Raw genomic sequence first — 72089 nt, forward strand, 5'->3', positions numbered from 1 at the left:
TGGTTGCATCACTGCTTGGTATGGTATCTGACTACATAGAGGTCCCTGTCATCCAGGACCTCTATACCAGGCGGTGTCAAAGGAAGGTCCTACAAATTGTCAAAGATCCACCCAAGTCATAGACTGTTCTCTCTGCTATTGCATGGCAATTGGCACCGATGCAAGTCTGGAACCAACAGGAACCTGAACAGCTTCTACCCCCAAGCCATAAGACTGCTAAATAGTTAGTTAAAGATTTAACCAAACAGCTAGCCAGTCTTTATGCATTGATTAACTTTTTTGGGACTCATCACATACTCACATACATACTGCTGCTACTGTTAATCTATCCTTTTGCCTAGTCACTTTAATCCTAGTTATATGTACACATCTACCTCAATTACCCCCTAACCCTACACATTACCTCTGTACTGGTACCCTGTGTATACTGAACAAAAATATAAATGCAAGATTTTACTGAGTTACAGTTCACACAAGGAAATCAGTCAATTGATATAAAATTCATTAGTCCCTAATCTATGGATTTCACATGACTGGGCAGCGGCGCAGCCATGGGTGGGCCTGGGAGGGCATAGGCCCACCCACTTGGGAGCCAGGCCCAGCCAATCATAATGAGTTGTACCCCCCAAAAAGGCTTTATTGCAGACAGAAATACTCCTCCGTTTCATCAGCTCTCCAGGTGGCTGGTCTCAGATGATCCCACAGGTGAAGAAGCCGGATGTGGAGGTCCTGGGCTCTGCGGTTGTGAGGCCCGGTTGGACATACTGTCAAATTCTCTAAAACAACGTTGCAGGGGGCTTATGTTACAGAAATTAACATTAAATTCTCTGGCAACAGCTCTAATGGACATTCCTGCAGTCAGAATGCCAATTGCACGCTCCCTCAAAACTTGAAACAACTGTGGCATTGTGTTGTGTGATAAAACTGCACATTTTAGTGGCCTTTCATTGTCCCCAGCACAAGGTTCACCGGTGTAATGATCATGCTGTTTAATCAACTTCTGAATATGCCACATCTTTCAGGTGGATGGATTATCGTGGCAAAGGAGAAATGCTCACTGACAGGGATGTAACCAAATATGTGCACAAAATTGGAAAAATAAGCATATATATCTTCTTTTTGGGGGGTCTTTTATTTCAGCTCATGAAACATGGGACCAACCCTTTACATGTTGCATTTTTATTTTTGTTCAGTATATATAGCAAAGTTACCAATGGTCATTTTGTATTTATTACTACTTTGATTATAAAGTGTTATTACTTTTCCATTATTTCTCTAGTTCCTTTCTCTCTGCATTGTTGGGAAGGACCCGTAAGTAATCATTTCACTGTTAGTCTACACCTGTCGTTTACAAAGCATGTGACAAATAAAATTGGCATCAGGGTTATTTCCTACGGTCAACCATTTCATGTACCGTTTGGTTTTCCTTTCATTGTTTTCCAAGGGCTTTATTGAATTAACAGTAGTCCTGCTGTTAGGGAGTCTTCACAACTATATATTTAAAGCTCAATATATGCAGTTTAACAGCATAACCAGAGCAGATACAAATATTTTAGTCTATACATCAAATGTACAGACTGGTGCATCACCAAAATTGAAAATAACTGGTATGATGCCACAGCATGTCTGGGATCTCACTATGGAAAAGTTGCCTACGCCTTCTTTCCCTACTAAGAATGATTTCATATTTATGCATCTCACTAGCTTACACATTTGACTTTGGATTTATATAGAACTTTTAGAATAAACAGATAAACAACCACGGGAAAATGCAATAAAAAATAATATATATTAATATCAAAATATATTTTATTCTGGACTTTTTTCAGATCTGGTTAAAATTACAACAGATCAATGCAATGTAAGGAGAATCTGCAAAAACAAAACTTGAGAAACCAAGGGTGGGGTGTGGGCACCCATGATGCAATGTGGAACCCAAAAAATAATTAAACTGGAACACACAGTACTTGAGTATCCCCAATAATCATACATTTGACTCCTTTAGGCTACAAAGAAATATGAATTACAAAAGTTTTAAAAGAGTACAAAATGTCCAGGGGACATACACATCATAAAAATATGATTAGAATTCAGGTCGTGAAAATGAAGGGCAAAGCAGACACGAAGACAGCAGATTTATCATAAAATAAAACCTCAAATACCTTTCCACTGTCATGGACTGTATAATAAATAGTGTCCAGATGGTGCAATCTACTTAGAGTAGACGGTTTATACAGATTTAAAAGGTCTACACTTTGTATAAAATGCAACTTTATGGGACAATTGCAGACCCTGATTAAACCTACTCAAAGACTAAAACATCCTCAATGTTTCCATTGAAAGTGCTTTATAAGACCAGGAGTAGGCTTCATATGGGCCCATGCATCCGGCCCTATGTCTAGCGATATCCTTAAAAAATAAACTGATAAGATATAAGGCTTAAACAAGGGGGACAAGGAATCCTGGCCATCGCAGTTGCTTCTGGATCCTCACAGTTCCATCAAGGCGAAACCTCACTCTGCAATCGTTAAAATTAGAATGGCTTGCTTTGTTTTAAAAACACTACATTTAACTGGATATCTAGAAAGTAATTGGTGAATATTCAGATTTGTCCCATTTCAAATGAAATTGTTAAAAAGTCAATCCAAAATGACTTACAGTGCCTTGCAAAAGTATTCATTCCCCTTGGCATTTGTCTTAGTTGTTGCATTACAACCTGTCATTTAAATATATATTTATTTGGATTTCATGTAATGGACATACACAAATAGTCCAAATTGGTGAAGTGAAATGGAAAAAAAATATATTAAAAAAACATAAAAGTGGTGCGTGCATATGCATTCACCCCCTTTGCTATGAAGCCAAAAAAAAGATCTGGTGCAATCAATTACCTTCAGAATTCTTTAAAGTCCACCTGTGTGCAATCTAAGTGTCACATGATCTGTCACATCATCTCAGTATATATACACCTGTTCTGAAAGGCCAAAGAGTCTGCAACACCACTAAGCAAGCGGCACTGTGAAGACCAAGGAGCTCTCCAAACAGGTCAGAGACAAAGTTGTGGAGAAGTACAGATCAGGGTTGGGTTATAAAAACATATCAGAAACTTTGAACATCCCACAGAGCACCATTAAATCCAATACTAAAAACTAGAAAGAATATGGCACCACAACAAACCTGCCAAGAGAGGGCCGCCCACCAAAACTCAAAGACCAGGCAAAGAGGGCATTAATCAGAGGCAACAAAGAGACCAAAGGAAACCCTGAAGGAGCTGCAAAGCTCCACAGCGGCGATTGAAGTATCTGTCCATAGGACCACTTTAAGCCGTACACTCCACAGAGCTAGCCTTTACAGAAGGGTGGCCAGAAAAAGAAGCGGCCATTGCTTAAAGAAAAAAAATAAGTGTTCGCCAAAAGGCATGTGCGAGACTCCCCAAACAAATATAAGAAGGTACTCTAGTCAGATGAGACTAAAATTGAGCTTTTTGGCCAAACCCAACACCTCTCATCACCCCGAGAACAATATCCCCACAGTGAAGCATGGTATCATGCTGTGTTTTTCCATCGGCAGAAACTGGTCAGAATTGAATGATGGTGGTTGCCAAATACAGGGAAATTCTTGAGGGAAACCCGTTTCAGTCTTAAAGATTTGAGACTGGGACAGAGGTTCCCCTTCCAGCAGGACAATGACCCTAAGCATTCTGCTAAAGCAACACTCAAGTGGTTTAAGGGGAAACATTTAAATGTCTTGGAATGGCCTAGTCAAAGCCCAGACCTCAATCCAATTGAGAATCTGCGGTATGACTTAAAGATTGCTGTACACCAGCGGAACCCATCCAAACTTGAAGGAGCTGGAGCAGTTTTGCCTTGAAGAAAAGGCAAAAATCCCCATGGCTAAATGTGCCAAGCTTATAGAGACATAACCCAAAATACTTGCAGCTGTAATTGCTCAAGTTCAGTTTTTTTTTTTTCTTGTTTGTTTCACAATAAAAAATATTTTGCATCTTCAAAGTGGTAGGCATGTTGTGTAAATCAAACGATACAACCCCCCGCCCCCAAAAAAACTATATATTTTAATTCCAAGTTTTAAGGTAACAAAATAGGGAAAATGCCAAGGGGGGGTGAATACTTTCACAAGCCACTGTAACTGTCGATTGCTTACTGACCAGTAGGGGACTTCTCTGCTCACAATGATTTGAAAAGATACATTTACATGAATGTACAATTATACCACACAGTGTTGCATGACTGCTTCAAATTCAGTTAACATTTTAACTACTTAATGTAGTAATGTATATGGTGTATGTTACTCCATGTGATTTCTGATTCCTAGCCCAACACCCAGACTTGCTTTAAGATGACATTTTTCTACTGAAAACAGCATTGCTTGTTTGTGATCCAAATAACCACTCTACAGGAATAAAAAAAACTTTGCCTTATAAAAATGTAAACCATTTTGAGTAAAACCCTAATGGACGTTTTGTTGTGACACAAATATGATAAATCAGCAATATGAAATGTACTTGAAAATAATCAGTAAGAGAAACACATTATCAGCTAAGTAGTCATTAGAAGAATACAAAACTTAAAGCAAGTCTTTCATTTTTCTATATGTTGTAAAGGGGGCCTCCGTTTCCCCAGTGGTAACACTGTTGTGAAAGGTCCAGTGGACATCACAGTTCCAATCCTTCACACTAGAGGGGGAGGGGGTCATTAGGTACTGATTTGTCTGATTCTCTTCTTTAACCGATCCAATACCTGATGTGTTTCCACATGATAGCTACAGCAGTACAGCTTTGTCCAGGAGGGAATCATGGAATGTTTCTCTAGCGCCATCGATTGTGCACAAACCAACCATAAACATGGCTTTAAAGCATCTAGATGTATAATGCCTCTTCTTTCATGTGCGCCCATGTTAATTTGTACTCATATTATGGTCAGGAGAAACAATGTATTCTTTAGAAAAAATAAATAAAAAAACTACTGCATTTAGATGTCAACAGTAAAAACTACAATTGAAAAAATGACATTTCTTCAAGTCCCGATATTGTTTTGAACCATAAAGCGTACACTACCAAATATGATTTTCTTCAAAGAACAGTTTTGTGAGTGTGTATAAAAAGATGACTCCTCCACTTGTGACCCCAAAAAATATAAACTTAAATATTGAAATAATATCAATGATTTTGTTAAAAACCTAACTGCCGGCCGCTGGATTGGAAAGCCGATATATGTCAGCACACAGAGACTGAACTACCAATAAAGTTAAAACATATTTTTTTGTCTTGATGAGCATGGTTTAAAGATCAAAAAGCAAAATAGCTTCCAAATGTTGGTACATATACAGATCTGCTTTTTTTTTCTTCATTTACATTTTTTTGTCTGTGTCCCTTTAATGTCTCTGGTCCTAACGACTTGCTGCACAGAGCGTGTCCTTGCTCCTGAATCTGCTGTGTCGGGGGGCTTGTTTCTGGTCTGTAGTGGCCAGCCATGGTTTAAGCGGGACTAGCAGTACATGGCGCAGGGACAGTCATTTTGGCTATGTACACATTCATTGTCGGTCCATGGCTTCCAACAAGCAGTGTTATTTCCGCAGATCTAATACACAAACCTGAAAAACAAGAAATTGTAGTTTTAGTATATTATGTTGAGATATATATCTCAGAGTGCTAAACTTTTATTTTGGCGATAACACAATAGAAAACATTTTAAAAAACAAAGTATATGAAAATGTTCAAAACATTAGTACGCACAGATCCATCTGATGCACTTGCTCCCACTTTGTCACCTGCTGCATTCCAGCAAACTTCAAAGATCCCCCCGGTCCCCCGGTAACTATGGACTAAAGCGCCAGTCTGTGGAAAGGGAAGAGAAGACATTAGATCAACAACCACAACGACAGGCACAAGCCAAAGGTTAAACCAGCACTACAGTTTTCAGCTGTGCTAACATAATTAATAAAGTGTTTTCTAATGATCAATTAGCATTTTAAATGACAAACTTCGATTAGCTAACACAACGTGCCATTGGAACACAGGAATGATGGTTGCTGATAATGGGCCTCTGTACGCCTATGTAGATATTCCATTAAAAATCAGCCATAGCTTGCTTAGATTAAAATCCATTACCACCGACCTAAGTAACAAAATAGATAAATAAGTAATATCACTAACAGTTCCCCGCTCCATGCAAGCTGGACAGTGGGACAGTGTCAGGGGACGGATAGCCAGGGGATTGATGGTGTCAGACTGTACCTGCGTGTTCCAGATGTGAACACACTTGTCGAAGGAGCCGCTGGCCAGATGCCTGCCGTCTGGGCTGAAGGCCACACTGTAGACAGGCTCCTGGTGTTTGGTTAACGTGTGGATGCAGATGCCTCGGTCCACATCCCACAGCCGCACCGTCGAATCAAAGGACGCGCTTCAAGGAACACAGGAAAAACTGTCATCTATCTGCCTCCCCAGAAGCAAGTACTTGGCTCATAGTCATAGCTCACTTCAAACAAAGCCGCAATACAGCAAGACACAAACTCTTGCAATTCAGAGTTTCAGTTCAGGGCACAAAGACTGTGGCTGGCCCAAAAATAGTGTGGTGATCAGTCCATTTCCCTCGAACAGGGTCACACCGCTGTTATGTCAGTAATGCTGCTCGCAAATCAAAATAATGAATGCTGACACAGAGGGCGCAGCAGTGCTTCTGTTTCAGTACCTGGCAAGCATCAGATTGGCATTGGGGTTGTTGGTTCCAGGACCGGTGGGGCTCCATTTGATAGTGTAGATCTCTTTGCTGTGAGCTTGCAGATCATGAACGCATGTGTCCTGTTTCATACTCCAGATCTAGCATGGTAAAATGACAAAATAATGTTTTACGTGTGATGATCATGCAAAAAAGCTGAATGTTCAGAAAGATAAGAATGTTTGGTTGGTTTTATACTTGGTTTATTTTTCAGGTCGACAATTTGTCGAGTGGTATTCATCACAATTGAAACTAAGAAAAATGATAGAGTGATATAAACAACACATAAATTATTTGAATTTCTGGTACATAATCCAGAGCACAACATTACAAAGTGCACGTGTATTTATTTATATAATTTATTTAACAGGGACAGTAATGAAAAACTCTGACAATACTGGATGTAGCTATAGACATCTGGTTTTCATTCCTATCTTACCTTCAGCGTCATGTCATCTGAGCAAGAGGCTAGCAGGTTACCGGTTGGATCCCATTTGATTGCATTCACTTCATTCTGGAACGGAGGGGAACAGAGTTATCAGCGCAGACATAGAAAGGGCAAAGTCTCTGACACATAGAAAATGGTGCTTCTATAATGTCTGTAGGAGCAGTGCTACACTGTGGGGTGATGGGGGCGGACTCACTGTGTGTCCTTGGAATGTCTTGATAGGCCTGTCTTGGCCAAGCTTACACACGTGGATGCACATGTCTGTACTGCAGGAGGCAAACGTGTTGTTGCTCTGCCAGTCCACATCCAGAGCAGGTGCTGTTAAGTCACAACAAGAGGAAGAGCGGAAGAAAACGCAATGAATAAACAACATAGAACTCTACGTCTTTTGTCTGTGCTTGACAGAAACTAGGAATGATTCGGCACAAAAATACCCTTGCTGTTTATAGTCACGTAAGTATGTACGGATACATGTCTAATAAGGGTTAATTAAGAGGAAAGAAGCCAATGGATAATTCAGCGCACCTGAATGGAACGGGAACTGCTGCTTTGCTTCTCCTGTGTGAGCATCCCATATGATTGTAGTCTGCAGGGAGAAACACACACACACACAAAGAAAAACATTAAATTAGAACACGCCTAAGAATAACAAGGTTATTTTAGTCCTGACTACCAGAAGAGGTTAATGAGTCATGAAAGCATTTCAAGTCTTGAGCTCATAACAAAAATAAAAGCCTGTTTGGGTTCTTACCTTATCTACTCCGGCACTAAGAATAAAGTTTCCTTTTTTGTTCCATTTTAATGCAAAAATGGGACCTTTGTGTTGACCCAGGGTACTTGCAAGATCACCTAGGGTTCGAATCATTTATATTAGAGAGGCAAGTGTTTCGGAAACTGACAATATGGTGAGTTGAAAAAGCAGTAAAAAGTGGCACCTCACCATCCTTTGTCCATATCCTGGCAAATCCATCATATGAGCCGGTTGCTAGTAACGTACCCTCACTCTGTCAGGTGGAAAGAGATAAATTGTGTAAATAAAATAAAAAGGTTTTAAAGCAAATACATATTGTTAAGCACATCAGCATAGGAACATAATTCTGCTCATTGAAACTTTCCCTTGCAAGGATAAATAACATACAGAGCAAAACAGTAGCAAAGTCAAAGCTTTGAAACATTAAAACAGTTTCAAGTGACTCCTAACATTCAGAAAAGGAGAAGTGGAAATAAAGTTATGGAATTTGAGGGGTTGTGTTAAGTTATGACTGAGTGTGGATCCTTGACTCACGTTCCAGTCTAATGATGTGACGTCTTTGTTGCTGGGGACGTCCTGACCTCCCTCCCGTATGCAGTGCCTCAGTACAAGCTGTGTGGAGCTGCTGTCACTCAGGTTCCAGATCCGTGCCGTCGAGTCCCCAGACCTGCAGCGTGGAGGGACAGTCAGCACAGTACAATGAAACACAGCAACACAGAAAGCCCTAGGTCCTCGGTAAATCAGTCTATCAATCAATATATTGACGTAGGATTGCAAAATTCTGTTAACTTTCCCCAAAATGCCCTGTTTTTTCCCCCAAATCCAGGTTGGAAGATTCTTGGAATAAGGAAGGAATACGCCAGAAATCCAGAATCCTACTGGGACGTTTTCAAGAAAGAAAGAGAGAGAGAAAGAGAGAGAAAGAGAGAGAAAGAGAGAGAAAAAGAGAGAGAAAGAGAGGGAAAGAGAAAGAGAGAGAGAGAGGGACAGCGAGAGAGAGATGAACCTGGAGATTAACCTAAACAAGCTGGTCCTGGGGCTCTGTTAACAAACACAAACAGACCCCTAGGACAGCAACACAATTAGACCAAACTAAATAATGAGAAAACAAAATGACAATTACTTGACACATTGGGGAAAAAATGTTTTTTATTTTTTTTAACAGAGCAAACTAGAATGCTATTTGGCCCTAAACAGAGAGTACACAGTGGCAGAATACCTGACCAATGTGACTGACCCAAAATTAAGGAAATATTTGACTATGTACAGACTCAGTGAGCATAGCCTTGCTATTGAGAAAGGCCACCAAAAGCAGACCTGGCTTTCAAGAAAAGACACTATTTGGAAATCATTACAAGAATATATATTTAACATGTATACAGTGGGGCAAAAAAGTATTTAGTCAGCCACCAATTGTGCAAGTTCTCCCACTTAAAAATATGAGAGAGGCCTGTAATTTGTCATAGGTACACTTCAAAATTCCAGAAAATCACATTGTAGGATTTTTAATGAATTTATTTGCAAATTATGGTGGAAAATAAGTATTTGGTCACCTACAAACAAGCAAGATTTCTGGCTCTCACAGACCTGTAACTTCTTCTTTAAGAGGCTCCTCTGTCCTCCACTCGTTACCTGTATTAATGGCACCTGTTTGAACTTGTTATCAGTATTAAAGGCACCTGTTCACAACCTCAAACAGTCACACTCCAAACTCCACTATGGCCAAGACCAAAGAGCTGTCAAAGGACACCAGAAACTAAATTGTAGACCTGCACCAGGCTGAGAAGACTGAATCTGCAATAGGTAAGCAGCTTGGTTTGAAGAAATCAACTGTGGGAGCAATTATTAGGAAATGGAAGACATACAAAACGACTGATAATCTTCCTCGATCTGGGGCTCCACACAAGATCTCACCCCGTGGGGTCAAAATGATCACAAGAACGGTGAGCAAAAATCCCAGAACTACACGATGGCACCTAGTGAATGACCTGCAGAGAGCTGGGACCAAAGTAACAAAGCCTACCATCAGTAACACACTACGCCGCCAGGGACTCAAATTCTGCAGTGCCAGACGTGTCCCCCTGCTTAAGCCAGTACATGTCCAGGCCCGTCTGAAGTTTGCTAGAGAGCATTTGGATGATCCAGAAGAAGATTGGGAGAATGTCATATGGTCAGATGAAACCAAAATAGAACATTTTGGTAAAAACTCAACTCGTCGTGTTTGGAGGACAAAGAATGCTGAGTTGCATCCAAAGAACACCATACCTACTGTGAAGCATGGGGGTGGAAACATCATGCTTTGGGGCTGTTTTTCTGCAAAGGGACCAGGACGACTGATCCCTGTAAAGGAAAGAATGAATGGGGCCATGTATCGTGAGTTTTTGAGTGAAAACCTCCTTCCATCAGCAAGGGCATTGAAGATGAAACGTGGCTGGGTCTTTCAGCATGACAATGATCCCAAACACACCGCCCGGCCACGAAGGAGTGGCTTCGTAAGAAGCATTTCAAGGTCCTGGAATGGCCTAGCCAGTCTCCAGATCTCAACCCCATAGAAAATCTTTGGAGGGAGTTGAAAGTCTGTGTTGCCCAGCAACAGCCCCAAAACATCACTGCTCTAGAGGAGATCTGCATGGAGGAATGGGCCAAAATACCAGCACCAGTGTGTGAAAACCTTGTGAAGACTTACAGAAAACGTTTGACCTCTGTCATTGCCAACAAAGGGTATATAACAAAGTATTGAGATAAACTTCTGTTATTGACCAAATACTTATTTTCCACCATAATTTGCAAATAAATCCATTAAAAATCCTACAATGTGATTTTCTGGATTTTTTTTCTCATTTTGCCTGTCATAGTTGAAGTGTACCTATGATGAAAATTACAGGCCTCTCTCATCTTTTTAAGTGGGAGAACTTGCACAATTGGTGGCTGACTAAATACTTTTTTGCCCCACTGTATATGCTTTGGCAATGGAACATCTGTTTCCCATGCCAATAAAGCCCCTTAAATTGAAATTGAGAGAGTGAGAGACAGACACTGACCCGGAGGCAAGCAGGTCGGAGACAGGGTTCCAGGCGCAGATGAACACTTCTGACTCGTGACCTCGGAGCACCAAGGCTTTGTTCTGGGGAATCGCCACATTCCCATCCACCTCCATCATGTCGACGTGGTTGTCTGTATGGCACACAGAGAGTACCTCATCAGCATGTGCAAGATCTGAATAACAAAACATCCAGCATTGGGCATTGACTCAACAATGTTACAAATATTTGTATCCATCCTTTCTCTTTGTGTTATAGGTAACAAACGCTAAAGCCAGGGCCGAGGACTCAGACTCACTAGCTAAGGTGTGAGCTCCGTTCTCCTCGCCGTTGGCCGTGTTCTCTCCGTTCTTGGCATTGGCCGTCAAGTTGGTGGTGGTGGCCGGGGGGGCCTGGGCTGCCTGCTGCTGGGCCAGCTTGTCTCGGTAGGCCTGCTGCCGTGTCTGCACCACATCCGGCATTACCGCGTCGATGAGCGACAGGGACTCGATCGGCCGTCCGTCGAACAGCGTACCGTCCTGGGGACACCAGACAAGCTGGTTATACCCAAATGCAAACAGCTAAATAACTACTGTTGCTATAAGCAATGGTAGGCTAAAATCATCAGTTATAACTCAAATTAAAGAATAATAAATACATTCTCAAAAATAATCACGAGAGAACCATCTATTAAAAAATAATAATGCAATGCATTATAAAGCTACATTGGTTAATAATTGCATAATCACTGAAGAGCAGAAACCTAGCACCGCATACATATTCTTTCTGATTTGTGATCAAACCATTGCCAATTTCTGCATTTGATCACACTATACCAGGCTTGGGGTAATAAAGTCCACAGATTCCCTGATAGTCGGCTGAGATGAGATGCTGTGATAATGGGTTGTGTGAATGAGGAGGAGATGAGATCACCTCATTAATGCTGACTTCGGCCTCCACGTACTGCAGGCCTTTCTGTATGATGGAGATGAGGGCAGCAGGGGGCACCAGGGCTCCATTGATGTTGGACTGGCTGATGTGGCTCTCTATGCCAAACGTGAAGGCTGAGTGGGAAAATCCTGTCGGGGGCAAGCATGAGCAGCATGTCAGTAGACAGAACATTATACTGAGCAGATCCTTCCCTTTGGTGACTCTGGAAATAGCACATTTCAAATAGCTCTGTGGTTGTTATCGTAGTGCACATTTTCTAGGCACCCTTTAATAGCACTAGAACATTACATGAGTAGGAGAATATACAGAACATTGTTTCAACAGCTGTCTGTTAGCAGTGTTTACAGAATGTGAATGGACATGTGGTTTGAGCATTGGAGCCTACCTGACTCCTGTAGGTATCTGTACACAAGAAAGTTGACCTCATCACTGCTTATGCTCATCTTTACACCTGGTTACACCATGAGGTCAGCAAACAGGACATAGGCCTGCAAGGAAAGGGAGGAGGTGCGACAGTTGTTTTTATCAGAACCCAACGCAGAACATTTTCACATTAGACAAATCACACAACAATGGGCTGCTAAGTAAAAACTGAAGCCAGGGCTAGAGTGGAGACTTCCTCCCAGGAGATGCACTAACACATTTTGTCTGTGTGCAAAAACCACTCCACCCTGCTGCACACACAAGTTCGCACCAGGGCAGGGCAGCAGGCAGGGTTCTCAGTCAGGGGTCAGAGTGTGCACAGAAACCTGCTGCTGGGGGCTAACTGTGGACAGGAGCAGCAGCACTGCTAGTGTGTCTCTCCAGTATGGCTAATAACAAGGTGCAGTGCCCATTCTCACCATCCCACTGCAGTGGTGCTGTTGCGTTAAACAGAATCTCAGCCGTTCTACTACTGACTGAATGTGTGTAATTGGGGATGGGAAGGGGATTCTCTTTCCAGTGCAGAGCTGAGCTGTTGCTCTGGGCTGTGCTGTGCTCCATCAATTATAGCAGCAGTGTTTTCCATAAGTGCATGGAGTATCCAGCCAGATAGAAATAATTGCCAGCCAGGGAGTTCTGGGCTGGGGGGCACCGGGGGGGCATGCCCCCGAGAAAATAAATTGCAGAACGAGCTCTATTTTGGTGGCTACTGGTACATTCTAACGGCCCTAGAATTCAGCCAAATCGCCCTCTATTGGCAAAAGTGCACAGTCAAAGAGGAGAATAATTATACCGTCAAGGAAAATTATTATAATATTTTTTTTAGGCATACAAAGACAAAAGAAATGTGACAGTGTTAAAATGATAACACAGTGTAGGAAATTAAGAAAATTATTAAAATGCTGGAAGTGAATGTGCTGGAATTAAACAATTAACTATGAAAATGAGCAAAAGCTATTTGCATTAAGGAAAGACATACCTGGCTCAAATATAAACCCGTCTGTAATACATGCCTGTTGTGTTCAGTGATTTAAGCAAATAAACACCCAGGCTATTAATTGAAGTTTTACGGTAGTAACCTAGTCAAGAAAACTAGTCTAGTTTTCTTAAACTAGTCTTTCAATTTAGTTTGTGGCAAAAAAAAGGTTGTGTTCAATTAAACATGGATTCCCTGCTGAGAAACAATATAGAACTGCAGGAAAGTGGTTTTAAAAATGCAAAATGTTCAGGAGGTGAACCCTCAGACCCCCGACAGATTGTATAAAAGTGGGGGTGCACAAAGACTGACGCTCATAGATAGACCTACAGGTAGGGCTGGGCGATATGGCCAAAATATCACAATGGTATTTTTCAAATTCTTGACGGTATTTTATGTTTTTTTTATTAAGAAAAGTTCTACATTTGCTTTATGAGTAGTGCGTGACCCTAGGGTGGCAACACATATTCTAAATGATTTCAATGGGTCTTTTGCCATTCGTATTGTTTTATACTGTTAAATTCAACTTCAACCTAAAATAATTTCCTGCATTTCCATCAATTTCTGCTTTTCCTGCATTCACTTGAGATCATTTCCACACTGCCATGATATGGGCAAAAATACTAGGCCTTTTTTTTAACCAAATGTTGCAATTGCGATTTAGATCAAAACACTTGGGTGAACTTGTGGAATCATGGAAATAGAATGTTTATAATAATTCTATAGTTAGAATATAAATAATAGTGGGCACTTTGAATGCAGTGTTTGACATGACAACGAATGAAAATGCCATGAACAAGTTATTGTGACAGGGTAGGAACCAAAGTGATGTTCAGTGTTTCCTCAGGGACCCTATAATCTTTGACTACATTAAATCTTTATTCATATAGTGGATTTAAACTCATCGTTACCACTTACATTACATGGGACGTGTAAATTAACTCACAGGAAACGATGACGCATCATGCTCTCCCTCCTCTGTGAAAATACATTTTATTGCAGCCAACCAGAGAGCACAAAAATAAACAGACAGCAGACTGACAAACTAGCAGTGTGTCCCCGTCATCACTCGCTTTGTGACTGACAGGCGCCTGTCCTATCAATAGAAGATGCATGTAGTTCATTCTAGCAGGAGAAGGCTGTATTAACTTTTCTGACTAGAGAATTCAACTTTTAAATGAAAAGAAGCCTAGGTTGAATTAATGAAGTGGAAAAAGTAGCCGGCTGACAATGAGTCCTATTTAGCCGACGACACTGCAGCAGTGGTGTTTATCTCATCCAGGTCTGAATCGGAGCAGAAGAGGGCTAGTCAGGGACCTTGTAGAATCAAGGAAGTGACAACCAAGCAAGCATGACCACAGCATGGACACTCTGTCTGCTCCTCTCAACTGGGTTCATTCATTCAACAGAAAGATATAGAATAGGAGCACAAACATCCCTCTCTGGAAAAACTACTGCCGGACCGGTGCTACTGGTGTTTCACCAAAGTATTTTATATACACACCTGAAATAACGAATCAATGCATAGCCAAAATGCATTTCTAGATCGAGCACAAAACACAAACCTTAAGGTTCCATGTGATTATAATATGGGCCCCTTTCTGTAACTAGGCTATGTTATGTGCTGAGCAATCCCAAATAAGGAGCCATCTCTGCCAGCCAGACATGAAGAACTGTACATTCACCCAAAGATACATCAGATCTGAAGAGGCATATTGCCATTAGATTACTGGAGCACATTCTCATTTCCATGTCAAAACATTGCATAACCATAACAGAACTCTACAGGGGAGGTGCAATCTTAGTAGTCCCAGCTACTGAAGATAGTATTATTGAAGTTGTACTGCCTTGTCGACCATCATTAATTATCTTCAGAGAAGTGTAGGCCTATTGGATAGATGCACATAATAATTGACAAAACTGTCATAGGATGTGGTTTGTTTGCAATTTGTCAGCTACTATTATACTTGAACACACCACTAGAGACGTAGTTCATTCCCTTTTCATCGCCGTATCTAAGTGATGAGGTTTTGGTCTATTTTGAGAGAGCGAGAGCGCACCGCTGTAGAGATGGAGCACTTCACATCTTTGCTCTCAGGAGTCACATTGTTTACAACTCACACACACAACCCAAAGTGATTGTAATAGGCATTTCATATGGTAGGTGTCCGTGGTCTTCTATAATTTTAACCATTGATATGAATATTGCTCAACACTGTTTCACACCCTCTCTCCTGCATGATGTTCGATTATGCCACCTTTACAGCCATTGGTCGAGAATAGAACACAACATGCACATTGCCTATGGAGCCGAGCTGACTCACTTTGTAGACACAACTAGGCCTTTTGTTCTAGCCAAGATAGAACAAAACACAGTAATGTTTTTTTTTCACATCCATAATATCTCCCATATAAGAAATGGATAGTTGTTGAAAAATATTTTACTGCAAAATTTGTTAAATTTATATATATTGTGGCAAACCCCCTAAACTCCAAAAGTGAAACATAATACCTGGCTGGATGGGCCTCAAACTCATGTAACACAATATTGCAAGCTCTGATATTGCTTCAATTTGGAATACAAGTAGTCAGCTGTCTGCCCTACATACACAGACAAACAGCATTAGGGTATTGTAATGCATCTTGGGAATATAGACCTGTAAACACAGACAAACAATAGGCAGAAATGTCAACTATTAATATTTATGATGAATGTATGCTTTAATTTTAGATAGATGATTAATAGAGAACTTTCTAAGTCAAATTTGCTCTCATTCAGTGCTGTATCGTCCTGCCTTAAAAAAATACATATAGTTACACATGTTTTTTGATGTTGTGGCTAGTGTAATCTGCTCTATGGAAAACAAATGAGCTCCGACATTGGAATTAGATTTTTTGGAGTCCAAGGTTCCTTGAAGGATTTTGTATCTTTAGCCCCTACTCTTGGAATTAAGTCAGAGGTCACCACAGAGCCAACATGGACTTTGCCTCAAATCCAATATGGCATCGAAAATCAAATACGGCTGCCATAATTCCATTTGATGTTTAGATCACATGTAAATATGCGTTTTGTAGATTAGGCATTTTTTCAGAATTGTGTACAACACTCATACCCTTAAAGACTGTTTTAGTGTAAATACATTTTATTCTGAATCCAACATGGCCAACATGATTTCACTCAAACACTTTTGCCTGCACATAAATTGCCGATTGTTAATTATGTATTGAATGTGCTATTATGTTTTCAAAAGTGCTTCATAAGGCTCTAGGTATTTTTAGAAAGATGAGTGGCACTGCCATGCCTCTTACGTTTGAATACCTGAAGCCAAATAGCTTTACAATGAGTGTTCGCTTTTCATGTTTAAATCTCATTCACACACTTACAGCATATCAACAATGGGCAATTCCGCAAAATATAATAACAAGCCTTTCGACACAAGCACACATTACACTGGCATAACACAGTGTCTCTGGTGCAGGTTGAGGGCCCGACTATTTTCCATACTGAGTATTGCCAACCCAGACAGTCTTTCCTAAGACCTACACTACATATACAAAAGTATTTGGACCCCCTTCAAATTAGTGGATTCAGTTACTTCAGACACACCTGTCACGGACAGGTGTAAAAAAATATATATATATTACATTTTTTTTTTTTTAAATCGATCACACAGCAATGCAATTTCCATAGACAAACATTGGCTGTAGAATGACCTTACTGAAAGAGCTCTGTGACTTTCGTGGCACCGTCATAAGATGCCACCTTTCCAACAAGTCAGTTCATAAAATGTCCGCCCTGCTAGAGCTGCCCTGGTCAACTGTAAGTGCTGTTATTGTGAAGTGGAAACGTCTAGGAGCAACAACAACTGCTCAGCCGCGAAATGGTAGGCCACACAATCTCAAAGAATGGGACTTCCGAGTGCTTAAGCACGTAAAAAATGTCTGTCCACAGTTGCAACACTCATTACCGAAAAACTGCCACTGGAAGCAACGTCAGCACAAGAACTGTTCATCGGGAGCTTCTTGAAATGGGTTTCCATGGCCGAGCAGCCGCACAGAAGCCTAAGTTCACCATGCTTAATGCCAAGCGTCGGCTGGAGTGGTGTAAAGTTCCCGCCATTGGACTCAATGGAGCAGTGGAAACGCATTCTCTGGAGTGATGAATCATGCTTCAACATCAGGCAGTCCGATGGAAGAATCTGGGTTTCGCGGCTGCCAGGAGAACACTACCTGCCCCAATGCATAGTGCCAACTATAATGTTTTATGGAGGGGGAATACTGGTCTGGGGCTGTTATTCATGGTTCGGGCTAGGCACCTGAAGGGAATTCCAGTAAAGGGAATTGTTAACGCTGCAGCATACAATGACATTCTAGACGATGTTGTGCTTCCAACGTTGTGGCAAAAGTTTGGGGAAGGCCCTTTCCTATTTCAGCATGACAATGCCGCTGTGTACAAAGCGAGGTCCATAAAGAATTGGTTTGTTGAGATCGGTGTGGAAGAACTTGACTGGCCTGCACAAAGCCCTGACCTCAACCCCATCTTACACATTTGGGATGAATTGGAACACCAACTGCGAGCCAGGCCTAATCGCCCAACATCAGTGCCCAACCTCACTAATGCCCGTGGCTGAATGGAACCAAGTCCCCGCAGCAATGTTCCAAAATCTAGTGGAAAGCCTTCCCAGAAGAGTGGAGGCTGTTATAGCAGCAAAGGGGGGGACCAACTCCACATTAATGGCCACAATTTTGGAATGAGATGTTCGAAGGGCAGGTGTCCACATACTTTTGGTCATGTAGAGTACCAGAGATAAGGGATTGTTGATAATGCAATCAAACAACTCAAATGCCAGTTCACCAGTATGAACGAAATCACAAACAGCTTTTATTTGTCAAGTACTGTTGTCTGCTAAAGATGATGATCTGTTTATATCTGCCAATTTATTGGCTGTCCAGTACCCAGATGACCTGTCCCCAGAGCTTCCTATACAGTTAATCTCTTTCCGTAACATGTTAAGGCCAGCAATTAGAATGAGAGGCTCAATTAAAGATGTTGCAGAACTGATGTATTTGAAACAACTCCCTTCTGCCCAGTTTCCCTGATGTTGCTATGGCAAATCAGCCTGTTTTTACCATCCCTGTAAATTTAGTTTCTGCCAAGACATAGTTTTCTTAACTAAAACTCAAAGAACTACATAAGAAGAATTAGGCTCTCGGGCTGATATGAGCTTTTGAACACCTGAGTAAGCTCTACTCATTGCACTGGCACTGCCATAGCCTTGACAACCGCATTTATTCACTGATATCCCCTCATACTTTCAATCAGTTTCTTTTTTATTTTTCAGTCACATTTCTGAAGCCCAATAAACAAACACTTAGCTTCCTAGAATATATGGAAAATAAAAAGGTTTAGGAATGGCTTATTGGAGGATTAATGTTAAAATTATTTATAAAAATGAATACAAATTGACATTGATGACAGGCGCATGGGCCCCCAGAGCTCATGGGCGCCCCCAACTTGCGGGGGTTGCGGGAATGTCCGGTAAGCCAGTGACATAGTAGCATAACCAAGTTACAGGAAAGCAATCTGTCAGCTCTAACCACTTCCCTATTTTCCCCACTGAAACAATGTGTGCAAGGTTGATTCAAAGTCTTTGAGGTGACCAGGACCTGAGTGTATCCTAACAGGGTGGGGAGTGAAAGAAGCCCGTGGTGGATGTAGTTATGGAGCCTGACCAAATTGTACAGCTTAACGGATGTCCTGTATGACTGGCGGGGTATTGGGGCTGTGTGTTGATCCATTTCCAATTCTACAACAGTTGGGTTTGGTATTTATTAAGGTGCAGGCACTCAGTAGATACAGCTTGCATGCCAGCAAGACCCATTGACTCATTTGAATGTCATCTTAGCCTGAATGATGCTGGGGATACTTCAGTAATGTATTGGTTAAGCCTAGTTGTCTGCTTGTGAAGAAGAGTGTGAAAGGGCTGTCATAAACACCCCTGCCCTTAGATCTTTCCAACGCCTAATTGACTTATGTTTATGTTGAATGTGGCAAATATCCTGCAGGCACGTCCTACATATTCATTCACATTCCTTTGGAAGTCGGCTAGGATAATTATCTGGCTGATATTAACTGTGGGGGGGTTGGCTGTGATTATGGTCTGGTGTAGGCCCAGCAGGAGATGAGGAGAGTGACAGAACCGGTAAGGGCGACCTCAGGTAAACTAGAGATTACTTACGAGTGTAGGTCATAGACGACTAAGAAGCGTTACGAGGAACGTAGCACAGCGCCACACTCATATTAGAGGTTGACCGATTAATCGGAACGGTCGATTAATTAGGGCCGATTTGAAGTTTTCATAACAATCGGAAACATAACATCTTTACTTAACTAGGCAAGTCAGTTAAGAACACATTCTTATTTTCAATGACGGCCTAGGAACAGTGAGTTAACTGCCTCGTTCAGGGGCAGAAGGACAGATTTTCACCTTGTCAGCTCGGGGGATTCAATCTTGCAACCTTACAGTTAACTAGTCCAACGCACTAACCACCTGCCTCTATTGCACTCCACGAGGAGACTGCCAGTTATGCGAATGCAGTAAGCCATGGTAAGTTGCTAGCTAGCATTAAACTTATCTTATAAAAAACAGTCAATCAATCATAATCACTAGTTAACTACACATGGTTTATGATATTACTAGTTTATCTAGCGTGTCCTGCGTTGCATATAATCGATGCGGTGCATATCGTTGCTCCAATGTGTACCTAACCATGAACATCAATGCCTTTTTTTAAATCAATACACAGAAGTATATATTTTTTAAACCTGCATATTTAGCTAAAAGAAATTCAGGCTAGCAGGCAATATTAACCAGGTGAAATTGTGTCACTTCTTTTGCGTTCATTGCAAGTCAGTGTATATGCAACAGTTTGGGCCGCCTGGATCATTGCTAACTAATTTGCCAGAATTTTACGTAATTATAACATTGAAGGTTGTGCAATGTAACAGGAATATTTAGACTAATGGATGCCACCCCTTAGATAAAATACGGAACGGTTCCGTATTTCACTGAAAGAATAAACGTCTTGTTTTCGAGATGATAGTTTCCGGATTCGACCATATTAATGACCTAAGGCTCATATTTCTGTGTGTTATTATGTTATAACTAAGTCTATGATTTGATAGAGCAGTCTCACTGAGCGGTGGTAGGCAGCAGCAGGCTCGTAAGCATTCATTCAAACAGCACTTTAGTGTGTTTTGCCAGCAGCTCCTCGTTGTGCGTCAAACATTGAACTGTTTATGACTTCAAGCCTATCAACTCCGGAGATTAGGCTGGTGTAACCGATGTGAAATGGCTAGCTATATAGCGGGGTGAGCGCTAATAGCGTTTCAAACGTCACTCGCTGCTTCGAGGGTGGCTGTTGTCGTTGTGTTCCTGGTCGAGCCCAGGGAGGAGCGAGGAGAGGGACGGAAGCTATACTGTTACACTGGCAATACTAAAGTGCCTATAAGAACACCCAATAGTCAAAGGTTAATGAAATACAAATGGTATAGAGAGAAATAGTCCTATAATCCCTATAATAACTACAACCTAAAACTTCTTACCTGGGAATATTGAAGACTCATGTTAAAAGGAACCACCAGCTTTCATATGTTCTCATGTTCTGAGCAAGGAACTTAAACGTTAGCTTTCTTACATGGCACATATTGCACTTTTACTTTCTTCTCCAACACTTTGTTTTTGCATTATTTAAACCAAATTGAACATGTTTCATTATTTATTTGAGGCTAAATTGATTTTATTGATGTATTATATTAAGTTAAAATAAGTGTTCATTCAGTATTGTTGTAATTGTCATATTTATTTATTTAAATTGGCCGATTAATCGGCATCTGCCTTTTTTGGTCTTCCAATAAATCGGTATCGGTGTTGAAAAACCATAATCGGTCGACCTCTAACACATAAACATTTGAAGATGATCCCTGGGCTTTGATGGACAGTAAACATGTTGCAGAGCAGGTGGAGTTGGTCAAGCATGGTGCACAAAGGCCATTATCACACAGTCAATCCCCAGCCAACATACACAATGACATGCAGCATCTTCGTTGTTTAAGTTTGACCATCCTCAGGGTGCTTTTGTCTGCCATAGATGTGTCTGTGCCCACCATTTTCCCAAAGGGCAGATTGGATTACAATAGTCACAACATAAACATTTTAACTATGTATTTTGGGCAGGCTGGACCATACAGCACTGAATTTGTCTTGGAGAGTTGTCTATTTATCAGCTACCAGAAACATAAAAATGTATCATATTCATAGTTGATATTCCCACCTATTGTAGCTCTGTGTTTACAGGTCTATATTTCCAAGTTGGATTGAGATATCCCAATGCTGTTAGTTTGTGGATGTAGGTGCAGACATCTGACTACTTGTATTCCACATTTTTGCAATATCAGAGCTTGAGATATTGGGTTACATGAGCTTATGTGGCCCACCCCCCCCACCAGCCAGGCATATTCTGCACATTTGGAGTTTAGGGGGGGTCACAATATTAATTTACCGTAAAACTTTAATAGCCCGGGCGTTAATTTGTTAAATCACAACAGGCGCTTATTAGAGAAAGGCTTCTATTTGAGCCAGGTGTCTATTTCCTTAATGCACACAGCTTTTGCAAATTTGCATAGTTAATTGTTTAACTCATGCATTCACTTCCAGCATTTTAATACATTTCATTTCCTCCACTGTGTTATCATTAACACACTGTGTCATGTTTCTTTGTCTTAGTATCCCTCTATTTCAGAATTGTTTTACTTTTTCTTGACTGAATAACTATTCTTCTCTGACTGTGCATTTTCGACAGTTCTTACTTTTGGCACTAGAGGGCGATCAGACGATTTTTGGGGGTCTGTACTCCTTAAGTTGTTGACTGTTTTTTGCTTGCCAGTTAGCTAGCAGTTCTCAACTGTTAGAAACTGCTATAAAATTGGATGATTTTCAAGTCATTACTGTATTATTTAATGTAACAAATCAAACAAACCATGTAAACAATTCATGGTAACCTCGTAAACAATTCATTTAGACCCTGTGTTTATTTGAAACAGGTGTTTATTTGCTGAAATGTGTGCCGTTGCCCTGCTATTAAAAGGGACAGACGGCTATTTGAGACTGTGTTTAATTAAAGTTTTATGGTAACCACTTTGCAGTAAAATATTTTTACACAACTATCCATTTCAGAAATGGGAGACATAAGAGATGTGAAAAAACATGTTTGTTTTTTGTTCTACCTCGGATAGGGGTATCTCAAAAAATGAAAGACCTTTTTGAGGGTTGGCCACTAGCCTATATCGTTTCCCCCACTGAGACAGACAGGCTTATCTCAGAATGCTTTAAAAGGAGCTAAAAAAAGTACACATACAGCCACAAAGACAGACGCAGACACTCACAGACACACACAAACATGCACTTGGCTGGGAAAACAGATTAACTCTCGTCCTCTTGAGATGGCTGATAAGTCATGTCAAAGACTTGTTTGGCAATATTGCTAAGGCAAGGACTTTTCAGGAACCTCCCTAATTAACCATGAACTTCTCTCTGAAGTGACCCACTCAGTCCTATTCACACCAGCAGGGCTCTAAATTAACATTTTCCATTGGGAGCACTGGTGATCCCATCTTAAAGTTAGGAGCACCAGAAAATATTTTTCAATTGATTTTGGATACACTTTATTGGGCCTGTATGAATTCTAGCTACTCTTACAACACCCAGCCCTTGCATACGTGTGCCTCAAAAGATCTGCCTCTTTCCTTTCTCTCAAGGCAATAGAAGTTTTGCAACAGACAGTAAGAGCATTTAGTGCTGATCGGTATACCGTATTTTACTTTATACCGGTATTGATGCGCAGACCGGTTTGGGTTTTGACTTTGCCTTCTATAATGGTATTTCAATGTTTGGTTTGTTAAATGTAATACGCCAGTCCGCAGTGTGTAACGTCCTCTACTTGAGTCGTTGCTATCCCGCTCTCACCATTCCTGCCCCTTGTCACTCAAGGAGAGCAGTTGTTGTTGCTCGACCACGAGATCACTTGCCGCTCACTCTTCAGTCTGCATGGTCAATACAGCAGATGCAACAAGATGTTGATGACAATGCTGCTTTCCATTTTGCTTCTTAATATAAATCCACAAGCATACTATAATTACACCATTTGTTTCGTTTTTCTTATCTAACAAGTTGTGGCAAAAATAAATCATGTTAGCCGCTAATGCTAACAGCTAGCTAGCAAATAAAAGTACTGAGTCAGACATAGCTAGCTAATACAGCTAAGCTACATGAAGAGAAAATATTTAAATGTAGCCAAAGATTACAGAGTCCCCTTGGAAACACTGGCTATCACTTTGTTTCCTACTCTGACACAATAACTCCTCCCTGGCTTTTTAATTTATCCATGTCAAACACTGTATTCAAAGAGCCCACTATAATATTCTAACTACAGAATTTGAATTACATTTACATTTTCAAACAGTGCACCCAAGTGTTTATCTAAATTCCAAGTATTCGGTTAAAAATAAGACCCCGATTTTTTTGCCCATATCATGCAGCCCTATGTGCCAGTGGAAGTGATCTCAAATCAGTGCAGGAAATGCATACATTGATGAAAATGCTGAAAATTATTCCTGTTTTATTGAACAGTATAAAAAAATCTAAATGGAGAAAGCCGATTGAAATCCCTCAGAATGTATTTGTTGCCACCATAGGGTAATGCACTACTAAATTTAGAACTTTTATTATAAAAACAAAACACCATCAATACCGTGAAATATATTGTGATACGAAAATCTGGCCATATCATCCATCCCAAAGGGCACTATACGGTTAACATCCCCTAGATCAGGGAAACTGGAGGCCCGTGCCACCTGTTTGTAGGCCCGTGGAATCAAGTTCTAATTTCCAAACTGTTGAGAGTTAGAATAGTAGAATACACTAGGTGCAATTTCAACACTTGGTTGTGCATCAGCAATTTTTCTGTTATGTCAATCACTGAAAGTCACTCAATTACCCCATGTCAGCTAACATTTTTTAGATTGGTAAAAAGCCAGCTATTTAAACTTGTAGTAATCATGGTTGAATTATTGACCGGGGGGCCCTATTGATTTTGTCACTCACTCAGATACCATATTAAAAACAGCTAAAATGTCTCTCCACACTATGGCAACGGGTAGAATTGCAGAAAATTTGCTGTAAAACCGCACATTTTTCTTTCCGCCCCATGGAAAAATAAGTAGAATTACGTGAAATCTTCACTCCACAGGAAAATGTGTCGAATTTAGCGATGGGGGGATTGATAATTACATATTTGGGATTATTTGACGTTATAAAATATATCGTTTTGACAATATCGCAATATTATTTTTGCGCTAGATGGCTGTACCTGCACCAAAATGCCAGTATGCGTCACGCCCTGACCTGAGTATTCTTTGTTTTCTTTATACATTTTGGTTAGGTCAGGGTGTGACATGGGTGATGTATGTGTTTTTTCACTGTCTAGGGGTTTTGTAGGTTTATGGGGTTGTTTACCATCTAGGTGTTTATGTATGTCTATGGTTGCCTAGATTGGTTCTCAATTAGAGGCAGCTGTTTATCGTTGTCTCTGATTGGGAACCATATTTAGGCAGCCATCATCTTTGGGTATTTCGTGGGTTATTGTCTATGTCTAGTTGCCTGTGTCTGCACTGTTTATATATAGCGTCACGGTCGGTTTGTTGTTTTGTATAGTTTGTTAAGTGTTCTTCGTCTTCATTAAAAAGTATGTATTCTAATCACGCTGCGCTTTGGTCTCCTCCGTACAACGAACGTGACAGTATGTTTCCTTCATAGCGTATTCTCCATCTCTTTAAATAGAGAGGCAATTTGTTTTCAGCACTTTTATTTCCATGACTGATCAAAACAATTTTCTCATGGCTCCCTCTGCAGCAGAGACACTGTATGGTAAGCAATATGTTTGGACCATGAAATGGTCGTGCGAATCGCAATACATATTGTATCGGCACCTATAATATCAACTTGTGATAATATCATCGTGTGATCTCGTGAGGTCTCTGGCAATTCCCAGCCTTAGTAGAATTGCAACAAACTTTCTTTAAACTGCAACATTTTCTCTATGCCCAATGACAAAATGTGTAGAATTGAAGGAAATTATAACTCCTCTCCGCTGTCAAGAGGAGGGCCGCTAAACTGTTTTGTTCGCAAGGTGGGGTTGGGGGGGGTGTATGGATATGGGTACGCAGACCCGTGAGCCACTGCGGGCCCTCGTGATGAGTTTGGATTTTTGTTGCCCCCACCCCCATCAAAGTTGCCCATCCCTGCCCTAGATATTACTGTATGGCCATCTGACAATTCTAACAGCCTGAAGGAACTTCTGCCTGATCATTCCAGGAGGGCTACCAATGAGTTGTGATTATTAGGCGTACATGCCACATGCTAGCAGACAGTGTCACAGAAGATTAATCTTGGTTGACCTACTTTTACAGTTTAATACACATCCCTCACAATGTTGTGACTAAGGGGAACATGTTAGTACAAATGGGTTTAAATTAACTTCCTCTGTTATTGATATATTATAAGAGTCCTCTAGCTATGTGTTTGTCAATGGCTAGCCTATAAAGTATATTGACAGAGCACACATCTGTTCGCACAGTAGGACCTGCATCATTTCCATTTTCCCCTAGACTCACTAAGTCAGAACCAAAGTCGCAGGCAACTTATCTTTCAGGGTGTAAAAAAAGTGATAATCTGACTAGTTAGACCTATTAAATATGTATTTTACGTAATAAAAACACGAAATATTTGCTGCACTGAATGTTGTGTCACATGAACGTGTCATGACGCTAAACCTCCTCCAATGTACAGACATCACAGGAAGCTGCTGAGGGGTGCATGGCTCATAGTAATAGTGGCCGGAACGGAGTGAATGGAATCAAATGCATAGAAACCGTGCGTTTGACGTATTTGATACCATTCCACTCAATTGCTCCAGCCATTACCACGAGCCCATCCTCCCCAGTTAAGGTGCCACCAACCTCCTGTGGCAGACATGCTATAAACAACCTTCACTGTCCTGTCTTCAAGTCTTGGCTGGACAATATTTTCAAGGAAATGTATGAACACAGCTTGAACCTGTATTGAAAATGACCTTGCAAGTGCAATATTAAGAGAGAAATAGGGCCTACTACAGCAGGTTTGTATCAAAAAGTATTGAGGTAATGCCATCCCCAATCAATTTGGAGGGCATTCTAGTGCTCGTAGGTGACAGATGGTAGTGGCATGCCTGTCTGCTGCGTTTGTGGTTAACTTGGACATGGGTAAATGAGCAAAAGCAACATGAGCTGCTGCAATCCCACTCTCTGGGTAGCTACTCATAACCTCAGTGTGAACTCATTTTTCACGTGAACACTGCTGAAGCTCCTTTGTCCATATTTTTCACACACACACTCACTGATTCATCACTGCTGCAGTGATTTATCATATAGTCTGTATAAATGCAAGGCTAAACAGACAAATACAATGACGTTGCTTAAGTCAGCAAACAAATAAGGCTAAATCAAACAAAGGCAGAAGTGTTGCCATGCTGACCTAAAAATAGACAGTGGTATAGCCTAGGACTTGCAAATAACAATGGCTTCAATGTAAAAACCTAGTTGACACAACTCAACTGAAAGCGAGTTGGAAATGGAAGCGCTATCGCATGTCTTGGCAAGGGCATTTCTCTGTCAGTGAGTTCTACTAGTGTGGTGCGAGCACTGACTCAGACGCTGGCCTATTTTAATCTCTGGCACACAGATAGCATTGGGATCAAAGAAAATGCCGTCACAAGGCTTCTCCACAGAGCTTTGCTCTAAGGTCACAAAAATAGGGTCATCCTGGGACGTCCTCCTATGTGGAGGTGTGAAATGTCTGCATTCCTTGAGGGCCGAGTGGAGCGAATGCACATCGGAGTTTGACCTAGTTTTCTCAGACACATTCAGTATTGTGCAGCCTACCTCAGACATTCTATGCAAGCTCACGCAGCAATGATGTGCATTCCACACCAATAACCTAGCCTAAATAAGGTTTGATTCTATCAACATAACTTAGCATGCAGTCCACATGCTATAGTTTCACTGGAATGAAATCGTAGCACCCGTGTTCACAAAGGAACACATCCCCCCTAAGAAATTACACATTTTAGAAAATGAAGGTGATTTGTTAAATGATTAGAAAGCGGAGTCTGGCGCCTCACCTTAACCACAGCAACCATTAAAACTGCAAGATAATCATTGCCAAGGCACTAAACCTCGCTGAATGAGCTTAAAACCTATGCAAGTGGATTGTGGACCTGTATAGACTTGGTCACAGACTGGTCAGTATTATGTTGTTTTTCCATCTTACAGGTCCCATCTCTCCACCAGATTATTTTCCTGGATCAGCTGTCATGCCAACATTCATTTGATACTGCTGGACTCCCCAGACCATAGGTAGCCTAGTTTTCACACAAAGCAACCTCTGGAAATATGATCAAAAACCGATCTCCAATTTTGAACTTCTAAACAGCCAAATACAAATCCCCATGTTGAACCCAATACGACATGTAAACACGTTCTGTCAGCCGCCAGTCAACTGTGTAACGACGGTGCTGTATCCTGAATAGGTACGCAAAGGTAGAAATATGTAATGTCCTCTTTCAGATGTTTGGGTATTATTCTACACACTGGTAATTATTTTAATGAGCTTCGCCCCCAAACAAGACCAAATTTGGTTTGTCCAGACCAGACCAAATCTGTACCAATCACAGACGTCTATGCTTCACAAGTTTGGACATCACAGTACAGCACAGTAGAGCATTGTCTACTAGAGTACAGCACAGCAAAGTAGAGTTCAGTACAGTACAGAAAAGTAAAGTATAAAGTTCCTTACAATAAATAAAAGTAGAGTTCAGTACAACACAGCAGAGTAGGTACAGGTCAGTAAAGTAAAGAAAAGTACAGTACAGTTCACTACAGTACAGGACAGTAAAGTACATTACACTGTACTCTACTGGACTGTACTGTAGTGTTGTCACAATATCATACATTTTACTTCAATACCGATACCAGGTTTAGTTTCACAATACTTGATACCATATCGATTCTCAATACAAAAAAAGATACCACGGCAAAAAAAAGAAGGCATATTAGTCAAAGCCACAGAATGTCTCCTGCTCTGTTCAATCGTTGGGCAACTTTTGAGTTCAATAACATTACATTTGAAATGTTTTATGTATGCATTAATGAATCAATTATACAATCATACAATCAATTTGACTCTAACTACATGAATGGTAAATCTCTATTGACAAACTGGGTAAATCAAGAAGTAACCTAGGCCTATTCATAATGCAGGTTAATGCATATTCAATAGGAGTGTGTGCATTCATTGAGTTATTGAACTTGCTTTGGATGATTTGATAGGGCTACAGATGTCAAACAATCTGCTTCCCTTTCATTTGGGACTTATAAGATTGTACTGATTAACAACATTAGCATAGAAGTAGCTAATTTTATAAAAGTGTGCGCTGTCTCTATAAGCAGTAATGACGTCATTCACCAGTCAAGAGGGGGGAAGCCACAGTTCGCTGAAACAATAGATAATCCTTGGGAGATACGTGAGCGAGAGACCAATTAAGTGAATTCAGCAAGTTTTGGTGGCAACCAGCTTTGAAATCAGCATAATTTGCGTTACGGTTTGCAAATCTTGCATTGCAAAGTGTTCTAGCCTGAATGAACATTGTTTTGCGAACAGTAATTAACCATTTAAACATTTCTACATGCCGCGTCGCATTATTCAAGTATGTTACTTCTGTGCAGCATGAGTGGGGCGCTAACATGATGCAACCCAGACTCCCAGTCCAGGCTATGTGGAGCAGGCACAGTGCGCTCGCGCTATAAGAGGGACATCGGCTGCTAAACATGAGACACGTTTAGCAGAAGTATCGAAAGTAACAAAAATGTTTGTATCGAATAGGGCTGTTACGACGGTGACCATATTACCATCACACCAGCAGTCACGAGTCATGACCGCAGTCAAATTCCACATGACCGCAGTCAAATTCCACATGACCGCAGTCAAATTCCACATGACCGCAGTCAAATTCCACATGACCGCAGTCAAATTCCACATGACCGCAGTCAAATTCCACATGACCGCAGTCAAATTCCACATGACCGCAGTCAAATTCCACATGACTGTCAATTAGGCTTCTCCAAGCTCTGATGCTGCTGGTGGTCATTAGTAGTCTACCAAACTTGTTAACTGCCTGGTACTCAGCACTCTATTGCCCCACTAATCATTAATGCAGATGTCATCAAAAATCTAATCAAACACTTCATTAGAGCACCACATTTCTATAGGCTAAGCGATTGGGTAAGAAAACAGTTTTGTTTTGATGTTCTCTATGGGATAGGGGGCAGCATTTTCACTTTTGGATGAATAGCGTGCCCAGAGTAAACTGCCTCCTACTCAGTTCCAGATGCTAATATATGCATACTACTATTAGTATTGAATAGAAAACACTCTGAAGTTTCTAAAACTGTTTGAATGATGTCTGTGAGTATAACCGAATTCATATGGCAGGCAAAAACCTGAGAAAAAATCCAAACAGGAAGTGGGAAATCTGAGGTTTGATGTTTTTGAACTCAGCCCCTATCGAATACACAGTGGGATATGGGTCATTTTGCACTTCCTACAGCTTCCACTAGATGTCAACCATCTTTAGAACGTTGTTTCAGGCTTCTACTGTGAAGGGGGGGCGGATGAGAGCTGTTTGACTAAGAGGTCTGGCAGCAGCCTCGTTCTCAGTCACGCGCATTTCACATGAGAGGTAGCTCTCGTTCCATTGCTTTTCTACAGACAATGGAATTCTCCAGTTGGAACATTATTGAACATTTATGATAAAAAAACATCCTAAATATTGATTATATACTTAGTTTGACAAGTTTCTACGACCTGTAATATAACTTTTTGAACTTTTCGTCCGACTGGACCTGAACGCGCGTTTGGATTTGTTTACCAAACGCCCTAACAAAAGAAGCTATTTGGACATAATTGATGGACTTATATGGAACAAATCAAACATTTATTGTCGAACTGGGATTCCTGGGAGTGCATTCTTATGAAGATCATCAAAGGTAAGTGAATATTTATAATGCTATTTCTGACTAATGTTGACTGCGCAACATGGCGGATATTTATTTTGGCTGTTTTGGGTTCTGAGCGCCGTACTCAGATTGTGCTTTTTCCGTAAAGTTTTTTAAAATTCTGACACAGCAGTTGCATTAAGGAGAAGTGGATCTATATTTCCATGTATAACACATGTATTTTCATCAACATTTATAATGAGTATTTCTGTAAATCCATGTGGCTCTCTGCAAAATCACTGCATGTATTGGAACTACTGAATGTAACACGCCAATGTAAAATGAGATTATTGGATATAAATATGAACTTTACCGAACAAAACATACATGTATTGTGTAACATGAAGTCCTATGAGTGTCATCTGATGAAGATCATCAAAGGTTAGTGATTCATTTTATCTCCATTTGTGCTTTTTGTGACTCCTCTCTTTGGCTGGAAAATGGCTGGGTTTTTCTGTGACTTGGTGGAGACCTAACAAAATTGTTTGTGGAGCTTTGCTGTAAAGCATTTTTTAAATCAGACACAGTGGCTGGATTAACGAGAATTGTATCTTTAAAATGGTGGCTAATACTTGTGTGTTTGAGAAATGTGATTTATGAGATTTCTGTTGATTTGTATTTGGCGCACTGCAATTTCATTGGCTGTTGGCGAGGGGTTCCGCGTTCCCAGACAGGTTAAAAAGAGGTTCCCATCAGCTTTCTATAGGCTAGACCTACTATATTTATCTATCAGCTTTCCTAATATTAAGCACATTGCTTCGCTTTACAACAGGAGTATAGCCTACCTGGCTGGCATGAAAATTAACTGTAGGAAAAGCGTCCTCCATTCGCTATTTTTCCATGCCCATGTTCTGAGACAGGTGCAAGATTATGGTTCATTCTAAATCAAAACACATTTTAAACATATTATTTAGTATATGTAAAGACAACATCAAATTAAGAATAGTCTGATGGGTCACAATATTCGCCCATAATGTATATGATGTATTATCAAGTGTGAATGATGCCCACCTTGTGCAGTAAGGCAACAAACAGCGCATACCTTTTCCCCCCAACTTTTTCAAATCCTAGTCGAACACCTCATGTAGCCTAGCCCATAGCATCACATGTTTTGATAAGGTTTGTATCACAACTAAAGTGGCCAAATAACTTCTTCAAATTAAGCACATTAATCCGCTTTATAACCGGTGTAGAGTCTAACTGGCATACAAAGGCTGCGCATAAGTTTCAAGTTCGGGAAAGATCATTTAACCATAAAAATGCACCTTTATAATAAAGCATGCATAATCGCATTTGCCATCACTTTTGAGAACAGTGCTTTTAAACTGGGTTTTTTGGATGTGAGTAATTGTATTAATTTGGGATCTATCGCATCCCACAACTGTCCCAGAGTATGTTTGGAAAATGTATTTATCGCATAGAAGGACAAGTTGACCAATAAAATAGGTCAACTTTTGTACTATGGGAAACATAGGCTATTGCTTTTGCTGTTCGTTAGGCCTACTCATCTTGTTGGCTGAATGTGAACAGTTCTAACATCTTCAATACGCGCCTCGGCATTCGATAAGAGGGGCACGTGCAGTTACGTCGACAATGTGTCGGTCTTCATTCACTTGTGGCCTACTTCTTAGCCAAAATGCCTGTGAGAAGGACCCAATCACGTGACGGGCATTGGCTACATCTGAGAGAGCCATGTGAGTGAGAGGTGCTTCGGAGCACTGCAGCTGGGAGAAGGGAATTATAATTATTATATTCAGCCCAAGGGCACAATGGCCACTTATTTTGGCCACAAAAGGCATTCTTTTTTTAGGGGGTATGCCACTGGGAAATTCAAGGCCTGGTGAGAAAATTATCAAGCGCTTGTCAAATTTTGAATGAGAGACTGATGGTGTGTGCAAGTTGCAACTTTTTTCAAATCATCAATAGAGTCCCATCATGCAGCCTTAGAATGTATTAAAAATCAAAACATATATCCCATCGTTTGTATCACAACTGAAGTTGCATAAATAACTCTAAATTAAGCATACCGAAGAACAGTTTCTTTGTAAACGGCTCAACACAGAATAGCGGCATGTGCACACTTTGTAATCGTTTTGAGAAAATATCCTTTCTATTTTATTAAGTTCAATTGTATTCTTCATATTATAAAATAATAAAAAATAATAGCCATATCAGGGCCTAACATAAGGACAACTCAGAGTATGCTATTTTGTTCTTCTGAAATAGACATTTTCTTCATATCATGTTTCTTTAGACCTGTCTAAAACAAATAATGGATTTATTGTGATAGTGTCGGTTATATTAAAATGGATTTATTAGACTTTTTAAAGCGTAGATGTTCCAAAAGGTCTGCATCAGTGGCTTTCAGTCTATGCGTGGAAGCCATGAGATGCGAAACGTGTTAATGTTAATTAGCAGTCAGGTACCGCAAGACCGCCTCCCGGGTGGCGCAGTGGTTAAGGGTGCTGTACTGCAGTGCCAGCTGTGCCATCACAGTCCCTGGGTTCGCGCCCAGGCTCTGTCGTAACCGGCCGCGACCGGGAGGTCCGTGGGGCGACGCACAATTGGCCTAGCGTCGTCCGGGTTAGGGAGGGCTTGGTCGGTAGGGATGTCCTTGTCTCATCGCGCACCAGCGACTCCTGTGGCGGGCCGGGCACAGTGCGCGCTAACCAAGGTTGCCAGGTGCACGGTGTACCCTCCGACACATTGGTGCGGCTGGCTTCCAGGGACCTTGTTCCAGGAGGGGATTGATTGTCTCTGCTGTAACCAAGAAGCTTTATCTTGCTAGCTAAGTGGCAAGTGACCAAACCAAATGCATAGACCCTTGATATGGCAATAATTTATTTTGGCACATCTTAGTTAAAGTTAAGCAGTGTCACATCCTCAGACCCCCTCCCCAAATGTGTATTTTATTATAATATAATGTTTTACAGTTTTGAAAACCAAACCATTCATATTTCAAAATACCCCAGTATACGGTTTAATTGGTACACCGCCAAAGACTATTCTGTATTCTAATGTCCTACTGATTTTTCACTCGCTGTTACCGATTTGATAACAAATTGCCAAGTTTTAATCAATTAATAATTCAAAAAAAATTGTAATCAGTAAAAACAATAACTAATTGGTAGGTCTACCTTTATTTGTTACTTCTTTGAACTTCCCTAATCCTCCCTTCTGATGAGGGAGAGAAATGGCAATATTTCTTAAACTTGCAGAAGGCAAATTCCTGCTAAACTAAATATAAATGTTGATATTGGATGGCAGGTGCCTTTAATTCAACATTGTGTTTTGATGTATTTCTAATACCTTAAGACTTTCTGTATTAGATGTTTTTAAAGACCCTTTTTCCCATCTGTGTGACCAGAAATAAAAGCCTTTGCATATTCCTTATTTTTAGTATGGAAATCGGTTGAACAATGTATCTATGCCTTAATATGCCAAAAATATTGAGACTCTTACCTTTCATTTGTAGCCAAATTTGATATGTTCCTATAAACTTCACATGTTGCTCATGGGTCATTTTACATGGAAATTACGTTATTCACTCCAACGTGCCATGCAAATGTTATTTTCATCTTCTCCTCACTAATCACTTTATCTTAGCGCTCTGCAAAGTTTAATGAATACACACTTCCTGTTACATCAGGAAACAGTGGTTATTATCCATACAAATGTTCATACATGTGTAGCCTACAGGCTACTTCCTCATAAATGCATACTGATAATTGGATACTAATAAATGGAGCCTGTAGCACTTTGTTCACAGCAGATATAGGACTGGGGAGTGAATCAACAGGCCTAACAAACTATAATAAACCCAATCACAAAATTCTCCACCTTTTGATCCAGAGCTTATTCATCAACTACAGCGATTCATCTTGCTTCCAATTGTAAAGTCAACAATTGTAGACCAACAATATACTGCCCTACCAAGCAAAAAGGCAGTAAGTGCTCATTTGGTCGAAACTGAGTTCATTAATCATGTGGACGTATCCTGTCTCTATTGTATTGTGTTTTGGAGAAAATGGGGGTCATGTTAGCAGTAACTGCATAAAGTTACTGTGAAACCAAGGTAAATAAAAGCCATTTTTCTCAGTTCCATGCTATGAGCAGTTACTGCCTTTTTGCTTGGTAGGGCAGTATACTAGTATAAATCCCAATGTCAGGAGCACATTCAAGGTCCATTTAGTAAAGGCAAAGAAGTCGTCACTACCACAACATACAAATAGCCAGTGTAGACCTGTGAGATTTTTTATTCAATCTATAATGTTCTCAAAATAGAGAATATTCTTCATTCAATGCTACCAAGCTATTAGGCTTATCACAAGACTGTTCTGCAGAGGATCCCTGCCACTTCAGTGCAGAGAGGTCTGAGGTCTGAAACCTGATCTGCCTGAGTGAGTTATGCAAGAGTCACCAAGGCTCTACACTAACCTTTTTTTCAAGGAGCACATGTGCACCCTTGTTGAAAAATGTATAGTGCCTTCAAAAAGAGCTTTCCACACCTGGAATGTGCCCATTATATAACATTTGCCCATTATATTAAAAAAATTATTCAAGCTCTGTCAAATTGGTTGTTGATCATTCCTAGACAACCATTTTCAGGTCTTGCCATAAGATTTTCCAGTAGATTTAAGTCAAAACTGTAAGTCGGCCACTCAGGAACATTCACTGTCTTCTTGGTAAGCAACTCCAGTGTAGATTTAGCCTTGTGTTTTAGGTTATTGTCCTGCTGAAAGGTGAATTAATCTCCCAGTGTCTGGTGAAAAGCAGACAACAAGCATTTCCTCTAGGATTCTGCCTATGCTTAGCTCCATTCCATGTATTTTATACTGAAAAACTCTCCAGTCCTAAACAATTACAAGCATATCCATAACATGATGCAGTCACCACTATTCAGGGCTTGACATTCACTTTTTTAGTAAGTCAGATTTGTACTTGACCGAAAGCTCCAGACACTTGTCCCAACAACAACAAAAAGGTCTGTAACTCCATGGGCCAAAAAGGTGACTGAAATCATGTTGTATGATGGTCAGGAACCACTTCACAAGGCTGATGGTCTCTGATCCCATGTATTATATCTCCCGCCGTTGTGGCCTTGAGCAAGGCACTTAACCCCCAACAAAGTAAAATACTGCACTGATAGGCTACTGTACAAAATATCTGGAAAGCTAGTGGGTATGCAGGCTTCTTATCGAACCCCACTCAAACACACCAGAGTCAGCTTATCAATGTCCTGTTGAGCAGCTGATTTTTTTTCTACAATGTGCTTATGTTCAAGCAGGGCTAGAGCAAAAGCCTGCACACCCAGTAGCTCTCCGAATCTATTTCACATGACTGGGCAAAGGCACAGCCATTGGTTGGACCTGGGAGGGGCATAGGCCCACCCTCTTGGAAGCCAGGCCCACCCACTGGGGAGCTAGGCCCAACCAATCAGAATGAGTTTTCTCCCCACAAAAAAAGGTTTATTAAAGACAGAAATATACCTCAGCACTCCATCAGACTATTTTGCAGGTGAAGAAGCCGGATGTAGAGATCCTGGGCTGGTGTGATTATAATTGGTCTGCGGTTGTTTTGCCGGTTGGATGTACTGCCAAATTCCAAAACAACGTTTGAGGCGGCTTATGAACAATTCTCTGGCAACAGCTCTGGTGGACATTCGTGCAGTCAGCATGCCAATAGCAAGCTCCCCCAAAACACAATACCACATATGTCTCAAGTTATGTGACAAAATGTGGTATGTGTGCACATTTTAAAGTGGCCTTCTATTGTTCCCAGCACAAAGTGCACATGTGTAATGATCATGCTGTTCAATCAGCTTCTTGATATTCTACACCTGTCAAGTGGATGGATTATCTTGGCAAAGATGATATGCTTACCTACAGGGATGTAAACAAATTTGTGCCAAGAAGTTGAGAGAAATTCCTTTTTTGTGTGTGTCTGGAACATTTCTGGGATTTTTTACTTCAAACATGGGACCAACACTTTACACATTCGGTTGAAACTTTTGTTCACTATGTATGTAAAGGTTAAGATATATTCAGTGTTCAGGGGAGATCTTGACAGCACAGGAGTTACTTGTCAATTAGGTTATACAATTTTTGTTATTTTTATTTTGTCAGAACTACATGGACAGTAAAAAATAAAGAAGAACTTGGACAATTTTGAGCGCTTGAGAGGCGGTTTTACAACCGGAGTATGCAGCATTGTTTTCATCAAGTGTGCACCCTGGTTATACACGAGTGCCTGTGGAAAGTTATTTTAGGCCATCGGACATGACAATGACTTTAATCCATGCTAATAACTAAATAGTTAACTAGGGAGATAGCCAATTCAAAACATATTGTGTAGATTGTCTAGTTATCTTGTTAGTCTGTATATAATTATTTAACCTGCTGCGCAAGTCTCTCTCTCGCCCTCTCTCCTCTGGCAACAGCCCACACGTAGCTGATGCACACACCATGACGTTTCCAGAATTTTCATTGCTGACCAAAAAATTGCTATAACTGGGCAAATAACTCATTAGCAATTATTATCAACAAATGTGCAAACACAGCGAGACTCGCTTTGATCGCAAAGACGCATCTCGCGACTGCATGATTGAAAGACCACTCATGCCTGTCAATGCATGCCTACAATAATTACACTCCGATACACTCTGCAGAGATTGGGAGGACAGTGAGCTAAACATTGCATCCAGATGACACTTCAATCCAATTATGATCCAATTATGATCAGAGTAGCCTAATTGTTTGATATTGTGATTTTTGCTAGAATTTTTATTACTTGTCTATTCGGACAACTTAAATCTATAATGGGCTCCCGAGTGGCACAGCGGTCTAAGGCACAGCATCTCAGTGCTAGAGGCGTCACTACAGACCCCGGTTCGATTCCAGGCTGTATTATAAACGGCCATATTACCTCCCTTATCTCACCTCATTTGCTCACATCGTATATAGAATTGTTTCTACTGTATTATTGACTGTATGTTTTGATTTACTCCATGTGTATGTAACGGATGTGAAACGGCTAGCTTAGTTAGCGGTGGTGCGCGCTAAATAGCGTTTCAATCAGTGATGTCACTTGCTCTGAGACCTTGAAGTGGTAGTTCCCCTTGCTCTGCAAGGGCCGCGGTTTTTGTGGAGCGATGGGTAACGATGCTTCGTGGGTGACTGTTGTTGATGTGTGCAGAGGGTCCCTGGTTCACGCCCGGGTATGGGCGAGGGGACGGTCTAAAGTTATACTGTTACATGTAACTCTGTGTTGTTGTATGTGTCGAACTGCTTTGCTTTATCTTAGCCAGGTCGCAATTGTAAATGAGAACTTGTTCTCAACTTGCCTACCTGGTTAAATAAAGGTGAAATAAAAAAAATAAAAAATAAAAATGTTTGAGGCAAATCTAATACAATACATTGATTCAGGAAAATAAGTGAATAGCTTTGCAAATTTTTTGTTGTTGCAATATTACTTCAGTGCCTTGTTGCAAACAGGATACATGTTTTGGAATATTTTTATTCTGTACAGGCTTCATTCTTTTCCCTCTGTCAACTAGGTTAGTATTGTGGAGTAACTACAATGTTGTTGATCCATCCTCAGTGTTCTCCTATCACAGACAATCTAACTGTTTTGAAGTCACCATTGGCCTCGTGGTGAAATCCCTGAGCGGTTTCCTTCCTCTTTGGCAACTGAGTTAGGAAGGATGCCTGTATCTTTATAGTGACTGGGTGTATTGATACAACACCCAAAGTGTAATGAATAACTTCCCCATGCTCAAAGGGATATTCACTGTCTGCTTTTTATATTTCTACCCTTTAACCAACAGGTGCCCTTCTTTGCGAGGCATTGGAAAACTTCCCTGGTCCTTGTGGTTGAATATGTGTTTGAAATTCACTGCTCAACTGAGGGACCTTACAGATAATTGTATGTGTTGTGTACAGAAATGAGGTTGTCATTCAAAAATCATGTTAAACATCATTATTGCGCACAGAGTGAGTCCATGCACCTTATTTGACTTCTTATTTTTATGTCTGAACTTATTTAGGCTGGCCATAACAAAAGGGGTTGAATACATCTTTTAATTTTTAATTAATCTATAAAAATGTAGAAAAACACAATTCCACTTTCAAATTATGGGGTATTGTGTGGCCAGTGACAAAAAAAATCTACATTTAATACATTTTAAATTCAGGCTGTAACACAACAAAATGTGGGAAAAGTCAAGGGGTGTGAATACTTTCTGAGGGTACACACAAAGAAATGTAGGTATTGTTTGGGATAAAGCTAAAAATGCTTAATTTTTATAGACGCACTGGTGCTCCTAAATTAAAATGTCAGGTCGCACAGCAGAATACTTAGGCGCATATGCAAGTAAAATGGTTCCACTCTACCCTGGTGACCTTACAGCACTTTCTATCTTCACTGTGCCTACTATCCACTCACTACAGTACATCAGAGCCATAGCGGAGCAGGACTGCCTGCTGCCTTGAGAGCTTTTCCTCCCCCAGTAACTAGGCTATACTACAATAACGATTGTCACATTATGCTCACAGAGCTGAGAATTAGAGACATCCAATAAAAATAATTAATTAATTACACAGCATTTAGCCAAAAACACAATAGATAAACTAATATGTAGGACCCTACTTACCACAGTAGTAAGTCTGTTTTCACAACAAATATGTTTTGAAAGTGTACAGTCCACCAGTCTCAGCACCTGCAAGACAAGCAGGAGGGTTAAAACTAAGCTGTTTTTAGGAAACTGATACTGCAGCACTACAAAATGCCTCTTTTGTATGTGAATGATGAGAGATGCTGAGACATGCTCCCAGGTCTGTCTGGCGTACACTTGCCGATCTTCACTATATTTACAGTAGAGTATTGTTAGACCTGTTTAGCAAGCAGCATGCTTGATGCATTCATTACAGGCCCAAGATTGTAAGTAAACAATGGTAACAACGCAATAACATAGATGGTAATGAGTTCCCCTTTAATCAAAGCTTTAAAAAGATCATCCCAACATAACATTCAGCCCATCCCTTTGTAATTTAGCCCATATTCAATCCACCTCTCATTGATGCCCCTAAAGTAAGAGACAACGGCAGCAGTAAGCAAATGTCATTGTGTCGTCTAACTTGGTCGATAGTAATCTACACATAAGCCTAGCAGCAACATTGTCATAAAAAAATGCATTATTTTGGGTATGAACTCACACACACACTTCCCCTTGACTGTACTTATATCAACGTACATCTGACTTCAGGTTGACATTTAGAAACCACTGAAGAGTAGTAGACAATCCTTTTCCCCTGTAGTGTGAAAGCATGAGAGGTATGTAGCCTAAAGCTTTCTGTTCAATGCTACATGATAAAACCTTCTGTAGTTCAAAGACAATGTTCGAGAAAGCACTTCTGATATTGTAAGACCAGAGTTTTTTCTGGATCAAAATGGGGCTTAGGTGGTGGGTGTGGCAGAGGCTTTGGAAATGGGCACGGCTGCCCCGTTGGCGCAGCTGAATTTCTGAGAAAAATTTTGAGCCCCCACATCTTGGCGGTATAGAGCAATTGTTACATTTTAAGCTCATTTGCTGCAATTCTAGAAATTTCTCCATGTTGCAGTTTTAAACCTAATTCTATGCATTTTGCCATGAATGATGCAAGGTCATTTTCTCAAACATAATGAGAATTAATACTGCTAGATTCATTTTTTTATTATTATTATCCCTTCCTCCCTTTATTTTGGTGAATGATAATTTTCAAAGATTATAAAAATATATATAGACCCATTATCTTTTATTCATACCATATATCTGGTTTTAGTTTATATATTTTTATCCCATCCAGAAAATTATTTTTTATTTTATATTGAAAAAGTCCACTGTTTGGACATCCTCAGGCATCCTGAGGATTTCAACTAGAGGTCGACCGATTAATCGGAATGGCAGATTAATTAAGGCCGATTTCAAGGTTTCATAACAATCAGAAATCTGTATTTTTGGGCGCCGATTTGCCGAAAACATTCATATATACTTTTTTTTAACCTTTATTTAACTAGGCAAGTCAGTTAAGAACACATTCTTATTTTCAATGACGGCCTAGGAACGGTGGGTTAACAGCCTTGTTCAGGGGCAGAATGACAGATTTTCACCTTGTCAGCTCGGGGATCTAATCTTGCAACCTTACAGGTAACTAGTCCAACGCAATAACGACCTGCCTCTCTCTCGTTGCACTCCACAAGGAGACTGCCTGTTACGCGAATGCAGTAAGCCAAGGTAAGTTGCTAGCTAGCATTAAACTTATCTTATAAAAAACAATCAATCATAATCACTAGTTAACTACACATGGTTGATGATATTACTAGATATTATCTAGCGTGTCCTGCGTTGCATATAATCTGACTGAGCATACAAGCATCTGACTGAGTGGTGGTAGGCCGAAGCAGACACGTAAACATTCATTCAAACGTTGTGCGTCAAGCATTGCGCTGTTTATGACTTCAAGCCTATCAACTCCTGTGATGAGGCTGGTGTAACCGAAGTGAAATGGTCAGCTAGTTAGTGCGCGCTAACTAGAGGGACTGAAGCTATACTGTTTCACTGGCAATACTAATGTGCCTATAAGAACATCCAATAGTCAAAGGTTAATGGAATACAAATGGTATAGAGGGAAATAGTCCTATAATTCCTATAATAACTACAACCTAAAACTTCTTACCTGGGAATATTGAAGACTCATGTTAAAAGGAACCACCAGCTTTCATATGTTCTCATGTTCTGAGCAAGGAACTGAAACGTTAGCTTTCTTACATAGCACATATTGCACTTTTACTTTCTTCTCCAACACTTTGTTTTTGCATTATTTAAACCAAATTGAACATGTTTCATTATTTACTTGAGGCTAAATTGATCTTTAGACGTACAGCAAACTAGCGCTATCTAATGCTATCCACAGTAGCAAAAAAGTAATAATTCTATACTTGGAGTCAAATATCGATATATTATTGTCCCAAAATAATATTGCGATATGTAACTTTTGATTTTTCCCCAATCACTACTTGATGGCTATGACAAAAAGCCAATAATAGGATAGCAGCCTATCACTTTCTAAACTAAACTCCTGATAGTGTGGTTCCAATCTAGTAGATTATATATTTTATAAGCAGCACTGCTTTAAAGGGAAAATCCACAAAAAATATATATTGGGTATTTTCTTTAATTAGTTGCATCATCAAGATGATGTAACCGGTGACACTTTCCTTCTTAAAAGTTCAATATCTTGAAAACTTGACTGCTGGCATGCAAAATGTTGTATCAACAGTGGACTAATGGAATAAATACCAAAAGATAGTGTTTGAGTGGAGTTTCCCTTTAATCTACAGCATTTAGAGGCAGGTTTTTCAAGCAGCACATTTAGCTCACTAATGACCTAAAGTTACAGTGATCATTGTGTGGGTGCAACAAGTCTGCCTTTCGCTATGAGGCACGAGGTTCATCACCAATAGCCCCCTTCATTCCTCACTCATAATAAAACAACCTGCAACAGCTTTGATAGTACAAACAGGCATTTATGAAAATGTTTGTTAACGCAAAGACTCAACATTAGAGATTTACCTCAGACATCAGCTAGTTTATAGAGGGAGGTTAGTGTGCTTACCATGTGCCCGAGTGTCATTCAGATAACTGACAGTAATCCCTTTTCAGTCTGAGGACAAAGAAGAAAAGAGATGCTGATTAAAATCAATGAATACACATTAGAAAACAAATGCGATGGATCATTGGCACAGTGGTGGAAAAAGTACCCAATTCATACTTGAGTAAAAGTACAGATACCTTAATAGAAAGTTACTCAAGTAAAAGTGAAAGTCACCCAGTAAACTACTTGAGTAAAAGTCAAAGTATTTGGTATCTAAATATACTTAAGTACCAAAAGGAAAAGTATGAATCATTTCAAATTCCTTATATTAAGCAAAGTGGACGGCACCATTTTCTTGTTATTAAAATGTACAGATAGCCAGGGGTACACTCCAACACTCAGACATCATTTACATTTGTGTTTAGTGAGTCTGCCAGATCAGAGGCAGTAGGGATGACCATGGCTGAATTCCAAACACTAAATACACACCCTGTCCCCTCAGCCCTCAAATTAAGTGGACACTTCTTATGACGTCTGACGAGTATAAACTTGCAGGGCATGGGATTGCATGTCTACTTATATTAACTATATAATTATTAATATACGGCTACTATTAATTAGCTAACTAAAGTTAGCCTGCCTAGCTACTTCTGAAGAAGGAAAATGTTTTATTTCTACTATTTCCAAAAGCTAACCAAACAAAAACATAATTACTTTTATAAGACGTGTTTGTGCATTAGTAGCACAATTTCTAACTTATTTACATTCGTTTTTACTTACACTTGTATGTTGACTCCATATTGACATTTAGGTTTTAAGTTTTGGCAGACATTTCTTAGCGGATGTACAATCTTCGCGAATTGAATTATGGGGTGTTTCAGGCCCCAAAGTGAACATAATTGTACACTCGCAAACTCCATTAAAAAACGAGGGCTGAGGGACCTACGTTGCAAACTTCCCTTGCTATGCTAATCACTTGGACCGACAACAAATATGGCCGCGGAGATTCCCCAAGGGCATAGGGCTGAGGGTTTAGGGACGAGGGCTGTCTACTTTGAGTATGAAACGCAGCCCATATGTTCTCTTGATAAGTACGTGAATTGGACCATTTTCCTGTCCTGCTAAGTACTCAACATGTAACGACTACTTTTGGATGTCAGGGAAAATGTACGGAGTAAAAAGTACATTATTTTCTTTAGGAATGTAGTGAGATAAAAGTCAAAGTTGTCACAAATATAAATAGTAAAGTACAGATACCACAAAAAACTACTTAAGTAAAAATACTGTAAAGTATTACTTAAGTACTTTACACCACTGCATTGGCATCATACGCAGCCTTTAGTGTAAGGCTAGCCTAACCCACAAACAGTGGGACAATCAATTATAATCTTCAAGTCTGCTTCTCCATACTACTTCTGCAGACAACATCATAGCAAAACATTTGTTTTGCTAAATTACAGCCATCAGATTTGTCTTTAATTATTAAGCCGTAGCAGGATGGTCCTTGATACCCAAATCAGCAAATAGCCTAGCCAAAGTAACACAGTTTTAGATTGAAAGGTGCTAAGAGAGGAGAGCCTCTTGCCCATTTGATGAGAGTCAACACAGTAGCCTATACACCAGGGATCACTTTTCATTAAAGATTTAAGAGAAGTCGTAAGTCAGCGGTTGTCAAACTTTTTGACCCGCGACCCCCAAAAAACAGTGGTTCGAAGCTTGCGATCCCCGCGCACGTACATACACGCACAATCGTTGCGCAAATGTAGCCTGTCATTACAGACAAAAACGCAATGCATTTTCAAAACGCAAGATACAGAACTAAACTTTTACACCTGCATTTTTAGCTGAAAGTCATTCATGTTAGTAGCCAACATAAACTAGGGATATCATGTCACTTCTCTGGAGTCCAGAGCAAGCAGAATCATATGGCCTACCTGTATGCAGCAGTGGTTGCAGGATCGGAGGGAAAGCATGGTCTGTCTGCACTGCACACTATCACTTTGAAGGGCTACCTGCCCACATAATGCTTGTTGCCAAGTGGGTAGCCCTTTTCTTCCTCACAAATGCAATAATTAATTCGCCAGAATGTTACATCATAATGTTACATCATGCTTCATCCCATAATATTGAAGGCAGCAATGTTGCAGCTATCTTTAGACGTACAGCCAGTAGCCACCCATACTAGGCCTATCTGACATATGAACATCATCAATGAAATTGGGGCATAGCTTTTTACTGTTCTGGCAAATATGCCTCCGTATTATATTTTTTACAAGTATTTTATATGGATAATATAAACGTAGACCTACTCTGTTTTTGTGAGGCAAAACCACAGAATCGTAAGCGAGTCCTTTCAGGTCACTAATCTGATATATGTGCCCACCTTCGAGCGCCTATGCTGATGACTGGTCATTAGTCAACATTTTTTTTATTATTTTTTTTACAATTTTGTGCAATACTCTAGGCCAGGGGTAGGCAACTAGATTTAGCCGCTGTACTTGGGGACAGATTTCCTAAATTAGCCCCCCAAAAGTTTTTGCTGAATTCCTGTTGATTAACAATTATATTAGAAACCAGATTAAATAGGCAAAGGTATATAACATGCAAATGGCAGGCTACATGTAGACTATTAAAATATGGATGAAAATTATATACTTTTCCTATTCAGTTTCACACTCGCGATGCCCCAAAACCACGACCCCCACTTTGACAACCACTGTTGTAAGCGATGGCCTATATGAGAAAGACCTAAGAGCAAAGGAACTCCTCATCCTTTCCTTCCCCCCCTGTTATTGCAGCACATATCACATACCATAGTAGAGTTTCTAAGATGGGGAAAGATAGGCTAGGATTACACTGGGAGTACAGATCCTGGAAATGCTTAGCCAGGCTACTTGGCTCAGCGCTGGAAGAACGAGATCCCACAGACCCAGCATGTCATTAAATGGCAGTTTAACATGTTTGCTAGCTTGCTGTATTTTCAAATGTTTTATTGTAGCCTACATTCTGCAATGAAGGCAAATGTACAATATGCGGGAATTAGCCTAATTCCCTCATTCTAGAATCTAGACCTTTGCTCATCATTCACACTGTTTCTATCGCATTGTACATTGTACATTCGACAATCATTAGGCTATTTAATGCAAAAACTACATTTAGTAGTACTAACAATGGACATGAACGATTCATTAGGTCACTGTTAAACTTGTGCAGCACATCTTTGATACACATGGGCCAACAATCTAGTCACCGTAAAAGGATTGGTCAATAACCACCCTCCACTTCCCTCCCAAGTCCCAACTCCTTTTCACAGTCTTCCTTGTGACCAAGGGTGAGACAGAGCTGTTTTCACAGCCCCAGCGAAAACTGCAGTGAACAGTTTAATTAGGCCATCCAAAACCAGAGAATGGTCCATGCCAAATCCCTGATAACTTTAGTTAGATGTAATAGATAGACGTGCATGGAAAGCGAGTCATTGTGCTCAGGTTTAGGCCTAAATCAAACAAATAAAGGTTATAAGGAGCTTCCTTATTCCATTCCACTAGCACTTCATTAGCCAACCTTATATTCTTATTGTGAAAAAGAAAACACAGTTAATATAGGCCTACTCCTAATTTATAACAGTCCTAAACTCAGTAACACACAAATCGGTTTCACATGTTTTCTCATATTAGATCAGACGTCTCATGAAGTTATGTACACCATCTAAAAGACCAGCCAATGTAAACACAGCCTTTATCCCCAAGCAGGTCACTCTTCGCTTACTGCTACTTAAAAAGAGTAAATCTGCCTTTATCCTATTTGGCTGCAAACAAATGTTTTGAACATTGGCCTACATTTTATGTGCTCCCAAAAAAAGCTGCCTCCTCCTCCATTGATCGCTCTGCTTGACCAACACAATCATTATTCCCAGCGTGTTTAACTATTCCAGTGAAAATCTTTAGAACCCATTAAGGGAAATGTGAGTGGAGTATTCACGTGACAGATGTATTTGGAATGTTACTCTTCCCTTAGCCAACACCCTAGTAATAGGCTTACCCATTTGCACTGTTCAAACCTGTCTCAGTGATTCATGTATTGGCTAAATCCCTGCTTTGTGTGACTCTTCAAACGTAGTGCACTGTAATGTAGGCCTAGTCATGAATCTCAAATGTATGTTATACAAATAGTTTAGGCTAGTTTGGGCAAACGGAGTGAAATATCAGTTGTGTCTCCAATATTTTCTGATACAACCAATTAATAAATTAACTTTCAAATATCTAGACCACTTATATGGCACCAGGCCAATTCATAACAAATCAAGTTTGGGCGTTTCTTAGTGTAAAAATCATACTTAACATCTGGAAGTATAAATATATATTTTTCACAACATTGTTTAATTAAAACCTGTAAATAATGTAAAGAAAATGTATTATGCATGTGTAGGTTGTAAACTGTGTCACAAAACGTCTTACTTACAGCACAGGAAAGATATGCCTTGGGACAAAAGGCATCCGCATGCTTCTCAGCCAAAACAGTTCTTAAGAGTTTGTGCATATATTATGACAATAATTTTATGCCGTTTTTGTCCATTTTGGACTTCAGTGAGGGTTTTTCGGCTGTTCGGACACACAAACATTTTTCTAGGAGCAAACTGATGTCCGGAGCCGAAATCCACGCCCCTTCGCCAGAGATTGGTCAACAGTAGGGATTCTTCAATAAAGTCTGTTGTCATTCAACGAGAGACGACTCATTTTCATGCACATTTTTCATTGCGAAATACTGCACCAAACATCTTAGTTAGATGTAAAATTAATAACAGATTTCTTGAGTTATGTTAGATAAATTCTGACTATTTTGAGGAAGTGTATACTGGCGTCTCAAAAAAATTGATAAACGGCACTTTTTTGCAGCTTTTTCCTCATTTTTCAAGCAAATGTCTTTTAGGGAGTATGTGAGCACACTCGTTCGGTTCGTCTTGCCGACTTTGGCAAGCCGCCAGTCGAACTGAAGCATGCTGATGCCGTTAGAGGCACTACTCTAAAAGCGGTTGGGTGCTCTAGGCTCCGGGGCATTCAGAATGTTGAACTTGACTCTGGGGTCACAATACACACCATGTGACTAGTGATGTGACTAGTGTCAACAGGGAGAGGAGAGGGGCTGCTGTTTGTATCATTGGGCTCCCCAGAGGAAAAACAAAGAGAAATGGAAAGGTCGATAACATAGAGCCTGGCACTGATTTATATTAGCCAGGGAAGAGTTAACTTCACATCTCTCTGTGTGTACACATTAGACCTTTTTGATTTATCCTAACCCCAACAAGGCTTAATCATTCCTTCCAAGCTGAATCCCCTTCAGATTAGTGTGGAGAGGTCAGCATTATTACTATTAGGCCTAGACTAAGCCTCACTCCCTCAAATATGTCACTTGATTTCCCTCAATGGCTCAATACATTATTTTGGCTAAATAAGGCCAACCAACTGTCAGATAGCCTATTGGTGTAATCTTATGTTCAAGTACTCCTTGCAAGAAGAAACTTAGAAAACTGTCTAGCCTAACTGTAAAACCAAGGGCACAACATTCCAGGTCTCCCACAAGTTTTTCCAACTTGGAAGCTCACATGAATTGTTTTGGACATTGTAAATGCGTAGTTATGATGATTCCAGGAGCTTGGCGTATCAGGGAGTTTCATCAGTAGTCCCAAGTTTCCAATAGCACATGAACACACAATAAGACCTAGCCTGAAGATCATAATTCTGACTGTATTTCAACTTGTAAATGACTATCTCTGATAATATGTGCCATTTAAATTAAATATGGGTTGGTATGGGAACTAATAAAAGATGATTTAATATTGATGTCTTGTTCTGTCATTGTCCTGGCAATCTAGCTATGAAACAAAGAACTGCTGCTGTAGAACTGAAATCCACTCATCCTTCCCATCCCCCACATGTTCCTTCAGTCTACTGTCAAGCACCAGTTACATAACTGTGCTACTCCACCACTAGCTACATAAGAGGTGGGTGAGACATTGTTTAAGCGAAACGTTTCCATAGCAAATACAATAAACTTAATGTCTATATGAAATATGAATATAAACAGGTGTGTAAATCAGATAATTAACTGGGCTAGTATTGGGTTATAAACTTTGTTCTATTGTAATTATCAAAGATACTTTCACTTATTGAATATTCCCATAATATAATACAGCAGTGGTCAGACTGCACTATTCAGGTCAATATATTTTTAAACAGGAGCTAGGCTTAACCTACAAAATGTCAATTAAAGACTAATTCTTAGGTTAAGCAATACAGCAGGAAAATCATATGTGTAGCCTATGTAGTTGGCTAGATAACTACATAACCTTACTAATGATTTCCTGGATTTCAACTAGGCTATACTGTAAGGAAGTTGAGCTAGAGTCGTCTGGCTTTGACTCTGGGTTCCCCTCCCCCACACTCATGGGTTGAATTGTCAATAAGCTCTGATTTTGTTCCTTTATTACATAGAAGTTAACATATGGCTAAATACATCATTCCACATCCCTTTTATGTAGTTAGCAACAGTTAATGGTTGCTAACGTTAGCATGTTTATGTGTGTCTAGCTATGTATCACAACAAACCTTGCACATCACACCTAGATTTGTGGCCACAAATCTGCGTTTACAACCGCTCAGATGGTCAAAGTGTTCTAATGGTTTATCTAAAATATTTGGCAGTGATTATCATACAGTTAAAAACTGGCTTGTAAACAAGCAACTTTACAAACCCTGTGAAGTTGTAGGTAGGAACAGGAAGCAAGCTGCTAGTCACCACACGCGCGCGCGCGCACACACACACACACACACACACATTCTTTCGCGCGCACACACGCTGACGCTGCCCATCCCCCACCCTGTTGAAATTACCAAAATAAACATTGGTGACAGTGAAATAATTGACCATAACGACCAACAAACAATAGTGTACAATGAATGCGTCTCGTAGTATATTTTATATTACATATAATCACGAGAAAAGCCAAGAAAACACTTACTTAAACTGTCCAGATCACACAACGGGTGCCTTCTCTGCTGTGCTCCTTATATGGAATCTCTTCCTCCACCTCTATTTTCTAAAATATAGTCACAATAAAGCGTTATAAATCTACTCCGAGATTGCGGCTTGATAGTTAAAATCCCAAATGAGCGATGTGTTTTGATTACATAAGTGTAGCATTTGATAAATCCTTAAAAAAATTAGATTGAAAAGCAATTGGGATACATTGTAAGGTTGCTTGCTTGTGGAGAAAGAGCCAAACGGTTCAGAACCAGCCAACGGCTTCAGATACAGAAACACTGAGGAGGTGACTCTCCAGGCAAAAATGAGGCAGGCCTAGGCAATTCTCTGCAGTTATGTAGAAACTGTATGAAGGACACAAAAATATTGAAATGGGTGTCGCAGTATAAAATAGTGTTTCATGTACCTATATAACCTAGCTAGTGTTGTGGAAATAGCATTTGTATAAAATACACATGTAGAGCAGTACACACATTTTTATTCTGGAGAAGTCTCAAGATGCAGAAATCTAAATAAAAAAGATGCAAATATCTCAATCATAACTTATCACATAACAATACTAGCCTGAAGTGGGTGATGTTACACATATGGAATGTTCAAACTTCTGGGGTGAGTTCAGTTTGATTCAACGTTTGGTACGTTGCGTGACAGTTTGTAATGAATGATACGTTTCCTCAAAACGGTGTGCGCTGTTCTTCAACAGCCTTTGGGGTACTTTTTCGCCTGTTTGGTGGGTGTGGAGAGGTGTGGCCTGACCAATATGGGTGTGACATTTGAAATCGCAAAACTTGTGCAGCACACCATATGGCAATCTCCCACCTGGGCCACCATAATCACAATGTTTATCAACTGGTCATTCAGTACTGTACTGTTTCCGTTGAATTCAACGTTGCACACCGCTCTGTTGTACTGAACAGAACCCAACTGTTTTGTCGGGCTAAACAGCTAGCTAGTTAAGCTAGCTACTAAGTCTAGTTGTTTTCACATGTCAAAATAAACATTTGGATCGTGTTATTCACTTGTGGCATGGTTCCTACGACTGGGAACACAACTATTTTTGGAAATTAAAGTTGACAGATTTCCCCAAAAAGCAGCCAAGCAAAAGACATTGCCTGCCTGGGTATGCCTAAACTGCAGTAAAATGAGGTGGCATGTGACTGCCAGGATGATGTAGCACACCGGTAAACTGTTTAGTTAGCTAGCTATCACGTTAACCATCTATTCTAGGCAGCTAGATGGCTGTCTACCATATTCCCATCTATCTACAATGTTTTTTTAATGAGTTTGACCTGTTAGAAACAAGATGTTCCAGCCCTAGCCTCACAGAGAAAAACACAATAGTAATGAAATATCCAATGTTGAGAATAATGAAGCCTGTCCTTGTCTAATTAATCTGGTTGTAATAACGTATAAATAACCATCAATAGTCCTAACCATTGGTCATAGTAATGCTGTGAGAGCAGGATTTCTGTTAGATTGTGACATTGGTGGGTCCATCCTTGCGAACATTCTATTTTTTTTAACTTAATCTGATGCTCCGCCACTTCCCAGAATGGTGCTTGTATAATAAAGTAAGGTCACTTAATGATTCATTAGTTTTCTATATAGGCCTAACACACTGAATATAATAGCATATTATAAGGATACTTACTGTTAGACCAATAACACCCCTTCATGTATTATGTAGTTTACACTTACAGTACATGTACAATGTTTTATATGCATTATTATAATCATCCAGTGGGCATGCTCATTTTGCACACCCGGAGGATACAGGTCTACATGGTGTTGCAGAGTTTTCTGTTGTTTGTACTGTAAAGCCGGAAGCAGCGAATGCTGTCACCAACTAAAACATGACAGGTAAGGAAAAATGACAGACCCATAAAAACATCAATTGATTCTCTAACAAATAACAGGCAACACCATGACACTGTTCAATTTGCCTCTGATGCAAATGGCTGTTGAATCAAACAAAAAACGGGTGACCGTTGCTATACCAATTTGCCCAGAAGCCCAGAATTGCCCAGAATCCCATCCCTAGTCGGGATAGTGAAAGGATTCTTGTAAAAATAAAAAAAATAAAGGATACTCTGTTAAACCTGTACAAACAACAGTGTCTTCCTGTTTCACAATTGGCTCTCATAATTCTCATTGGTTGAAAAAATGAATAATATTACACTACTTCACATCCCTGCCACCAATGCGTTTGTTTTGTATTATAATACTGCAAGGTAAGAGAGTAGGCCTAATACTAAGCACGAGGAAAATCAACATCTTTAAATGATTAGTCCATTTAAGCTAAATTGTAATTATTTCGCCACTATGGCTTATTTATTGCCTTGCCTCCTTAACTTCTTGGATATAGGGGGCGCTCTTTTAATTTATGGATTAAAAAACGTGCCCGTTTTAAGCGCAATATTTTGTCACGAAAAGATGCTCGACTATGCATATAATTGGCAGCTTTGGAAAGAAAACACTCTAAGGTTTCCAAAACTGCAAAGATATTATCTGTGAGTGCCACAGAACTCATGCTACAGGCGAAACCAAGATGAAACTTCAACCAGGAAATGGGCAGAATTTTTGAAGCTCTGTTTCCCATTGTCTCCTTATATGGATGTGAATGTGCCGGGAATGAGCCTGCCCTTTCTATCGTTTCTCCAAGGTGTCTGCAGCATTGTGACGTATTTGTAGGCATATCATTGGAAGATTGGCCATAAGAGACTACATTTACCAGGGGTCCGCCCGGTGTCCTTTGTCTAAATTGGTGCGTAATCTACAAGCTGCACGCAGTCATCCAGTAATTGAGAGGAGAGAGGAGGCTTTCAACGAACGATATATCATGAAGAGATATGTGAAAAACACCTTGAGGATTGATTCTAAACAACGTTTACCATGTTTCAGTCGATATTATGGAGTTAATTTGGAAAAAGGTTTGGCGTTTTCAAGACTGAATTTTCGTTTTTTTTTGGTAGCCAAACGTGACGCACCAAACGGAGCAATTTCTCCTAAACAAATAATCTTTCAGGAAAAACTGAGCATTTGCTATCTAACTGAGAGTCTCCTCATTGAAAACATCTGAAGTTCTTCAAAGGTAATAATTTTATTTGAATGATTTTCTGTTTTTTGTGAAAATGTTGCCTGCTGATGCTAATGCTAAATGCTACGCTAGCTGCGCTAGCTGTTACACAAATGCTTGTTTTGCTATGGTTGAGAAGCATATTTTGAAAATCTGAGATGACAATGTTGTTAACAAAAGGCTAAGCTTGAGAGCTAGCATATTAATTTCATTTCATTTGCGATTTTCATGAATAGTTAACGTTGCGTTATGGTAATGAGCTTGAGGCTGTATTCACGATCCCGGATCCGGGATGGCTCGACGCAAGAAGTTAATCTTAATGCACACACTGTATATAGATTTTTCTGTTGTGTTATTGACTGTACGTTTGTTTATCCCAAAATCAAATCAAATCAAATGTATTTGTCACATACACATGGTTAGGAGATGTTAATGCGAGTGTAGCTAAATGCTTGTGCTTCTAATTCCGACAATGCAGTAATAACCAACGAGTAATCTTACCTTACAATTCCAAAACTACTACCTTATACACACAAGTGTAAAGGGATAAAGAAAATGTACATAAAGATATATGAATGAGTGATGGTACAGAACGACATCGGCAAGATGCAGTAGATGGTATCGAGTACAGTATATACATACATATGAGATGAGTAATGTAGGGTATGTCAACAAAGTGGCATAGTTTAAGTGGCTACTGATACATGTATTACATAAAGATGCAGTAGATGATATCGTGTACAGTATATACATATACATATGAGATGAGTAATGTAGGGTATGTAAACATTATATTAAGTAGCATTGTTTAAAGTGGCTAGTGATATATTTTACATCAATTTCCATGTGTAACTCTGTGTTGTTTGTGTCACACAGCTTTGCTTTATCTTGGCCAGGTCGCAGTTGAAAATGAGAACTTGTTCTCAACTAGCCTACCTGGTTAAATAAAGGTAAAATTAAAATAAAAAAATCAAACAAATAAAGCTTTCATGTCACACATGAAACCCAACAGGTTTAGGTAAGGGGGATATTCAAATGTATTTTTTGCTTTGTAGGTTGGAATTACAAAGACACATTCTATTATTGGGTGAATAGGCCAGTAAGGAGAGGATAACTGAGGGTAGAGAGTAGAGACATGATAAGAGAGTCTCTGGAATCAAAGCGGGGGAGTGATGAGAGGCAGAGTAGAGTCTGAAGCTCCTCTGGGCAGAGGGCTGCCAGTGTAATGGCCATTACTGAACACACCAGGGAAAGACAAGTGAAGAGTGGAGGGGGGAGGAGGGGCAGTAAGGAAGGCTGTTATTTTCAGGTATCTTACCCCTCGCTGCGATCTCAGGAGAAGACTATAGCAATAGTCTTCAGGAATCCATGGCCATATCATGATGTGTGAAATACTGTATGATAGTACCTGTTATGTTGCATAAAGTATAATAAACAAAGACACAATTTATAGTCCAATACAGACACCTGTTTGGGGAAGGGGGGATTGATGGGCAAGTGTTTCAATTGTGCAGTATTTAGCAATCATACTAAGAGTCTGGTAGCAGCCGTTGTTGTGATCTGTGTGTAGCATGAATGGATTTGCGTGTGTGTGTGTGTGTGTGTGAGAGAGAGAGAAAGAGAGAGAGAGACCAACGTAATGTGTCAGTGAGAGGGAGAGAGAGAGAGAGAAAGACTTCCACTTTCCTTTATCTACTAATGAGGTTTCAGTGTCCCAGCTCAATAGATGTAGCCCCTAGGAGGTCTCCACACCATTGCGTGACACTGGCCATCTGAACAGCATAGCTAGTAGAGATACCCATTGCTGTTAAACCCTGACAATGCCAGCCATTGATGACATCGCAACCTCAAGCCTCCTCCCCCACTGCCAGGGAGGTATTGCTTCCTTTTCAAATTAGGTTATCTCTGCCTATCAATTCTGTGTGATGGTACAGCATTTGAATTTGAAATGTCCGTGGTGTCTAGATCTGTCTGTACACAGCGGAAGGAAATGATCTTTATAGGGCAAGGACATTTCATTTTCTGCATCAGAAATAGGGATGTGAGCATTGCCGGGTTCTAGCAAATAAATTGTTTTTGTCATATTTCCTTATAAAGGCTCAGTAATGCAGATACTGCAATATGGTATAATTTGAGTGTAAGCTAAATCATTAAAGATTGAAACTCCTGCTGTAGGTAAGTAAATAAATTATTCAGGAGCACAACCAAGTATTGCTTGAGATGGTATACTTTGCTTCCAGTCAATATGTGTGGAGCCTGGGCCGTTCTGGTTCTGAATCGATTCAAACCTCTGCTCATTAATAACATTTACAAATTACAAATCTAACTCGGACAATTAACTGTCCTCCAGAGAGAAGACACAATAAACAACATGTTAGTGTAGAAGGGAGAAGCTGCCCTTTATTTGAAACCAAAATATTACAAGTTGGTAATCATTTATACAATTTGCATGTAAACCGTCCTGTGAGATCCATATTTATCTATAGGCATTTATGTTCATTATACATGAACAAATGGGTTGTGTTTTTAAAGATAAACAATTTTTTTTTGTTTGCAGGTTATTAAATGCTTTGTAGGTAGGTTGTTTTAGTAGTTTAATACAGTTTTAACATACAACTCACCATCAGTGTAAGGGAGTTAGAAATATCTCAATATTTAAACGTTGTGTTTATGTACATCTCATTTAGACTATGAATACAATCCCAAATCAGATAAGGGATTTAAAAAGGCACCACAACAATGTAAATCAAATATTGTACACAGAATATTTTTTTCCTGTGTGCTGAGGGGTGGTGGGAGAGAGAAGTGTGTGTGTGATCGTCTAACTCCTCCCTCGCTCTTACTCCCCCATGCAGTCTGTCTCAGGAGTCAGAACTGTGGTTTTGGCAGCAATGGAGAGGCATTTATTTTAGAACATGTTACATAATGTGTCATTTAGTATTTTCCCCATTTTAATACATCTGCACCTTTGCATTCAGCAACATTTTTGTGAATTCTACCCTCTGTTCTACTAGAGGTTGTAATGTGGTATCCATTTCAGCATTACTCTCAATTATCTTTGTCATGATGTTCCACTTTGTCCATAATGGCTGCCTCTGCTCCTAGCTATTCTAATTTAGTTCTCATCAGAATACAGGGAAGAGATTATTGTAAACTATTGAAAAGCTGTGCAGTTACTGGGAGATTATGTCTGCGGAAAGGAGACTGCAGGATCCCACCCATCCCCCACATTCGCTTGTAAACCCACTTTTGCCTGGCTGGTCACAGACTGCAAAAGATAGATTCCACTCCACCCCCTATCCTTTGCTCAGTCATTCAGACTTGGAGAGTCAATAACAAGCTGACATCATCATTGGTTTGTATATTACACTGCTACTTTCATTCTACCCACAATATCCTAAGATAGGAGCATTAAGGTTTGAGATTCATGCCAAATAAGAGGATGTTATGGAAAATGGTGGAACTAGATCAGAAAGGCACTGTTGGGGGTAGGGTAATGTTCCATTGGGCCTCAGCCTTCTGTGACATTGAGCTAACTATATGTGGAAATATTACATAGTACCGTACAGAGAGTGTCTCTAGGATGGATGGTATTTTTGGGGCAAGAGTGTTTCACACATGAAAGCAAGCCTTGGCAATCAATACTGATATCTAGAAAAATAAGAATATGCTTGGAACATAATTGGACATAGTGAATAGCGCTTGTCCTTGAGGCAGAACAGTTTATCATACAAAAAGGCTGTTCTTGACTTGAGCAGGAGCTCACTGGAGCTGAGTACCGGCACTAAAATGTTCTACTGCTTGAGCTCCTGTTCCTCTTATAGAATAATTAGCATAAAACTATTATGGAGCTCCTGCTCCAATATAAACAGTACCCAAAATGAGTACCGGTACCTATTTCAGTCCAAGTCAAGCACTGCAAAAAGGTGACTATGCCACACACCGCTACATTTTAGTTTGAAGATGCTCTATTTTAAGTATTTCAAACCACTGTCACTTAACAGGGCTGAGAGCCATCCACTCTCATAGAATGTGGTGCATGTTAAACCCCCAATGCAGTGCAAGGTAGAGGAGACACATGTTCAACAGAATTCAAATCAATTAGCCACAGTGGGGCTCTGCATTCCATCCCTCCCATATTTATTTTTTTATCCAACTGCACAAGGAGGAATCTCATCCCTTTGGCTCTAGTGGAGCTGGAAAAGCTATATAAAGGGGCCCCAGCAAAGACTCTCCAGAACACCTGTTTTAAGGGTATGCTTAATCCCTGTCTATTGGAGGCAGTAGAGGGATTATTATTCTCTCAAAATGGAACCATTAAATTGGAGATACTGTGGTCTTCCACATCTCTTTGATTTCTCTTTATAAATGCTCTTTGGCAAATATTGTGCATAAATACAGTCGGAAGTTTACATACACCTTAGCCAAATACATTTAAAATCTGTTTTCCACAATTCCTGACATCTAATCGTAGTAAATATTCCCTATTTTAGGCCAGTTAGGATCACCACTTTATTTAAGAGCATTATCATATAACCTTGTCTTGATATAATCTGAAACTGTGTGCCATGGCTTTTTCACAGCACTGCCCAGGCTACCTACATCGAGCATTATTGTTTTAATCTGCAACAGTGAGCAGATTCATTTCAGATTACTATTATTTTGTTCTTATCAATCAATTTAAATGTTCTTGACCAAACATCATGTCCCGCCTGCTCCTGCTCTTCCCCCCTGGCGCTCGAGGATGTCAGGCTCCCTAGCATTACGCACTCCTGCCACCATCATTACGCACACCTGCTTCCCTCGTCACACGCATCAGCGATAATTTGTACTCACCTGGACTCAGTCACCTGTTATTTCCTTCCCTATTTCTGTCTGTCCCTCAGCTCTGTTCCCCGCTTCCGCATTAACGTTTGTATGTTTTGTTCCCGTGTGCTGACGCTGTTTCTGTCTTGTTCTGTGTCTGTTCCTCATTAAATGTTTGACTCCCCGTACCTGCTTCTCGACTCCAGCATCGGTCCTTACACATGAGGGCATTGTCCCTCGTAACGAGGGGAACTGTATGGTGGAAAATTCTCCTACTGAATACATCTTGATTCATACAGTAATAAGCAAAACACTAAGATTGTGCTCATGGAAGGCTGACTCCAGGAAAACAATACACATGTGAGTGTGTATAGAAATGCTACTTCTCCTGGGATCAATGTAGTGCCTATGTTTACACTTTAGTACCACCGGCTTCAGTATCATCATAATTGCCTTGACAAAGACGTAAGATGCAGTCTTCGGATAGGTACAGTAAATCATGCCATATATGACAATCAAATAATAAGCATTCCGTGCATTGTTTGTTGATGTGAAGGCAAAGAATTTATTTTTCTGACAGTAGCCTAATCAGTGCCACTATTAGAATGAACCATATATAAATATGTTACCCCAGATTATGCATCACAGCCTCTATCATGACCATCTCAGGCTGTGTCTAAACCTGACATTACTAAAGGGTTTCCCAAACTCGGTCCTCGGGACTCCAAGGGGTGCACGTTTAGTTTTTTGCCCTTGCACTACACAGCTGATTCAAATAATCAACTCATCATTGAGCTTTGATCATTTGAATCAGCTGTGTAGTGTAGGGGGCAAAAACCAAAATGTGCACCCCTTTGGGAAACGCTTCATTACTATAATGCATAAACAGGAACTGTCATTGTGTGCCAAGTAAGTAATTTAAGGGGGTGTCTTGTAATAAGACAAGGGGAAGATAAACAACAAAACAAGCATCAAGGACATTCGGTATAAGGGTTTCCGTAAACCGGTAATAGCTGTCTTTTGGCTGCTAAAAAATTGAAAAGCCGATAAATAAAATTGCCAATTGTCCGGGAGAAGAAAATACTTTCCATTGCGAAATAATGATTTCTAGCCTATTTATTGATGGAAATACCAGTCGATTTAAATATATTTGACCGGTCATGCTTTCACATAATTTATTGTAATTAAATTTGCACATGTGTATATTCGTTATGTACTGTATCTTATTTATCACATGCCACAGCATACAGATACAAAGCCTTTGAGCGGAAAATCAGCTATTCGAACAGCTCTTTCGTTGCTGCTTGAGTGAAACGTGCTTTTATAATCCCAATCATTGTGCAACAATTTTAAATGCAATCGCGTGTTAAAACAGTTTTGACGGCCACAATCAAGTACAAAATAAACCATTTTTATTTCTAATTGAAGCACCATTCCCGTTTGCATAGGCAACGCCATTGAAACCAGGAGCCTATTTCTCTCATATTCTGTTGGTTTTCAAATCAACTTAATATCATTGTAAAGTAGCCAAAGGCACAATCATAGGCATATTAGCAACCCATTCTAGTTGTTGCATCTTTATATGTTTCCTCTCTTAAAATTTCTAACAGATATTTTCATCTCTGTCACATGAAACCGCTTGAATGTGTTGTGCGCTTTTGACAATAGTGTTTTCCCGCTAATTACATGTAGCCTACTGACTTGTGCTCATTGCTGCAATTATAATGTTAGGAAATAATAATTGATAAATATATTGAGCTAAACGTTTTTGATCTATTGCATCAGCCTCATTGCTTTATTTTTTTTAATGTCACGTAGTGTTTGTATGAATTTGGGATCTATGATGCCACAACTGTCCCAGAGTCTGTTTTGAATAAGCTATTTCTTTCTTGACAAGCTGACCAATGGAATAGGTAAACTTTTCTACTCTGGGAGATAGTAGATTGACTGACATAAGCTAGTGATTTTGCTGTTCATTACTCATCTAGTTGGCTGAAGAAAAGTATATGTCGACAGTTGTTCTAACATCTTCAAAGTGCGCATCAGAATGTGTTAAGAAGGTCGCAAGTCAATGCATCCAGGACTTGCATGTTCTGTTAAGATTAATTGCCATAATCTAAAAGTAATTTCTGTCATTCTCAGCACAATCGGTGGACGCCCTAATCAGGTCATGCACCCAATGCATATGGGTCCGGTAAATTTCTGAAATGTCCAGTGAATTAAAATGCTGCAGGTCAAATGTCCAGCGCCACATTTTCCTAACGGAAACCCTGGTATGCATGCATGCATGTATGTATGTATGCATGTATGTATGTATGTATGTATGTATGTATGTATGTATGTATGTATGTATGTATGTATGTATGTATGTATGTATGTATGTATGTATGTATGTATGTATGTATGTATGTATGTATGTATGTATGTATGTATGTATGTATGTATGTATGTATGTATGTATGTATGTATGTATGTATGTATGTATGTATGTATGTATGTATGTATGTATGTATGTATGTATGTATATGTATGTATGTATGTATGTATGTATGTATCTGAGTGTGGGAGTATTGACTGGGATGGTAAAGGTCAGGGATTTCTTACCTCACCTTTGTTTTTCCATGCATAACATCAGTCCCATGTAGGTCAGAGGGTCATTTCCCTGCCATGGCTCTGGATTGGGATTGGATAATGATGACTGCAAGAGTGTGTGGTTGGCTGGGGATAGATAATGAGAATTCAGAGGAAGAGAGTGGTTGGCTCAACATTCTGCCAGACAAGTGAGTAATGAGGTGAACCAGCCTCTAGACTGGAGAAAAACTTACAAACAAACACAAGTAAACACTCAAACAATACACAAGTGGGATAAACAAGATTATCTAATACACAGCGGCAGAGTAATAAACCCTACAGAAAAAAACACTGCCAAACTCATAGAAACACACGTAACACAAATACAGAATTTAGAAAATTACAAATTCAGCCCTGAGTTCTTTATTTGACAGCCATTTATATGGTGTTGAGCGTGCTGAGTGAGCAAAATTAAGGTAATTTCATGGTTGGCCAATAGAGACAAATTGCTGTTTGCATTCTTTAGTATGGTAGCAGGAGAAACACCCTTTGATAAATAGAAGCTGCTATGTGTTTAAGAGAAAAATTAAGCAGAGAGAGTAGAAATGATATTCACACTGTAGAGCAAAAACTTCGGCGACCACCAACTAAAAGGTTCCGGGCAACACACTTTAGCATCAACACGTTACAGCAAATACCCTGTGAGACCGATGATAACTCAGTTACATGAAGATTGTTCTAGACATCAGTGCTTGAGTGCAATCAGCGGTGGCTCAGTTTATCAAACTAAGTCTACCCAGATGGTATATTTGCATTGGCCTAGTTTAACATTGCTGAAAGCATTTAAGCTCCATTTGGCATCACAATTTAATATTGTGATGTGGATGTTTTTATTCCTAGAATAAAGAGATGACTGTTATGTGCCTGTGATTAAAAAACATGGCAACTAGAGGAGAAGGGATAAAGAGAGAGAGGGTGGAAGAGAGAGAGGGTGGAAGAGAGAGAGGGTGGAAGAGAGAGAGGGTGGAGGAGAGAGAGAGGGTGGAGGAGAGAGAGAGGGTGGAGGAGAGAGAGAGGGTGGAGGAGAGAGAGAGGGTGGAAGAGAGAGAGAGAGGGTGGAAGAGAGAGAGAGGGTGGAAGAGAGAGAGAGGGTGGAAGAGAGAGAAAGACTTATTACTCACAAATGGCTTATGAAAGGCCCAGTTCAGTCAAAGTGATTTTCCAGTGTTATATAGAAATTATTTCCACACTATGAGGTTGGAATAATACTGAGAAATTGTGAAAATTATGATAATGGCCTTTTAATTTAAGTGCTGTTTGAAAGGAGTGCCTGAAATATCTGTCTGTTTTGGTGTGTTGGAGTTTTGGCATCACCAGGTGGTAAATTAATAGACCAAAAAGAAAGAGAGTTTCAAACTTTTCTGCCAATAACAGATCGTTTTCCATTTCCCACTCCCCACTCTGAGACACCCCTAGCAACATTTTTGCTTGAGAAATTGCTTTTTGCTAAGAAGCTATCAAATCAAATCAAATTTATTTATATAGCCCTTCATACATCAGCTGATATCTCAAAGTGCTGTAGAGAAACCCAGCCTAAAACCCCAAACAGCAAGCAATGCAGGTGTAGAAGCACGGTGGCTAGGAAAAACTCCCTAGAAAGGCCAAAACCTAGGAAGAAACCTAGAGAGGAACCAGGCTATGTGGGGTGGCCAGTCCTCTTCTGGTTGTGCCGGGTGGAGATTATAACAGAACATGGACAAGATGTTCAAATGTTCATAAATGACCAGCATGGTCATATAATAATAAGGCAGAACAGTTGAAACTGGAGCAGCAGCACGGTCAGGTGGACTAGGGACAGCAAGGAGTCATCATGTCAGGTAGTCCTGGGGCATGGTCCTAGGGCTCAGGTCCTCCGAGAGAGAGAAAGAAAGAGAGAATTAGAGAGAGCATATGTGGGGTGGCCAGTCCTCTTCTGGCTGTGCCGGGTGGAGATTATAACAGAACACGGCCAAGATGTTCAAATGTTCATAAATGACCAGCATGGTCGAATAATAATAAGGCAGAACAGTTGAAACTGGAGCAGCAGCACGGCCAGGTGGACTGGGGACAGCAAGGAGTCATCATGTCAGGTAGTCCTGGGTCATGGTCCTAGGGCTCAGGTCCTCCGAGAGAGAGAGAGAGAGAGAGAGAGAGAGATAGAGAGAATTAGAGAACGCACACTTAGATTCACACAGGACACCGAATAGGACAGGAGAGGTACTCCAGATATAACAAACTGACCCTAGCCCCCCGACACATTAACTACTGCAGCATAAATACTGGAGGCTGAGACAGGAGGGGTCAGGAGACACTGTGGCCCCATCCGAGGACACCCCCAGACAGGGCCAAACAGGAAGGATATAACCCCACCCACTTTGCCAAAGCACAGCCCCCACACCACTAGAGGGATATCTCCAACCACCAACTTACCATCCTGAGACAAGGCTGAGTATAGCCCACAAAGATCTCCGCCATGGCACAACCCAAGGGGGGGGGCGCCAACCCAGACAGGACGACCACATCAGTGAATCAACCCACTCAGGGTTGATTCACTGATATATTTTTCTTGTTGACCATTTTAAATTAAAACAATCACAGTAAGGTAATTCATTGTTACCCAGAAATGATTTTATATTGAGGTAAAAAAGGCTGCACTGGACCTTTAAACTGTCACTAAGAACAGATATAGCCCTTGGTTCGCTCCAGAACTGACTGCCCTTGACCAGCACAAAAACATCCTGTGGCGGACTGCCATAGCATCGAATATTCCCCACGATATGCAACTGTTCAGGAAAGTCAGGAACCAATACAGGCAGTCAGTCAAGAAAGCAAAGGCTAGCTTTTTCAAGCAGAAATTCGCATCCTGTAGCTCTAACTCCAAAAGGTTTTGGGACACTGTAAAGTCCATGGGGAACAAGAGCACCTCCTCCCAGCTGCCCACAGCACTGAGGCTAGGTAACACGGTCACCACTGATAAATCAATGATAATCGAACATCTCAATAAGCATTTCTCAACGGCTGGCCATGTCTTCCTCCTGGCTACTCCAACCCCGGCCAACAGCTCCGCCCCCCCACAGCTAATCGCCCAAGCCTCCCCAGCTTCTCCTTCACCCATATCCAGACAGCAGATGTTCTGAAAGAGCTGCAAAACCTGGACCAGTACAAATCAGCTGGGCTAGACAATCTGGACCCTCTCTTTCTAAAACTATCCACCCCTCTTCAAAGGGGGTGACACCCTAGACCCAAACTGTTACAGACCTACTGTATATCCATCCTGCCCTGCCTATCTAAAGTCTTCGAAAGTCAAGTTAATAAACAGATCACTGACCATTTCGTATCCCACCGTACCTTCTCCGCTGTGCAATCCGGCTTCCAAGCCGGTCACGGGTGCACCTCAGTCACGCTCAAGGTACTAAACGATATCATAACCGCCATCGATAAAAGACAGTACTGTGCAGCTGTCTTCATCGACCTTGTCAAGGCTTTCAACTCTGTCAATCACCATATTCTTATCGGCAGACTCAATAGCCTTGGTTTTTCTGATGACTGCCTCGCCTGGTTCACCAACTACTTTGCAGACAGAGTTCAGTGTGTCAAATCGGAGGGCATGTTGTCCGGACCTCTGGCTGTCTCTATGGGGGTACGACAGGGTTCAATTCTCGGGCCGACTCTTTTCTCTGTATATATCAATGCTCTTGCTGCGGGCAATTCCCTGATCCACCTCTATGCAGACAACACCATTCTGTATACTTCTGGCCCTTCCTTGGACACTGTGCTGACCAACCTCCAAACGAGCTTCAATGCCATACAACACTCCTTCCGTGGCCTCCAACTGCTCTTAAACGCTAGTAAAACCAAATGCATGCTTTTCAACCGTTCGCTGCCACCGCCCGCCCGACCAGCATTACCACCATGGACGGTTCCGACCTAGAATATGTGGACAACTATAAATACCTAGGTGTCTGGCTAGACTGTAAACTCTCCTTCCAGACTCATATTAAACATCTCCAATCCAAAATCAAATCTATAATCTGCTTTCTATTTCGCAACAAAGCTTCCTACACTCACGCCGCCAAACTTACCCTAGTAAAACTGACTATCCTACCGATCCTCGACTTCGGCGATGTCATCTACAAAATAGCTTCCAACACTCTACTCAGCAAACTTGATGCAGTCTATCACAGTTCCATCTGTTTTGTTACCAAATCACCTTATTCCACCCACAACTGCGAGTCGGCTGGCCCTCGCTACATATTTATAGCCAGACCCACTGGCTCTAGGTCATCTATAAGTCTATGCTAGGTAAAGCTCCGCCTTATCTCAGTTCACTGGTCACGATAACAACACCCACCCGTAGCACACGTTCCAGCAGGTATATCTCACAGATCATCCCCAAAGTCAACACCCCATTTGGCCGCCTTTCCTTCCAGTTCTCTGCTGCCAGTGAATGGAACGAATGGCAAAAAATGCTGAAGTGGGAGACTTTTATTTCCCTCACCAACTTTAAACATCAACTATCTGAGCAGCTAACCGATCACTGCAGCTGTACATAGTCCATCTGTAAATAGCCCACCCAATCTACCTACCTCATCCCCATACTGTTTTTATTTTATTTACTTTTCTGCTCTTTTGCACACCAATATCTCTACTTGCACATCATCATCTGCTCATTTATCACTCCAGTGTTAATGTGCTAAATTGTAATTATTCGCTCTTATGGCCTATTTATTGCCTACCTCCTCATGCCTTTTGCACATACTGTATATAGACTTTTTTTGTCTCTACTGTGTCATTGACTTGTTTGTGTTATTGGCTTGTTTATTGTTTACTCCATGTGTAACTCTGTGTTGTTGTCTGTGTCACACTGCTTTGCTTTATCTTGGCCAGGTTGCAGTTGCAAATGAGAACTTGTTCTCAACTAGCCTACCTGGTTAAATAAAGGTGAAATAAAAAATAAAAAATAAAAAAATAAATGTGTGCTCCCTCTCCAGCCTCTAGGTCACCAGGTTGCTCTTTATGGCGCACATCTGTCAACATCGTTACGCGCACCTGCGCGTCATCAGACTCACCTGGACTCCATCACCTCCCTGATTACCTTCCCTATATATGTCACTCACTTTCCCTAGGAGCTATTGTTTCTGTTCCTAGGTCATATCTGTGCATTGTTTGTGTCACATTTTGGTTTCATTTATTTATTAAAACACTCACTCCCTGAACTTGCTTCCCAACTCTCAGCACACATTGTAACATAAACATGCATTTTGTGGTCTAAGGGCTGAGATTCCCATCAATAACACTGTCTCAGAGCATAAGGGATAGCTGAAAACAATTCCAGAAGATAAACATGCATACAGGCTGAGGAAGAACTGTAGCTCTAAACCACTTGGAACATTTCAGAGAGCAACACTTCATAAACATCTTCGAGGAAGGCAACATCCGACTCTTAAATTCTTTATTTACTGATGTTATTTCATTAGTAAGCATTACTGTATGTTGAAACAAAGAAACATGGACTTTCTGCTTTATATCAGGCAGAGATAGAATTGGCAGGATGGTCTGTGTTGAGGCAGACACCATAATTTGGGCTGTGGCATTTACATGTCTCTTCCACTGCACGTGTCCCACTGTGACACATCACCCACTGCAATGATCACCATTGTCATGACGTGGCCCATTCTGGGTATAGATCGTGGCATCCCTCTCGCTCTCTCTCCTCTCCTACACCCAAGTTCTGTTATCTCAGGTTGTAAATTCCTGGAGGAGACTCTCTCCTCCTGGCCATGCACTATAGAGAGAGAGAGAGTTTCACAGTAGAACAAAGGACCTTCTTCTACATCACAGAACTTGAGAACTGAACAATATCCATGTTTTGGAGAATGTGTAACCGGTCGGTGGAGAATACAGCTACGACCCGGACCGTTTTGTTTCATGTTTGTGACCTCATGAAAGACAATACAGCCACATTACCATAACTCTGTTTATACAGGTGCCTTCGTTATGAGGTTTGCATCTAATTATTGTATAAAATGAATGAGTAAAGATGAAACTATTTGTGAATTGATGTAATGCTATGTTAAACCGTTAATGTGAGAGAATTGTATTCCCTTTAATGTTTAACTAAGTCATTGGCCTGCCCCCAAGAGCACAGACATGATCTGGCTCATGGGACAGCCCTTTTCTACTGTTACGAATAAAACCCCCACCTGAAGAAATCCTCTTCAGACCATGCGTACCTCAGTCAGCTGAGGGGGCACAGGTTGAGTTTAGACCCCAAAAACCTCAGTATAAGCTAAGGTTGTAATGTTGAACTCCTAACCATACCACGTGGAGCATTGGCTACACAGTGTAATGGCATTCCTCCTCCTCTTCTGAGGAGGAGAAGCGAGAAGGATCGGAGGAGCAATGCGCAGCGTGGTAAGTGTCCATAACGTTTATTTAAAGACATAAACTGAACACTACAAAACAATAAACGTGAAACGAACGAAACCGAAACAGTACCGTGTGGCAACAAACACACACACACGGAAAACAAACACCCACAAACCAAAAGTGAAACCCAGGCTACCTAAGTATGATTCTCAATCAGAGACAACTAACGACACCTGCCTCTGATTGAGAACCATACTAGGCTGAACTCAAAACCCCAACATAGAAAAACACACATAGACTGCCCACCCCAACTCACGCCCTGACCATACTAAATAAAGACAAAACAAAGGAAATAAAGGTCAGAACGTGACACACAGCTGGAAATGGTTAAACTCTGAGACTATCGATCCCTAGAGAATAAGAGCAAATCTTAGATAGTAATGACTAGTCTGCAGCTAGAAATTATGTCAACTTGAGATGCGAAGACCGACAACCACCGAAACATCTATTCTATCAGCACATTTCTGAATGGTACCCTGAAGTATACATTCTAACCACACAAGAATTCAGGGAAGCAGAGAAACACTCGGATGAACTTTCCAACAGAAGGACTGACGATTCCAACAGAGATCACGACAACACACTGGGCGGAAATATATATTGACTGCAATTATTCCCAAATGAGTGAGCGTTCATGTGCAAAGGATTAGCATTTCAATTAATATAATTATCAACTGTGTAGTGACTCTTTTTGTCTTTCCCGCCCTTCTCAGTCCACACCCACTTCCCTTTGTCCACCAAGCTGTCATATCAGCTTAGCCCACTAGGGAACCTCCCCTATCATTTCCTTGTTACCATATCTACTGTTTGTTTGTTTATGCATTTCTGTGATTATTTAGTTAGTTAGTAAATAAATTATTAAGACATGGATGATTCATAGTAAAGGCATAGTGCAGATAACCAACAACTGACGACATTTGGAATGAGACTAACGTGAGATTAAGAATAATTAATTAATTAGAAGACTAATTGATCAGATTTTAAAATATCTGAAGAGTTATATTAGGAAAATTATAACTTTGTAATCTGAAGATTTTCCTTGGTGCACCAACTTCTTAGTTAATTACATTTACATGATTAGTTTAATCACGTAATAATAGTAATTACAGAGAATTGATTTGATAAAATAACAGTCTTCAATTTAATGATGCCAAAGACACGACACCATCTTGGATCCTCTGTTGGCAGAAACGGGACACCTTGGCTTTTCACTCTGTATTCAAGGTGGATAAATATTCCACCAACATGTCAACATAGTCCCTCCCAGTCCCCTCCCCCCTCCTGATCTAAGCAAAGTGCCTGCCACAGCAAGCTCCCTCAGAGGTTTGCCTTCTGTTGATATGCTGGTCTGAAAGGAAACTGGGCGTTGCTTATCTTCATGGTGCGGTAGAGATGAAAGTGTTACGATAGAAAAATCCCTTGCAGAGGTGTAAGACTGGAGCATCAAACAGGAAGTGACAGTATCTCACATGTCAGCAGTCTCTTCCAGGCTGCAACACAGGCACAAGGCAACAGAGCAGTAGACACAGACAAACAATTCATGCAGCAAACATGAAATAAAAAATGCTGAAGGCTGACTGGGGAAACAATGGTAAGGGCACATTTTTAACAACATGTATGGTATTATTGGGTATGGGAGGGAATACCTCTGCTCTGTACAGTAGTGCATGCTTATTTTAACCAAAGGTACATTAAGTAATTTATGACATGGAATGTCTGCTTCTCAATTTGTCATACAACTAAGCCGACAGTGTTTTAAGCCAGCTCTTCCCAACTGCAACACTCAATGTTGGATTTGAAGAGCTATGGAGAGACAACGATTTCAAGAGCTGGGGAGAGAGACAAATGCTATAGCTGCAGACATAAAACCATAAGCAAAGGAGAGAGAAATATTCACCAGGGTCTTCAACATGGTCCTGTGAATTGCGTTATCCCTCCATTTCTTTGGATCAATGCACTTCCACATAGCTAGAGGGAGAGAGAGTATTGAATATTGATATACAGTACCAAAAGGTAACCAGTAACCGAAAGGTTGCTGATTTGAATCCCAGAGCCGACTAGATGAAAAATCTATGTGCCCTTGAGCAAAGCGCTTCACCGTAATTGCTCCTGTAAGTCACTCTGGATAAGTTAGAGTCTGCTAAATGACTAAAATGTCAAATGATCAGTGGTGTAAAATACTTAAGTAAAAATACTTTACAATTTTTTTATTTTTAACTACCTTTGTATTTACTTCACTACATTCCTAAAGAAAATTATGTATTTTTTACTCCATACATTTTCCCTGACACCTAAAAGTACTCGTTACATTTTAAACGCTTAGTAGGACAGGAAATGGTCCAATTCACACACTTATCAAGAGAACATCTCTGGTTGGTCATCCTCTGCCTCTGATCTGGCAGACTCACTAAATACAAATGCTTCATTTGTAAATTATGCGTTGGAATGTGTCCCTGGCTATCCGTAAATTTTAAAAACAACAAAATGGTGACGTCTGGTTTGATTAAAAATAAAAGGAATTAAAAATGATTTATACATTTTATCAATTACATTTACTTTTGATACTTAAGTATATTTAAAACCAAATACTTTTAGACTTTTACTTAAGTAGTATTTTATTGGGTGACTTTCACTTTTACTTGAGTCATTTTCTATTAACATATCTTTACTTTTACACAAGTATGACAATTAGGTACTTTTCCACCACCAAAAATTATAATTATACCCCATTGCCACATGAAGCTGTGCACATTATTTCAATGTCCACCTTTTCTCAACACCAAGGAGTGAACAGTGTGAAAAAGCTGCACTGTTCCTCGTAAAGTGGACAGGTATTTTTTTATATGAAACCACAAAGTGAAATGTGCAAGAGAAACACCTGAAGCTGTGTTATTTTCAACCACTGAGTACACTAACTTGGTTCTCCTGCCTTTGTTTTTCCTGATTGAATTTAATCATGTGTTACGTGTCTGGGTCGTGTAGTAGTCACACAATGCAAAGGTTTATGTTAGTCATTGCACAGCACAACAGGAGATATCTTCTGTGAGAAAGTACAGTAATGTTATTTTTATATATATTTTTTACAACAGCTCAATATTTGTGTTCATTATGGGGAATAGGTGTAACTGATTGAGATGTACAAAGCTTCCTGTGGCCTGACGCAAGATGTAACAAGAAAACACATTTCTTCAGGCCACGTTTTCCCAGAGAACACTCGAGCTCATCTAAGAGTTAAAGCCTTCAGAAATGTGTGGTTTGTTTAATGTGGGACTGATACTGCCAGTTATACACAAGACACCCTGCTACTAACACCCTTACCTATTTATTCTCAATAAAAATATGTTTCTAAAGTATACTTCTCCCCGTATCCTTAAATTGTCTCCCAGTTCTGTCTTGAATATTGATATACTGTACATGACTCCTTACAAGATGAGTCTTGGATGGGATTCTGTCTGTGTGGAAACAAGGACATCACAATCACATCAATCTTCCCTTGAGTTTACCACAGGATGTAAACCGGCGTAGTAGCGTCCATGTAGTTGAACAATTCAGAATCCCCCCCCCATAGATCATAGATCTAGGTAAAGACACAGAATCAAAGAGAATAGGTCATCTGTGAGTTTATTGTCGTCGTTCAGTCCTCTAAGTCAGCAAGTCTGTCTTGACAAAGGTTTCATAATCCCACTGCATATTGCAGAGTTTGTCTCCTGTGGTGTACCTCACAGAATGGGTCCCTATTGCCTCACTCCCTCGTCCAGTTTCAAAGCTTTCTCACAGTCACACTGTACAGTACGGTGAGAGTGCCAGAAATGGTTTTACAACACTGTATTAAATTACTAGAGAGAGAGAGAGAGAGAGAGAGAGAGAGAGAGAGAGAGAGAGAGAGAGAGAGAGAGAGAGAGAGAGAGATCTTCTTTAGCTGGTTGAAATATCATCCTGATGATATTGATGTACCAAAGAGGAACAAAATTGACTACAATCATGATATGTGGAGTAATGTGTTTTGTTCTTGCTGTTATCTGAAACGAAAAATTATTTATTATGGTTTTTAGACACTGTATCTTACACATTGTTACACCAACTCATTTTAAGTTTTATTTTTGCACAGACGGCACAGTGGTTATATCAGTCAATTCAATTTTACAGTCATGTCTCTTCCTGCTTGGTGAATGGCACTATGGCTCTACATTGTTGTGCTGATAATATTACTGTAAATGGCTAGTCTTATATTACAGTATTATACATTTTATATAATGTGTGGTCAACACACTTTTGTCAGACCCTCGTCAAATGAGGGCCCTGATACAGTGTAATAGCAGCCACTGGCAAGACTACACAGCACAATCGCCTTAGCTGACCCTACTTCCTGACTTACACCTGCTCAAACCAGTTTGCATCCTGTTTGTGGCTCTGTAGGAAAGCAAACAAATTCATATTGGCTGGTTAATTCCAAAAGGCTTTTAACAATTTCCATATATCTGATTCTGCCACTCACATAACAGTCACCTGCCTCTCTGCCTTGTACAGGGTCCTGTGGGATCATTTCTGGATCCGTTTCTATTGTGACATTTGTTTTTTACGTCAGAAAATAGATAATCCTGGCATTATACTAAACTGCTTTGGTTCTTTCTGTCTGCCTTCTTCTAAGAGGACTTGAGGTCATGGTGATGATGATGGTTTATTGCTAATGAAATGGACCATAGACCTTTGCAATTCCTGAGGCCAGCTCCCCCTTAATACTGTTTGACATGTTTGACATCATAAACCGCTAAAGTAATGGGTAGTAAGGGGAATAACGGAATAGCTGAGTAGCTGTGTGCGTCTGCCTGAGACAAAGAGCTTAGAAGCAGGAAATATGCCTCTCTCTTCTCTTCTCTGCCTGCAAGAGAAAATAGTGTAGGTTTAACAGGGACAATCATTAAGCACATATTCCCAAATGACATCAGCTTTGTCAGGCTTTTAAAATGAAACATTAGTGTCGGCAGAGAACTGATTTGAAATGGGTTGAGAAGACTAAATGGCCGTCTCAAATAGATCTAGTTCAATTAACCACATATGTCCTAGAATAAAAAACAAACTATCTTTAGGACACGGTGTGTTATTGATAATGATCAAGGAATTATGATTTTCTTGAAATGTGCCAATTCTTTCTCTTGAATAACCAATGCAGGTCTTTAGAGAGTGTTTTTGTTGCTTGTTATGTAAATCCTAGTTTTGTTCTTAATTGCTGTCCATTAGCCCACACAGCCAAAAGGAAATGTAGGTCACAGCTAGGAATTTACATCAAACACTGAACAAAAATATAAACACAACATGTAGTGTTGGACCCATGTTTCATGAGCTGAAATAAAAGAAATATTCAATTTGCAAAAAAAGCTTATTTCTCTAAAATGTTGTGCACAAATTTGTTTACATCCCTGTTAGTGAGCATTTCTCTTTTGCCAAGATAATCCATCCACCTGACAGGTGTGGCATATCAAGAAGCTGATTAAACAGCATGATCATTACACAGGTGCACCTTGTGCTGGGGACAATAAAAGGCCAATCCAAAATGTGCAGTTTTGTCACACAACACAATGCCACAGATGTCTCAAGTTTTGAGGGAGCGTGCAATTGGCATGCTGACTGCAGGAATGTCCACCAGAGCTGTTGCCAGATAAAATAATGTTAATTTCTCCACCTTAAGCCCCCTCAACATTGTTTTAGAGAATTTGGTAGTGTGTTCAACTGGCCTCACAACCGCAGACCACATGTATTGCGTCAGAATGGGTGAGTGGTTTTCTGATGTCAACGTTGTGAACAGAGTGCCCCATGGTGGCGGTGGGGTTATGGTATGGGCAGACATAAGCTATGGACAACGAACACAATTGCATTTTACCGATGGCAATTTGAATGCACAGAGTACCGTGACGAGATCCTGAGGCCCATTGTAGTCCATTCATCCGCCGCGTTTGCCTCATGTTTCAGCATGATAATGCACAGCTCCATGTC

At 40.3% G+C, this 72089-nt stretch overlaps 1 protein-coding gene across 3 annotated transcripts; it reads right to left on the reverse strand.

Moving 5' to 3' along the window:
* Nucleotides 1-5372: 5372 nt before the first annotated feature.
* LOC112248409 (F-box-like/WD repeat-containing protein TBL1XR1) lies at nt 5373-49433 on the reverse strand. Of its 3 annotated transcripts, none has more exons than XM_024417422.2 (17): nt 49155-49433; nt 42161-42208; nt 39160-39225; nt 12290-12392; nt 11887-12032; nt 11273-11492; nt 10975-11107; nt 8468-8600; nt 8123-8186; nt 7934-8031; nt 7708-7768; nt 7379-7500; nt 7174-7248; nt 6708-6835; nt 6254-6419; nt 5753-5854; nt 5373-5610 (listed from the first exon to the last, which is right to left on the reverse strand). In XM_024417422.2, exons 4-17 carry the CDS (start codon nt 12345-12347, stop codon nt 5584-5586), a joined length of 1533 nt encoding a protein of 510 aa, XP_024273190.1. In that variant the 5' UTR covers nt 12348-12392; nt 39160-39225; nt 42161-42208; nt 49155-49433; the 3' UTR covers nt 5373-5583. The 3 variants fall into 3 exon arrangements, with proteins under 3 accessions (XP_024273190.1, XP_024273173.1, XP_024273182.1); XM_024417405.2 differs by having other exon boundaries at nt 10975-11149; XM_024417414.2 differs by lacking the exon at nt 39160-39225 and having other exon boundaries at nt 10975-11149.
* Between the last annotated feature and the right edge of the window lie 22656 nt (nt 49434-72089).

This window comes from Oncorhynchus tshawytscha, linkage group LG01, assembly GCF_018296145.1.
Source record: "Oncorhynchus tshawytscha isolate Ot180627B linkage group LG01, Otsh_v2.0, whole genome shotgun sequence".
NCBI classification, from domain to species: Eukaryota; Metazoa; Chordata; class Actinopteri; order Salmoniformes; family Salmonidae; genus Oncorhynchus; species Oncorhynchus tshawytscha.

Coding starts and splice junctions, on each gene's coding strand:
- LOC112248409 (XM_024417414.2), bottom strand. CDS start 12,347: ATGAGCATAAGCAGTGATGAGGTCAACTTTCTTGTGTACAGATACCTA. Junction 11,150..11,272: donor CGGAGCTCACACCTTAGCTA/GTGAGTCTGAGT, acceptor TTTGTTATTCAG/ATCTTGCACATGCTGATGAG. Junction 6,836..7,173: donor CAGATGACATGACGCTGAAG/GTAAGATAGGAA, acceptor TTACCATGCTAG/ATCTGGAGTATGAAACAGGA.